This window comes from Hippichthys cyanospilos, chromosome 1 (genome assembly GCF_059441005.1).
Source record: "Hippichthys cyanospilos isolate Australia breed blue-spotted pipefish chromosome 1, RoL_Hcya_1.0, whole genome shotgun sequence".
NCBI classification, from domain to species: domain Eukaryota; kingdom Metazoa; phylum Chordata; class Actinopteri; order Syngnathiformes; family Syngnathidae; genus Hippichthys; species Hippichthys cyanospilos.
This window is the reverse complement of record NC_142369.1, coordinates 14,577,784-14,649,872: the sequence shown is the minus strand read 5'-3', so window position 1 is coordinate 14,649,872 and position 72,089 is coordinate 14,577,784. Positions and strand designations below refer to the sequence as shown.

The 72,089-nt window shown below is 39.4% G+C and overlaps 2 long non-coding RNA genes across 2 annotated transcripts; one reads left to right on the top strand and one right to left on the bottom strand.

The window, feature by feature from the left end:
- Positions 1-37,145: 37,145 nt before the first annotated feature.
- Positions 37,146-49,401, bottom strand: LOC148429368 (uncharacterized). Its single transcript, XR_015867537.1, has 3 exons — positions 49,155-49,401; positions 47,490-47,836; positions 37,146-37,456 (listed from the first exon to the last, which is right to left on the bottom strand). It is a non-coding gene; the product is annotated as an uncharacterized LOC148429368 (long non-coding RNA).
- Positions 41,688-46,378, top strand: LOC148429369 (uncharacterized). Its single transcript, XR_015867538.1, has 3 exons — positions 41,688-44,419; positions 45,381-45,477; positions 45,596-46,378. It is a non-coding gene; the product is annotated as an uncharacterized LOC148429369 (long non-coding RNA).
- Positions 49,402-72,089: the final 22,688 nt, after the last annotated feature.

The window sequence follows — 72,089 nt, the reverse complement described above, 5'->3', positions numbered from 1 at the left end:
GGGGAGCTGGTCCCAATCAGAAAGACACCCTTGATTTTAATTTAAAAGAACCATTAGACGGATCATTTTCAAAGGATTTTTTTTCATCTCACAGCAAGACAACATGGCCAACACAGACTTACTTGTGAACATATTGCCTGCCCTCTACCCTCACTGGGTATACACTGCATATATCTGTATTTATTTACTTAATTATTTATTTATCGCAGATATATCTTGACATTTCCCAAGTGATCATCTGTCAGTCAGGGCTGAGTGTGTGCTTGTATGGTAACAAGTTCATTTCTTTTTCGAGGAAGCAGAAGGCAGAGGGTCCTTGATCGCCTGAATTTTTTATTTCAGTTATATAATTGATCCTTCCTCATGAGAAACGGGTTATGTGGAAATAATCATTGAAATCTTGACCTTATAAAGAAAAAAACTCTTTTATATATGCCCTCAAGCGGTCTAGGTGCTTTATTATTTGATAAGCAGATTACTTTTTTTCTGAGACCATACAAATTCCAAATGGCAGCTTGATAATGTTGCTTGAAGCCACATTAAGAATTGCGGTTTACTGGTGTTAAGTAAAAGCAACATACACACTATGATGTCTCAAAGAATACTTTGGAAATATACACCAAACAAGTGAATACAAGTACAATGCGCAATTGCTTTCAGTGCACAATAGCGCAGAATCTACAAAACTTGGGCAAATTTGTCAACACCGATTAGTTACCCCCAGGCTTCCGTGGACATAAACAAGGAGGCCACAGCCAGAGGTGGCAAATCCATCAGCACCCACACATGACGGCTAACACAAGTACTGCACGGTACGGACTCCTTGGCTGAAATCCAACACTTCCACACTTTTCTAAACGCAAACAAATCTTACCAGTCAAGTAGAAAGCAGGACAGCAATCCAGGAGGATTAACAACAGGCAACAACACAGCGCATGCAACAGGCCATCCGTGATACAAGGAAGCCAGAGCATCTCTTTTTGGCCGTTCTTTCAACTGTAAATGTTTGTTGTTTTGCAATGTCTTTGCTGGCATTTTTTTTTGTGTGTATGGTGGGTGAGCTCAAATGTCTAGAAAAACTTGTCATCTTAATTCCCAAACCATTGTCCACAGTAGTGAAGCCCCTTCTCCTTCTTTTACTTGGCATACAGACCTCCTATTTCCTTTTTACTCCATTTTTATTTGCGATTGACATACAAACCAGAAACTTGCTCAGCTGCAGACAAGACACAAACTGACAACCAAAACGTGATTTGAAACGAATTGACGAAAGTTTTCCTCCTTTGCTTTCCCTAGCTAAAAGAAACGTATTTCAATTTTTAGTGGGTTTTTAACATGAATGAATGTCTAAAAATTACACATAGTCCCTTTAAATGAGTGTTATATATTCAACAAGGTTAACAGGCCCTGTGTCTTGATGTATGAACATGAGAGAAATACATTTGTTCCAGGTTATGCCCTCAAATATTTACACTTTCAGTTCTTTTGGGAATGAAAAAAAAATGAGGGAACCATCCGTCTACACTTTATTAAAATATGAATGATTGAACATTTCTATTTGTTTGATCCCTTCAGGCTTGTATGTGGTTGGAAAGCATATCATTGTGAAACTTTACAATGAGTCTGGAGTCTTGATTTTATTATCCGATTACATATGTCCACTTAAGGCACGTAATTGCATTTAATCTATACTTTAATTACTTTGATAATTGAGTGCAGTTGCTGCACCGGGACTCAAAACATTTGCGTTGATCCGACTTATGGCCGCTCTGCCTCTTTACAAGGCCCATGTGGTTGTTTTTAAGAGTGTATACAAAAAGGTTTGGTACACAATTCACCGGCATGATTAAATTTTAACAGTCTTGCACGAACAAACTCACGACCTCTCGAGCAAGCTTCTGTAACCAGCTGCTTACTTACGGCTGTGCTTGCACTGGCAGCATTAGATTGTTTTTCAACTGGATTCCACCTCAGGAGTTCAAAATTATTTGATACTGCGAGGCCATTTAGTATAGACTGGGTGAATCTAACAAAATGACATTATTAAGCACTGTCCTGCATTATAAAATGAAATGTATCATTTTGGATCTAGGTGAATTAGAGTAAAAATATATGGATTTTTTTTTTTTTTTTTTTTTTATGAATAGGCCTGAAAGAGAATTGGAAAATCATTTCATGTGGAGATTATGTTGAAGCCCATGATAAGAGTTTGCAACATTGGCCACAACTGTATTTATGGTGAAAAATAAAAACACAAAAACTGATTGAGAATTACACCTCAGTCAAATAAACTGTATCTAATCAGAAAACAATAATTCAATACAGTGGTACCTCGGTACTCGACCATAATCCGTTCTGAGGTGGTGGTCGAGCACCGATTTGTTCGAACACCGAAACCAATTTTCCCATAAGAAATAATGGAAAGTATGTGTGCACAAGTAAATGTGCACAAGCAGTACATGATAAAGATAAAGATAAATAAAGCATTATAAACCATTTTGTGTAATTTACTTACGTTTTGGAGAGTAGTTGATGGCATACAGGAATGGAAGTGGAGAGGACGGGAGGGAGTTACTCCTTCCATGATGACGCTAGCTAACTGCGACGCGAGGTCGGACACTCGTACACCACGTTCATATTTTGCTATAATTTCCTTCTTCAGTTCAATAGTGGTCCTCATTGTTTTCCTCTTTGCCTTCCCCTTATCACTGTCTTTCTTTGGACCCATTATTAAGGGCTAGAGCAACACGAAAAAGTTTAAATCCGGGAAGAAATACTCGAACAAACGTCTTACTCCGCTGGCGGTCTGAGTTGAACTGGCGCTTACCCGCTGGCCGAGAAGGGCCGAGGAGCGCGTTCGGGTCGGCTCGGCTCGGCTCGGCTAGTCGAGAACCGAAAATCTGTTTGAGGTCCGATGCATTATCTACTTAAATTTTTTGGTCGAGCATCGATTTGGTCGAGTATAGAGGCGGTCGAGTACCGAGGTACCACTGTACTACAATTCTTATGTGCTTTTCCTGTCACAAGGAAATCTTCAAGCTGTTCAACATGAGAATTTAAGCACGATCAAACATGTTTTTGAACATGTTTAATATTTCCATTGACAATAGGAATCACTAAAGCTAAATTTTGCAGCCTTGAATGAGCCCTGATGAACTCTGAGGTCTTTGCTCATTTTGCTACCCTTGCCATCAGTCAAAAATGTTTGTCCCTCAGTGGGTTCAATGCTTAAAACTTTACCAAAAGAATACTCCCATCAATGGGCTAAACCTTGTGCATGTTACTGCACACACAGGCAACTCTACAGTGTATACAATTAAGTAACTTTCTTTACTATCATAATTGTCCAAGGTCACAAGCTGTTGTTTTCTTAAAACACTTCAATATCTCTGTGATAGCACCCAGTGAACTTTGTCGCTCTTTTTTCTCAATTCCCAACACGGATATCATTTTATATGTGCCTCTCACTAGTCATGATGGCTGTTCTAGCACCAAGGCCTCCACGTTGACCTTGTGCGTGATGTTCGTGGGATTCATTTGCCGGCAAGTCACATAGCTTACTTTTTTGGGGGGAGGGGGCGGTCAGGGCTTCATTGTGTTAGCGTCAGCCCTGCCAGCGCTGTTGCAATATCTTTAGGCTGTATGCTGGTGATTCACACGAGTGGGCCATTAGGAAATTGATGTTTTCATGACTCAACGAGGCGGAGAGTGAGTGGGTTGAAAGTCGAGGCTATTGCTCCTGCGAGGTTGGTGGCCACTGAGTGTCGGCGCATATCACGCACCAAGACTGGGAAAGATCCTTCCTTTGGTTGAGGCGTGTTTGCAACTGCAAAATTGGTCTTCTGTGTGGCTTGTAAAAAATGAAACGGAAAGAAAAAAAAGACAGCCATTTATAATGAATGAGACAACGGGAGCTGTTTCAAGGCTTCTCTTTACATGGATAAACCTTTTGACAGGGATTCAATTCTACATGGCTTGTTTGGCCACAGCTGTTAGGCATTCAGCCCGTTAAAAGCTCAGAGAAAACACTTAGACCTTGTAAGGAAGGATGTGTTGTTTACAAAACGCCTTGGCTTTTAAGGATCCTTTTTTTTCCTGCCTTAAGTCAAAGGAGGTTGGAGCACCACTCTCTGATCTTTTGAGTTGAAGTGCTTTGAAAGGGCATTTTTAGCTTATGTATTTAATTCATTGAATCACCTCTTTATGTCTGACTTGAATACTAGTTCCGGAGACTAGCCTGGTGGCGATGACGAGACTTGGTGTTCAGACAACCCCCCGCCCCCAACCCCACCCTTCCAGCTTGGATGAGAACAGAGGTTTTCAATGAAGCTGTCTGGTCACACACACAGAGGCCCGCGAGATGGTACAAGTCAACATGGGAGAGATATGAGATTCTCCCTAGCTCGACTCGCCCCCCCCTTTTGCCATCTTTCATTGTGAAGGCACATCTGGACGCTCCCTCTGGGATTCATTGGCCTTCTACAAAGCCCATCGCTATGGAGATTGTATGGAATTTCAGAGGCTGTTAATAGAGAGAATCCAGGCATGACTATGAGCTGACACCTGAAGCAAAAGCTCATCTGCAGCAAAGTCTCCTTTTTGGGGTTTGCTTTGTGTGACGGCCATTAGCTGATTGAAGAATAGACATACTAGGGGGGTTGGGTGTAGCTGGGTGACATGTGGTGGCATTTGGATGGGAAGCACAACTTCAATGATGTGAAGAAATTCAAATTTGTTTTTCAATATTAAGGAAAATTGATTTACTGCATTATCTAGACTATAAGGCGCACCACATTATAAGCCGCACCGACAAAAATGTAACCAACAATCACATTTTCTCAAGTATCGGCCTCACTAGACCAATAGCCGCACTTCATAACATCAGATATTTTCGCCGAAAGATGGTACATGGACGTTTTTTAAATTTGTGTTTTTATTTAAACCCTTTTTTTTTCAAACTGCCTCGTTACAGCAACATTATGCCTTCAACACAAATTGAATATGCCTGCATGTTTAGAAATCAGAGCGGCACCAACATTTTGTTTCAACACCAACACACTCAGTTACAAGAATGCACCAACACAACAGTAACATGGCTCATACTGTTTACTAGTGGAGAGTGCCGCCGTTGCTGAGTACAACAGCAGTTCAAACTCAAAACGATTATTTTTATAGTGTCTGCTTCTGTCTCCCTTGCTTACCAAGGCCAATAATGGCAGGTAAAACATCTGCAGATAAGCTGCATTGGAGAATTGGTTCAGTGTGAGAAAAAAGTAGCGGCTTACAGTCTGACATTTACGGTATTATTTTGCTCTTGTTTTTGTTTTTGCATAGTTTGAGGTAATAAAACAAATAATTATAAGCATCAAAGTCTTATTTTGTTTATTTTGAAGCAAAACAGATTTTCTCCATGCTGATTGGAAACAGCTGTTTTGGTAAAACTGACATATGACCTTCAACTGATTAATTAAGAAGCGAAAAATTTCTCTGATGAAAGAAAAGAGTCTACTTTTTCTTTTGGTATCCTTTGTGTTTGGATACTTGCACAATTTTTAGTTGGCCCTTAAAGATCTGCAACAAGATTTTCAACATTTTGAAAATCACCCAAAACGGTACACCGGTTTCCCCCAGTGCCAATCAACACCTGGCAGCAAAAATATTTTGATCCAATCTTACCAAACCAACAATTTTTGTGAATTGTTAGTTTGCTTTGAAGGTTTTACATGAAATGTAACCATGAACAATTGTAACCCTAACATTATACCGATAGATTATGTACAGATTTCTTTTCATCAGTGTGGGTGACAAACCAAATGTCCCATTCCCCTTGAGTACAACTTTTTTTTCACCTCGGGCAACTGCCAAAAATGCACAACCAATTGTTCATGCCAGCATTACATCACTACAAGTACTGTCAATCCTAGCAGTGGATTTCACAAATTCATCTACACTTTAATGACAAAACAGTGGCATAAAATAATTCAACAAACTAACTAGGTTGGGTGCGTGGATTAGGTAGTCTGCAAAGGCAAAATGACAAGATCAAAAATCAAACAGGGTCAAACATTACTCTGAGTCAGTGGCGAGAACAAAGAAAACTGGAACATGATGACAGGATAGAATGAACTGACGATGAGACAGAATGAGACACGAGGTTAAATACGTGAGGTAATTGGGGATAACGAGCCAGAAGTGAGAACAAGCCAGAGAGGAGGGGCGGGGCACATTCAGCTATGACAGTGACTGCATGTAGTTTTGAGCACCAGTTAATGGCTGATTTTTACCATTGTCTTCTCTGTGTTGTTTCAGGTGATACGAAATACAAATTACTTGAAAGACAGATATTGGCACTTAATTGGAATTGGGTGCTAAGAGAACGGAGGAAAGAGCATAGGCAATGATGGGGAGCCAATAGCCCCCAGAGCAACCAGAACTGATATTTATTCAGCAGCCGGCTACAATCTCGATGCAGTAATTAAATTGGGGTGTCATATTTCTTTTCATTACTGGCCCAAGCTCCAATGCAAATAAGTCCAAAAGGGCTCCTTTCATTCCCTCTTTTCACCAAGAGCATACAGCTGAGAAAGGAACAGTACAACATTTCTTCAGTATTCATGAGCTTATTGTCAGGAACTTGGGCAGAATTACAGTGTAATTCAGCAGCACGTGTGCGAGTGTGCGGGACACAGATAGTGCGTCTCACAGGCGCCGCGGCCGTTTAACACTCCAACTGAATGCAGGGGAGGGAAGTGGAACAAATCAATCTAATTTGAATAATGATCTGAGATCTGTCGCCGCAACGCGACATTGTCCCGCCCACTCACCAGTTTGGGTTCCGGCGAATGAATAACACATTGTTGCTTCGGGGCACAGTATATTTGGGTTATTCAAACACTGCGTACAGAACGCCGTGTTACAGGTTGAACAATTGCTGGGTGGGGTTAATTACATTACACAGAGAATGGGGTGGCTATCTTTGGAAGACTGTAAATCCTACCGCCTTCAGTGTTTCTTGTAAATATTCACAATGGCAGTGCTCCGGCAAATGAAGGTTGGTAATGGAACCACAAAACACATCTGTTCTCCGCATAGCCAATTAAAAGTTTCCCTTCCATATATTCCCCCTTTCAGTGCAGCTTCTTCTTTATCCGTTTTTAATCTTCACTGCAATAAAAATAATGGATGTGCAGTTAGATGAGAGCGTCCAAAGCAAAGCGTCTTTTTCTTCCCTTGGCCAGCACATTAAATCCGTAGTGATGGTAAGATGACCCTGACCCTGGAGCGCAGCCACAGTCTCCAAATGACAAACAAGGGATGGAATGGCTCTGGAATGTCGCCACGCTGAGGGCATCGAGCTCTGCCAATGGCATGTGAAGAGCAGCCAGTAGGAATAACAACATTAACGACTATAACGGCGGAAAGAACAACAGCTGGCCTCTGTGTGTGGTGTTCCAGTGCCAGTGCCCAACAGAAAATAAAGAAACGGGTTTGTGAAAGTTTCAGTTTGCATTGTAGCTCCAGCTGACACGTATAGTAGCAGAAAGCCCTAAACGCAGAGTTGGTTTGGGCAAGAAGTAGACCGCACCTTGCTGATTGGTGTATTTCAGTTCAACGGGGAGTGTTTCCTTCTTAAACACCGTATGTCTCTGTCTGTCATTTCTCGTGCGTCCTAAAGCTTGGTGCACCAATACTGCTCATTTATTATTAGGCTTAACATGATCAGAATTATGGAGATCAGTGAGTGGAAAAAGACACATATCCGATCTGACCAGAAGGACAGTATTCAATACAAATCAAAAGTTTGTGCACCCTAGATACAAAAAAAAAACAAAAACTGCATAAACAGCCCAAGAAAAGATGGACAAAACTCCAAATGCTATCTCAATAAAGATGAGGCATTCTTAACTGATAGCCAACCAAGTTAGATTGTACTTTCATAGACTGTAATTTTTCATTGTAAATTCCAAAAAATAAGTCAATAATATGTGTCTCCTTTGGCAAGTATCACAGCTTGTTACCACTTTTTTTAGCCACTTTTTGCAGTTTTTTTTTGAGATATTTCAGCCAATCTTCCTGACAAAAGTCCTCCAGTTCTTGGAGATTTCCGGGGTGTCTTGTTACACACAGCTCCTTTAAAGTCTATCCATAGATTGCCAATTATGTGGAGGTCAGGAAATTGCAAAGACCATAGCAAAACTTTCAGCTTACATGTCTTGATGTAAGCCTCCATGGATTTTCAGGCGTGTTTACGATCTTTATCCTTTTGCACAAGCTACTCTCTTGTTGTTTTCAGATTTTTCACTGATGGTATCCAGTTAGTATCTCAAATATGTTACATTTTTATTGCATCTCTTTTCTTTCTCCTAATGAAATGGTCCCTTAGCCACTGGCTTCAACACAACCCCAAAGCATAACGATCCACCTCCAGCAAGTGGGCATTGGTTCTGTTCTCTTCCCCAAACAAACCTTTGCTTATTTCGGCCAAAAAAACGTGAGATTTGAACCTCGTTAGTTCACGGTACTAGCTTCCAAAATGCATTAGCATTGTCCATAAGTTCTGTTTCCAACTTCTAATGCTAATTTTTGTGGTGACGACTTCAAAGAGGATTTCTTCTCACGACTCTTCCATTAATATCATACAAATATGTACACGTATCTCTGTATGATGGACTAGTCTAATGCCATTTTCTGCCTATCCTTTAGAACTATATGGAGGGATTGTGGAGTTAAACGTAACTATTGACTTGCATTTCCCACAATTCGCAGTTTGTCTTGAATTTTTCCGCTTGTTCCAATTCTTGCTTTAATTTACACTGTTTCTGATTCATGCCAGTTTTTTACTTACATTCCAAAGGCAGGAATCTAAAAAGGCTTGTCTTTCCTCTAATAGCCTTCTCCTGCTTTGTGATTGTAAATCATTTTCAATTTCAGTGCTCTAAAACTGCTTAGACGAACCCATGGTGCTGATTATTGGGACAAGGTCAGATGATGTGGGGCACTTAAAACCTTTGAAATTGACTACACTTGATCTTTCCAGACAATGATAGTGAACAAACCATGATACTGTCAGGTTTCATCTTTTTAAAAAAGGGGGAGGTGCTTGTAAAAACCTTTGCGCATGCTTTCTTTTTAAGTAAATTATGGAAATAAATCCATCTATTCATCAATTATTCTATTGATTATCAGATGTTGGGTCACAAATGCACAGAGTTAGCTGGGAAATACAGACTTTCCTCTCCCCAACCACTTCATCCATCTCATCTGGGGGCATACCAAGGCCTTTCTAGGCCAGGGAGACAGTCTTTACAGTGTGTCCTGGATCATCCCCAGGGCACACTGCCCACCTCACCAGAGAGATTCCCAAGCCACCTCATTTGGCTCCTCTCAATGTGGAGAAGCAACGGCTGTATTCTGAGTCCCTAGCGGTTATTCTCAAACCTATCTAAAGGAGAGTCCGGACACCCTGGGAGGGGGGGGGGGGGGGGGGGGGGCTCCTTTTTGTCTCAACCCATAGCTTGTGACCACAGGTGAGGAATGGCTCAAATCCTTCCTTGCAGCAGACTGACAACAGAGTCTGCTTCGCAACAGATGTTGTACCGATCCTCTTGTTGGTCTCTCAATCCACCCTGTTGTCACTCATGAACAAGACCCCAAGATAGAGTATTTGATGTTCTCCACTTATTCCCAACAGTTCTGACTGAAGACCTTGGTCTGGGATTTAGAGTTACTGATTTTTGTCCCGACTGCTTTATACTCGGCTGTGAAACGCTCCAATGAACCTTTGGACATCACAGCTTGAAGTAGTCCACAGTACCACATCCTCTGCAAAATGCTGCAATACTGAGTCCACTGAAATGGACCTCCTTAACTGTACCCACAAATTCTGCCTATAGAAGTTAATTAGAAAGGGTTAGTCTTGCCCAGAAAACAAACAAACAAAATACTGTAGCTTCCCACAGTACAAAGTGTAAACATAACTTTTGCATAGGAACAAGCTATTCAACAATAAATTAAAATAATTTCAAAGACTATATTGAAAGAATTGACTTAAAGCCAAGCTATCAACGCAGTCAGTTTATTTATCTGCTCGAATAAATATTTGGGAAGTAAACATTCACCACCAGAAAACGTAACATAACATTAAAGTATAAGAGCACATTGGGTCTCGTAACATCAATGTTATGTTAAATGTTCTCTCTTCCAAAACAATTAAAGTGAGACAGTAAAAGCAGCACAGGGAGACGAGAGCAGCGCAGAGGCGTTTTTTTTGTCCTTGAAATTGCAAGGGGGAAAAAGCACATCTATTTAACATCACTAATGCAAAATGGGATAACGACTCAACATGTTGAATGTACCTTGCTTTGTCATTTTGCAGGCGGTCAACAGGATGGCTTCATAATGAGCCAGATCATTTGAATCGGTGTGTTGCAAAGAAAGACTTGAAAAACATGCAGGATATAGGGCATCGTCGACTGGGGTTGGACACTTAGGGATAAAGAAGGTTTTAAAATGTGATTAGCTATTTGGTATGACCCAATAGTGACCAGAAAGTTGTATCAGGGATATGATATCGAAAATGAATTTGGCCACATGAAAAATAAAAATATTGTTGACATTTTAATGTTTCAAGACGGTTTTATTTTGATTTTGTCTTAGAAGTCTCTCCAAATATGCTTGTTGCATTAATGTACAGCAAGACTGGATTTGCAATAAGACGTGATTTATTTCCAACTTAAGGTTTCGCATTTCATCCCTCATATTTGATCTACATTTCATCCCCCCCAGACACAACTGACAAGGAAGTGACAATGAAATGCAGTACATTTGGTTTATTTGCCGATGTTTGAATGACACGATGATCTGCAACAATGTGAAGAAAAGCATGTTAATACGGTTTGCAAGTTCTCCATCCGACATGGCATGGTGTTGGCACCGCTGTAAGTCCATCTCGGGTGGCTTCATGTTTTGTTTTTTTTTAACTTTTGTTGGAATTCATCCTTTTTTGTGAAACTCTTGAAATGACGTTCGAGAGAGGGAATCCGGCTTGTGTTTTGACAGCTTCACAGAGACGTGTTACCCACCTTTTTATATTAAAAAAGTCCATAACAATGCTATGCATCATCTACTAATCTCATCTTTTCATAGGCTTCCATTACAATTTTAATCTTTGGCTGAATTTGAATTTAATACCATAAGGAGGTTGATTTCGTATAACTCCAAAAACGAACTTTTCTGAGGAAAAAATTCTAAATTTGTCAATAACTCAAATCTAATATCCCTAATTTATGCCCAGCTACGCACACAATACACGTAAATATATATATATATATATATATATATATATATATATATATATATATATATATATATATATATATATATATATATATATGTGGTACAGTATATAATACATATACAATAATGTGTATATGTTTGAGCATACACACCTATAGTGTACAATATGTATACATACACAACATAAACAGCATACACATTGCATATAAAGACATATATACACGTGTATATTTACTCACACACATATTTATATGCGTAAACATGTTTGTATTCATATACAATATGAGTATGCATACATATACAGTATGTGCATATTAGCATGTTGTGCATTCTTCTGCAGACTATCCCTAGATGGCACTGGAGACCCAGTGGAGTCTTTCCCCTTTGTGTGTGTGCGTTATATATGTGTGCGTGCCTCACAGATTCAATTATTCATCATTTCCAGTCAAAATATGGTTACGCATTTCACTGTTGTCTTGCTTTCTCCCGGTTCTGTTTATTATTTATTGTGAAGCAACTCACAATGTTTGGGTGGACTAGAAGGCCAGGTTGCAATAATGTCACTGCGTAGGTGTCGTAATTATGTCCTGATGCAAAAACGTAGATGTATGGCTTGGCTGTGTGTGTGGCGGCTTTGCTTTTTTATGCACATTATATCTCAGCAGTGATAGTCACGCTGTGCAGATGGTATTATTTCACCTCCGACTGACATGACTCCTAAATATTGCATATGTTTCCTCCCCTTCTGTGGAATAAATATGCCCATGTCTTATACCATATGTCCCACTGACAGAATTATTCATTGATGCCTTTTATTCTTGGCTTAACCACTGTAAACATGTGTATTGATCAGCTGGTTGTAACGTGTGTCCAGGTTTAAGAATGTTTATTCACATTCCTATACGTATTTTCCTCATGTAACACGTTTCCTGATATCAGCAGAGCGCTCCTCGAGGCGAATACCGTCGGCCGTGCTGTCTTGTCTTCCCCTGCCATTCAATTGTGTTGACTGTTTCTTTCTTAGATGGTTCGTGCTCGTTAAGTCAACATTTCGTTGAGTTGTACTTCAGGTGGAATGATAATAAAAGCTAGCTAATCTAAGTAGTTGTTTCATACTGGTTTTAGGTTTAAAACCCTTGTGCGGTATTTTGACCATTTTTGGGTCATTTTGTTCCACATCATTCGCACAGCAATTTAGCCAAGGGATGGCACACTCCTCGTAGTCTGATACCTGGTCGTGCCATGTTCTCACCATCTCCATGAAATTTCAGCTCCCTAGTGTCTTCTTTCAATGCTTTCCCTTTGATGTGAAATGCTTTTGATGTCAAGATCACAGGATTGTCACCCCCATGGCATCTTGACAAGAAACTGGTTTGAAAGGATACGCCTGTTCAGACCATGTGTGAATACTGTCACAGGTAGTCTAACGTGATTTGATGCGACGAGTGAGCGACTGATTGGGATGCGGGAAAGCGATTTCATCAACTACACTGGAAAACAACAATAACAACCTATTGCCAACTGCCCCCAGAGAGTATAACCGTCAATTCCAAAATCAATGGACTTTACACTTAAAATTTGCAATTGAACTTTAGGATTAAAGATGAACCATGGTCAACTTGATTCAACTTTTCCGGGTACTAAGGTGACCCCACTTCCTACATTCCTAATGGTCAGGATTATGACACCATCTTACATTATTTAAGAGTGTTACCAAAATAGCACAATGCAGAAATTGGTGAACTTTGAGGAAAGGTTTAAACGGCGGATAAAAAAACAAACATCTTAACGGTATCCTAAAGTTCTTTAGCCATTTTCAACGGTAAAAAGTTCATATTTTGTCTGTAATTAATTAGATAACTAAATTGTATGTTATGTACAATTAAAATACGTATGTAAAAAAAAACTGAATTTTCACTGGCTGTCAACTGAAATAGGCGTCACATGCTCAAGACTCAGATAATGACCAATCATGGCTCAGCTGTTTTCTGAAGAAAAATCATTAGGTATCAAATTAAGTATAGATTATTTATTTTTTTAAATACTGAACGTGACTAAGCTTAATACCTTTTTAAATAACTAATGAATAAGGACCATTTTGAGGGCTTTTAGTAAAAGCTAAAGAAATCATCACACATGTGCTAGATGAATCCTTTGGCTACTTTACTCGTCAAAGATAATCACTTTTTTCTGTTTTCTTTCATTCGTCCATTTTTAAGTGTGAATTCTATTATGAAGATGTGTTGCTAGATGAACAGTGAATAAAAAAAATAAATAAACATAAAAAGAAAGGGTTGCTAATTAAAAAACAAAACAAAAAAAAATTAACTGCTGTTGATGCAAATTTAGAATGTCCTGTCTATGACCCTGCTATCATTATACTGTACTGGCTTGCATTTTACTTACATTATGGTCAAAGGGAGACACTAATAAAAGTCTAGGAGTGACCTAATTACTGTAATAGTAACGCTACGTAAGAGTCTAGAAGATAGTTGTAACTTTCTGTTTTTGCCAAGCTTTCAGATTTCACCTCTGCTTCCAGGAGACATTTAACAAATCATCATAGCGAGCACCGGGAGGAAGTAAGCATAGTCAGTAATCATCCTCCTCCCTAAGCTGAACATTTTTCCACCTCAGCCGCCATCGTTCAGCACTAAGCGGCTTTGTGCTCGCGTTTAGTCTTTTTTTTTGGGGGGGGGGGGTTGGTTATTCTCATTTTTCAAGTGAGACTCTTCAAGTATTGCACAAGACTAATTGACCGATTGAGAAGAAAATCTTAAATAATAACCGTGTCTGTTTGAATTTCGAGCCGCCGGGGTTTTGAGGAGAAATTCATACATATCATAATTCTTCAATCTGTCAGTCAAGGGGGAGTCAGAAAGACTTCTTGATCACAAAACTTCAGAACCCAATAGGGGCTCTTGTGCTAATGTTTAGTATTAAGGGCACATTTGCAAGATTTGAATTTCAAGGAGTAGTTTGACACAATCCTGCTGTGTTGGCCAGCTCTGAAACAGTTTGGTCCAGAAGTGGTTTGGGTTTTGGGGTTTCTACAATGAATGCTTATGATCTTCCTTTATTACACTGCAATGGTTCAACGTTTGGACTCTCAGCATTCTTATGAGGGACTTTAAAAGAATATGGCATGTAATATTTAAAGAGGATGTCAACCCTATTTATTTATTTATTTATTCATTTATTTTTACAATAATATGTTCTGTGTACCCTCCTTAGTTTGAACTCAGCATTCTGATTAAGATTAGCTTTGTGTAATATGAATTAAGCAGAAAAATCAGTCTTTTTGAATCCATATCAGAGGGTGGCAGTTTTGCCACTTGCTGTCCACCGAAAATGACATCACAGTGAATCAGAGCTCAGGCAATGACCAATCGTGACTCATCGTGTAGTCACCCGTTTCCGTTACTTTAGCCGTGAGCACTTGTGATGTCACATGACAGTGAGCTGCAAAATGTCCACCCTCTAAGCTGTATAAGAACAGGAGGAATTGGATGCTCAATTCTTTCACAAGCGCATTATCAATCAAAATATTTTGATTAAAAAATGGGGACCCACAGAACAATTGTAATTTTTTTTCTCCCATTGGAATGAACCATTGTATGCAGAAGTAACTCTATATTCTGATGCTCCAAAGCGGCATGATAAAAAAATAAAAAAAATAAAACTTTTTAAAACGTGTATAAGGATTAAAATCATTTACTGGCTAATTTCTTTTGATGGAAGAAAGTTGGATGAGCAAGCACCTATGTTTTGTCCATGAAGACAAAACCTCATCAAAAGAAGTTGGGAATAATCTGGAGAAGGTTGGCACATCAGTCAAAACCTACAATCAAGAGAAGCCTGTGCGAATATAAATACAGTACCAAACGTTAAGTGCAAACCACAGGGATCACCATTGGACAAGAGAGCTTGATTAACCTTTGTCAAAAATCACCTTCTTCAGAGAGAAGGTATAAGGTCATCTAGTACAAGAGGAACGTGAAGAAAAAGTTGCGGAGGAGGAAAGACACCGACATCATGATAAAAGGAAACCAAATCAGACGTCAAACATGATGGAGGCTGTACAATGGCATATGTATGGCTGCTGATGAAAAATGCTGACTGCAGTTCAAAACTTTTTTTAAAGTCAAGGAAATGTGAAATCCTTCTATGGATACATCACTTACTTGCCTGTCCTGAACTCCTGAACTCAGTACAGTCAGTCCCCATTAGTGAAGGAGTTGTTTAAGATACAGTAAGTGAGAAAACCCCTCACATTTTTGTTAAAAAGAAGTATATCTTCCTATGAAGAGTATGTGAGTATGGAAATTACAATACTAAATTTAATAGAAAAGCTTCCCTTGTGTCCATTTGTGAGATCCACTCTGAATATTTCACTTAAAGGGTAAGATTTAGACCGCTGCATTTACCATTGTCCGTCACTATAACACACATGACAGCCTCTAGAGAAGTGCCACCCCTCATGTCATATCATTTAATGATAACTAGACCTACGATTAGATTGAAAACATACTGCTGGTCATTAAGAACACATTTATTTGCCAGTTTTTGAAATGTATAATCACTTAATTTATTTCTTTTTAATGAAAAAAATTACACAGTGTCCCTTTAAGAGTGTAATACTACTCACCATTGTTGCCAGACATTCATGGCTATGAATATTACAAGACATACTAACTAAAAGTTAACGTCTATGATATTATGGTTAGACAAGTGTACAGAGCCTCTAACAGCTAAAGTGGTTTTCCAAATTAAACCAATCACATTCAAACTTTTTTTTTAACACAATCCAGCATGCATCTGCCACAAGTGAAAGTCCCTGTGATTTAACCTCAAAGTTCTAGTCAGCTTTTCCTTACATGTTTTATTATCTAGCAAAAGCCTTTGAGATTTAGTGCCATCACTACTAGTTTGGAAATATTCATAATTTTCTTTGTCATGTTAAGGATGAAAAAGACTTTGACATGATTTATGTCGGTCTGACTTTTTTTAAATGTCCACCTAAGAGCCAGGCTATACATTTGTGTCCACCGTTCAGGCCGTTTTGTCTCAGCTAGACGGCAGAATTACTTGCATCCCGCCTAAACACACGAGGCATTTTTGGAAAGGCTCAGATGTCTTCTACTGAACACAGGAGGCAAGCTTGAATGAGTCAACAGATATACTGTACAGTAGTTAAAAACATATACCCACTGTCATGGACACAAATGAATAGGCGCGTCTCAGAAAGATATAAAAAACATAAAAACTAGCACTCGTACAGGGGTGTGTACACTTTTAAAAACCAACCTTTAATTTTTTTGATTGACTAATTATCAATCCGGGGTGTTATCTGCTTTCCACAGAAAGTCAGCTGGGTTAGAGACTTACAACTCTTAACAGCATGTTCGAAAAACAGATATTCGGTGATTTAGGTCTATACAAATAACATTTGATTGATTGATATATGGTTTGTTTTCCTCTTCCACTGTTTACGTTGCTTTCTTTGTTCAAGGGAAATTCAGGTACGCTCCGGATTTGGAAGTACAGCGGGAGAACCATTATTCTGTACTGAACTTCCAACCCATCAGCATTTAGTTTATAAGTCACACACTGAATCACTGTTCTCTGTATTAAAAATATATTGGAACAAACACAAACTCGGAAAGATGTGACTCTCATTGCCACCTAATCACAACAAAAGCTAAGCTTAAGAATAGCAGATGGCCGGTCAGTAAAATCATGTTTCACACATCACAGTCTTTTTCTAAAGTGTCAAAGATTGTTTCACACGAACATCAACAGAAATGCGAACAAAGCTGGTGATGTTGTCTGCTGAATTAAAACGACCCAAAAAAGTTGGCTAATCATCCAAAATCCGTCTCCTTCCACACAGCTCTTCCACTCGCTGGCATGTAAATACCGAGCGCAACAAAGCTGCGAAGAAAACGAAAAGCTTGGCCACCGGCCAGAGGGACGCGGTTCCTCCTTGCCGTCGCTATGTGGAGGCTGAAGATAAGGACCAGGTAGACTGGCTACAAAAAAGGACAAACAGGGGGCTATACGCCAAGAAGAAAATACACAGAAGGGATATAAAATATGCAAGCCAGGAAAGATCGAGCCCGATACTCATTAAAATACAAGCATGTCTTCCAACTGTGCAACCACTTCCACAAAGTGCACATAAAAAAATGCTCACCATTTGACCAAATATGATAGCTGAAGTTTAACATATAGTAAACAATTGTTTGTCTACTTTTGTAAACTCAACTTGAATCTAGAATAATTACACATTGCGTATCTGACGTAACGGTGGATGTAGCTGAGGGCTTTATTTAAAACCAAAAGTCTCAAACTTGGGTTTTAAATTGGACTGTGATTTTAAATCGAAGCAACAAATTGGAGCTGTAGTTAAATCCAGCTTTTTTCATCTTCGGCAACAGGCGTAGGTAAAGCCTCTCCTTTCTCGACGGCACTTGGAAACAGTAAACAATGCCTTCATTACATCCCAGCAATGTAATGCACTACATTTTGGAGTCAGCCATTTGCTCCAAAAGACCTGTTGCTTGTTGACTAATTGGTGCACAAAGAAGTTCATTTGAAGTTTCGTTTGTCTTTATATTTTAAATGGTCTCACCCCAACCTACATGTCTGGCTTCTTCTACCCGCAACACCATTTTTTTTTTTTTTTTTGGTAAATAACATGGGTCACAAAGGGACTGACTTCATTTGGGTCAATTTGACCCAACAATGTTGGGTTTTTCATTTAAGCCAAAACGTCAGGTCAAAAAGGTCAACTCACTAAAAAAACATTTTTTGTTTTCCCCTCCCAAACTATTTCACCTCTTTCATGGGTTATTCATTTGCCATAGTTTCTTGAGTGAAATGAATCACCCCAAAATTCGGTTAAACTGAATATACCTCAAAACAACCCCATTTTTTTTTTTTAATTTTTGAATTAAAGAAAAAATGGTTTTGACCTGAGTCACTATTGGCTTTTTGACCTCTAATTGGGTTATGTATGACTGAAATGTTTTTATATTGTAGGTTATTTGAAAACCCAGTTGTTGTAAATGATTCCACTCTACAAACAGTTTGGTAAATTAAAATGGGCTGATCCACAAATTATATCCAATGGTAATGATGAACCCATTAAACAAAAACAAAAAACAGTTTGTTATTTTGTTTGTTTTTTGTGCAAACAAACAAACCAACAAAACTAGTAAGTAGGCTCAAATTGACACAAGTTATGGATCAGTCTTTATTTTTTACCCAAACTTGGCGATTATTTTTACAGTGTAACCTATTTTGGCCAACTTTTGACTAATCTTTTATAAGCAGGCTATTTTTGCTTGAAAAAATGTAGAGGCAGGGTACGCTCGACAGGCCATATACAGTATAAAGAAAGAAAAGATCCAAATAATTTATCTAATTATTGGTATTTTTCATGCAAGCATGTTTTTGGAATGTGGGCGGAAATCTTCCAGTTCTACACCGGACGTTCTCGTCCAATATTTAAGATGCTCATTAAAAAAATAAAACATAATAATAAATACATTAATAAAAAATGGCAACGGTGATGCCCAGCTGTAAATCCTGACATTTTTCCAAAAGATTCAAGCAGAGACAGCTCTAACTAATGCTTTGAGCTCCTGGAATGACAGCAGGCTCAAGAAAAACAGACAACTTAAAGCTGAGAGTTGAGCAAAAGGTTGCCCGGCTGAGTCATCCTCTCCGAAGAGGCACCGCAACCATGAAGATTAGACTCAAGATGTGACGGAATAAGCTGCCGGCGAGGTTCTCTGGGCAGGAGCGTTTACTTTGCGATTTAAGAATCACTCTGGAAAATCTCAAGTAGTGGCTGGGATGTTATCTCCTTGGAATTGGTGCTTGGAGTAAAAACCTGAAAGTGGAGAATCCTCCCAAATGGAAGTACAAAGTGAGAGTGTTCAGCGTCTAAATAGTTCTTTTTTTCGTCATACATTGCCAGGGTAGTGATTCACTTACTTCAGGGGTGTCGTTTAAAATTGCATGCCGCATAGAGGAAAATCTTTTCACCCAAGTGGGTGGGTCTAATGAAATAATGGTATACATTTATATAACTTTAAAACAACAACTTCAAATTTATTATTCTATTTTGAATACTGTCCGAAATAAAACAAGTACATCACTATTAATTCATTTGGCAATTCTTGTCTTTTAAGATAGTAATAACAATAATGAATCATAACATGTTTTTTTTATGGAAAGGAGCTGACACACTTAACTAATGCATATAATTTGAGCACTGTAGTGATAACTATGACCATTGGATGGCAGTGTTTCTGCACTTACAACGCAGCTACATACATGCAAGTGTAACTGAAGAATGGAAGTCAATCTTTCAATGGGAGCACCCATATTTACAGTACATATACATAGCACACGATATTCTGTTGGCCTTGAAAGGTGAGTGCAAAGATAGTGGCCCTCTCAAGGTTTCCTTTTCCAATAACACTTGGCACTGGAAGAGTTAAGATAAAATGTCAACAGTGCTGATAATCACAAAACATTTCAAGTTTTTCATTCATTAAAAAATTGAGCTAATGTTTATCCTTTACAAAATACATATTACATATGTTTGACAACACTGACATACTACTTCCACTAAAAGATTATTTCTTTAGTATAGTATGACTTTACTCTGGTGTTTATTCTTGTAACATTTCAACACTGCTCTCTTACACTTTTGAATGATGCAATCCTATTCATCTATTCCTTTTCTATAGCTTTTTTTCATATTTGAGGTCATGTTGAACAGGCGTTCTTCCCAGCTGACTTACTAATTCATTCAAGTGTTGGGACGGTAAAGAAGGGGTGGAAAATGTCCGTAACTGAATGAGTTAATATCAAGAGGCGGGGCACACCTTGGAAGAATCAAGCTTGTGAACTACCGCTGAGGACAATTTCCTACAAGTAAGAGATTAGATTTACAAGTTTTTTTCTGTTTCGACTTTTTTTCCATGCGATTTATACCATTGATGGGAAATATTTGGTCCTGTATGTCCTCTGTGAGAGGGCCCTGCATCACCAGCATTCTCTTGACTATCTATGAACCAGCAGTGCCGGGACCAACATATTGAGAAGTTCTAAGATTTTCTTCGCCATGTGTGAAGCACGGGCTGTGTTGAAACGTTAAAAAACATTTTTCATAAATGAGCACTTCCGGGCATTTTGAGTCAATATCTCCAATATGCAGCTGGATCAGTGTGCTCATCATCGGGTAATGCAGATTAGGCTCAGGGTCATTCTGTACAGCGTTGCACACTTACTAATAGCAGCTCAAGGTACTTGAAAAGAAGAAGAGCTGGCAAATGCAATGAAGTTCATTTCTTGTTATCCACAATCTCTCGGTAAAAATGAGTGAGGGGGTAATGTGTAATCAGCGCTAAAAAGCTTAACTTAAAATAACATTTCTTTGTTTTTGGATCATTTGCAATTCAGTTTGTGGTCGTGAGGTTTGAGGTTTACGCCTGAGACGTTCACTAGATGGCTAAATATTCATCTTTTCTGGTAGAAAACGGGATTCGTGTTTTTAATCAGGGCAATTCATCCAGGTCATGAAGTATCGAAGCAGTCCAAGATGATAAAACCTACGGCACGATAGTAAGATGCTCTTTTTTTGAAATGCTGTGTTACTTTTCTGTTTCTCTCAAACCTTTGAAGACCATACATATGTTTTTTTTTTTTTTCCTCAAAATGATTAGCAATACTGGTGATAAATTGTGTGCCAAACGGAAGAATGAAAGTATAATATATTAATGCAAATTTAATGAAGTTCATGTCACGCTTTAAGATTTAATATCATTTTATTTATATCTGAGCTGTGTGCTGTGTATTTTAATAGGACAACGAACATAATGTTGCCGTCAGCGTGTGACATTAAATCTCCGACTTGATTGGTTTTAATGGCTGTGCAATAGTGCGCGGACAAATTAATAATTTGATTGATCATTGGCTGCAATTAAATGCTCACAGTGATTGTTGTGATCCACCTTGCATGCAACGCTTTTAATGTGATGAAATTGCACAGCTTTAATGATCCTGTGTATATGTGATTTAGATGAACATCTGGGAAGACAGCTGCGGAACACATCCATCCATCTATTTTCTATAGCGCTTATCCTCATTAGAGTGGCGGGTGAGCGAGAGCCGTTCCGAGCTGACTTTGGGTGGGTGAGGTGGGGCTGGTAAACCCTGGATTGGTCACCAGTCAGTCACAGGGCATGAGTGACAACCATTCACATTCACACTAATATACACTTTTTCTTTTTTTTCTGCAAGTCAGACAGTACATACAATACAGGTGTAAAATACCGTATTTTGCGTAATTATTCATAATATTACGATTGTATATATTATTGTGTGCAGTGTGTGCAATGTTCACTAAATCAATCTATCGACAAATCTATAAACAATGGTAGACAGAATGCTATCAAAGTGTTGATGTCAAGGTTGAACTGCTATTTAACTCTTCAGTATTCTGTGGGTAATATCGATCAACCCATTTTCTATTAATATGATGTTGCGACTAAACATACAGGCATGTTCAGTTTGTTGGAGAGAGGATGTTGCAGTTGGTAGACAATTATAACAAATATTTTTTTAAAAATTAAAACTTTCATATATCAACTTTTTGCATAAATATCTGATGTTATGACCTGCGGCTAATAGTCCAGTGTGGCTTATCCGTGGTAAAAGATGTTTTTTTGCTTGATTTTATGCTGCTGCGGCTTATATAGCGGTGCGGCTTATAGTCCTGAAAATCCGGTATTTTGAATAGAACAACAGAAATGAGTGTTTTGTTCTTTTAAGATTAAACGCAATTTCCCTACAAATACAAACAATCATTGAGACACACAATGTCACTTATGTAGTGTTTTTGGATGATATGCAATTATTGTTATTTTGGTAGAAGTGGGAATAACGTGTAAAAGAAATGGACAACAGAGTAACCCAATATAAGAGCTGCATGGATAAACAACCTTTACGAATACATTCATGCTATGCTTTGAGTGACACTGATTTGAGATGTCGCTACGTAAGGTTGAAATGTGAAAATATGGATTTGTCCAAAAATGTTTTCTTTCATGTCCATCTTCCTTGCTCTTTTTGGATTGTTGCTGGTGCACACTTCTTCAGATACGCAGCGCGACGGTTGTGTTTCGGAGCATCTGTAACGTCAGCCAAGATATTCCAACATCTGGGCTGAGCAGCCATGCTTGTTAGGGACATCTGTGCTGTATTTGCTATCCAAAGTGGGAAGTCTGAAATGTGATGTACGCTGAAGTCAACTCACTCTTAAGATGACATTATGATATCTGTCCTCCTAAAAAACATATTAAGGCTGTGAAGCCTTAACTTTGGAGATAAATTTACCATATTTTTCAGACTATAAGCCTTATTTTTTTTAATATATCTTTTAAATTTGATTATTTTACGTTCATTCCAACGAGTTTACTGAAGTAAATACTAGTTACAAGCTTTGTAACTGTTGTTGTAAAATGTGATTATTCAGGATTATCTTTGGGAAATGTTATGATTAATTACGTTAAAAAAATAATAAAAAATATATGTACCGTATTTTCCACACAATAAGGCGCACCTAAAAGCCTTGATTTTTTTAAGCTGATGGTGCGCCTTATAATCAGGTGCGTTTTACATGTGAATCAATATTGAGATTGGGATTCGTAGATGGGGAATGAAGTGATAAAGTAAGCTTTACCTGTTTCTTTTGTGTGTTTACAGTTGAACAAGGTTGCTCATATTGACATTGAGTTATTATGCTATTGAGAGTTATTATCCTTGTTATTGATTTGAGTATTACTGTATTGTGATTGAAAACTTTTAAAAATGTCATTAATTGAAGGTGCGCCTTATAATCCGTTACGCCTTATATATGGAAAAAGTTTTAAAATATGTAATTAATTGAGGGTGCGCCTTATAATCTGGTGCGCCCTATAGTGCGGAAAATACGGTATATATTTATGTATATGTAATGTAATCGCAAAAAAAGCACCAGTTAACTTAAATGCATTAAAAATGACAAGTGCATCATACTCTCTAGAGACATACAATATCGAAACAAATTGTAATTTGTCATTGTGTAATTGCAACCTTTAACCACATCCAATTGTTTCATCCTAAATATCAAAAAATGCATCAAATGGTCTTTTGTGCACTGCACAGAGAGAGAGAGAGAGAGAGAGAGAGAGAGAGAGAGAGAATGTAAATGAGAAGGTGTGGAGGATGACCAGTCTGCGATGGATACAAAGCAGGCAACGTTTATCATGTGGGATCATGCTGTTCAATGTTAGTCGAAACAGCATGAGTCTGTTTAATGAAATGAAGCACCGCAGGCAGACACCTGAGGGAGGCCGTTCTCCGCAGGACCTGTCCGGTTGGTCGATGCAGAGTCCTTACAGCAAGAGTCTCGCTTCCATCACCGCGATCCAACCCCCTCACTGAGCAAGCGATGGAGGCTCGAGAGAAGGGAAGTGGCAGTAAAACAGGCTGAAATACAGATGTAAAGTTGGGCAGACTAATTAAATACTTAGTGTGGTTTAACCAAATGTGACAGTGTGTCAACCAGTCTTCATATTTATTCATTTTTTATTCTCATAAACAAATCTGTCTCTCTGAGTGAACCCGAGTGACACAAATAGTCAACGTGTCCTTGTGCATAATTGTCAACTGCATGAATTTAAGAAAACAGAGGTGTCCGGAGGTTGAAGGGGTGCTCATTCATCTAAATCAAGTCCGCATGCTCTGGTGGAGAGCAGCATGCTGGGAGTGCAGTAGAGCAGAGTGCTGTGGATCTGACATCGCTTTCTCTGGTTTGACACTCACACAGTTCACCTTCAAAATTCTTATTATTCGCCCATTTCCTTGCTGACCTCGATGCGAGCAACGTGTCACGTGTCTCATGTTAACAATGTGTTTTCATTAGAGCTACTGCCCAAAATAGTCACTTGACCCAAATCCAGCGAATGTTCTTTTTTTTTTTTTTGCATTATTGTACCCAACAATCAATTACACTTAAAATATGACACATACAAAGTAAATGAAACGTTATTCCACCCTGTAGACTGAAATGATGCAGGGGATTAAATACAAACAAATTGATGAGACAACGAGGAACTTTTGTACAAGACGCACATGGTTGGCGGGAGCTGACTGGTTGACAGAAAGGACAAGACTTTCACGTGGACAACGCAACAGACAAAAAAACACTCAAGAAAAACATCTACAATCTACTCTAAGCCGGAATCAACAAAAGACAAATCTTGAGACAAATTATTATTGAAAAGCCGACACTGACTGGAATGGCGGTACCTGACCTCATCAAAACAATTACGGTTGTACTCTATAAGATAAATAGAGTATAAAGATTCACATTGCCGCAAAAATAAATGGAGTATGAGAATACTGGTCTTGAGTTACCAGTATGTGGTCTACAAGTGTACACAGGGAGCCTTTTCTAATATTGCTCTGATGTAGCTTAAAAAGACAAACAAAATATTAGAGATTCACCTCTCAGTGCGATGCAATACTTTTCAAACACACCCTGCTGCTTTATCTGCAGTGTAAACAAACTAAAAGAAGATGTGATGGGGTTCATTACAGACCATTTGCTTGGAACAACACTGGGACCAGCACATTAGCGGAAAGTGCGCCATATTTCCGAGGGGCTTTTTTTCCCCTTCCAGCCGTAGTTGAAATTGCTCAGCGGAATGGCGAGTCCTTATATTGTGCAATGCAGTGTGATGAGCTTCTGCTTGCCCCCGAAGCCTCCAACCCCCAACCCACAGTTCCTGTTATATTTCCATTTGCAAGAAGTGGCTGTCATTATTCACGGAAATTTGTTTTCAGGGAGGCTTTGCGTTGCACAACAGAATCAAAGCGGCCGAGTGTGAAAATGAGCAGTTACTTGAGGTTTAGTAATTCCACACTATGACTTCACGATAACAATTTATTCATGTATGCTTATTTGTCTGATATAATAATTGAAATGCATGCAGAGGTTGCAAGGAAGACGTTCTCGAAATGGTCAAACACAAAAAAATATTGTTCATTAAGAAAATTTATTACACATGGGCCAAAACTTCTGAAGTCACATTTAGGTAAATATCATTTAAAAAAAAATGTTCCGTCCACACTAAATGTTGCAATTTTTACAAATAACTGACAAATCCAAAGTGCTGAAAATGTCTTGCTTTCACCATGCAGTGCTTCTGGAAGAGCAAACTTGCCATTTTGGGGATCCCCGGAAAATGATGACTTTGGAGAAATGAGAATGCCTCTTGATGACTCTGATATTTCCTATTATTATGAGCCAGTGTAACTTTATGCACTGTTTCAGGATTGACATATTTATTATAAAACACTTACACCATTTTAAAATAGTTTTCAAAAGAGTGAATACAAATGTGTTGAATTTGAAAGTTAAATATAACTGAACTGTACTGAAGCAGCTGTCCTTTTATAAAACAAAAACACAAATTAAAACAGTTAAATTCACACAAAGACACCAAAACACACGCATGTGCAAACACACACACACAACATTAAAATGAACAGGTTGGTACACCACCCAACACATTACTATGGTGAAACTAAATTCTGCTGTATTTAACTATAGGTCAGTGTTGATATTGTTCGTTGGGAGGTAGCTGAGATTTTTTTTTCTAGCTTAGAAAAATTACCGTTAGCATTTTCCTTTCAGCATTGCAGTGGAAGCAGCACACTTGTGGCATGCTAATGCGTCACCATTATTAAATCCAAGGGGCCACTGACAAGCAAACTGCCTTGATAGCCATTAAAATGTAAAATGTGAATTCCCCAGAACCTCCCCGCCGACCAAATACCCCCTCTATCGCATGTTCTCTGTCGCCAATCCCGTCAGCAGCCTTGAACTTCTGATCCTACGATTACCTCTGATCATCCCTGTTGTAAAGCAATGAAAATTGCATTTGTGAATAATACAGCAAATCATTTGGCGAATATCAATCAGTTATAATACATCTTGAAGTGACAAGTGTCCATTAAAAAGAGATAAAGGCTCCTCTTTAGACGCCTGACACACAGAGTGATAGGACCGAGACAAAACAACTTTTCAAAGCAGATAAAATGACACCGCTGTGTCCCTGCATCTTATCAGAGTGTGACATTTTGAAAAAGCATACAGCAGAGGAAGAGTGATGCTGTGAAAACATGTGCTTGTAAATAGACACGCCGCGCTTGTCCTTCAGAGCAGACTCCTCTCACCCTGCCTAATTCATCCACGGCGTCGCCTGATTTACGAAGTCTTGCCGGCGGGCAATCAGGGTGCCGCCTTTATCTCTACCTTGTCTGCCTAAATGAATTCCAAATGGCACGCTGCCCGGTTGTTTGTCATCACATTTATTATGGCAGACATCCGCGAAGCCCATTTTAAACAAATATAAATCCACAGAAAACAATCGCGTGAACGTGACGCAGAATAACCTTTTGAAATATCACGCAGGCCATCACAATGCCGAGCAGATGATTTCCTCCTTCCGCACTTGAAATGTTAAAATCAGATGGCGACGGACGTCGTATTGCGACGCACTCTTGTAATGTCACTAACGTGAAATACGACCGGATAAGTATGCTAGTGTCTTCACGTATGTTTGCCCAGCGGCCCAACAAAATGAACTATGACTAAAGTATCGCAGCGCAGATCGGAGATACTCTTGAGAAATGAACACGTTGAGGGTAAGGTCACAAGCATGGATTTTATTACATATCAGGAGATTTCTTCTCGAGGGTATGAAATGTAATAAGACACTATATAAGTGCAGGGACTTACAATCTAATATAAAAGAGGGGTAAGTATTGTTGCTTTTTAAATGTTTTTTTTTTAATCTCAAGTTTAAACTGATGCTTGCTAGGAATTAAATTAAAAGATAAAAATAGTTTACATGATGGATTTTGTTCGCACATACAGTACATGAGGACCTTCCAGAATACTGGTCCATTAACCGTCAAGGTGACAGGTGGGAACGTACATTGCATAGTCTCCTGTACGGTGGCTGACACGGGAAAACACACTGGAACACAGGAGTGAGGCAAATAAACAAACACAAATTAAAACTGAAAAAAAAAAGCGGCAAAAACAGATGCAATCACAACAATAAAATGGAATGAAACTCACTGAGCAAAAAAATCCCCCAGAGATAAGAACGGCTGCAATCATTTTTTTTTTTAAATGCAAACATATTAAAATGAAAAATGTTGTGACAAAAGAAAACAAAGTCATAAAAAATGACATGGACATACACATAAAACAGAAAAAAAAAACAGATGGAAATATCTGTAGTGACAAAATAGACATTGATTGGTCATTGACACGGCAGGGGTGAAATGGACAAGTAGCAATAACAGTTATAAAAAAGGGACAGCACAAGAATGAAAACGGTTTCAGTCTCCCTTTTCAACTTATTTCTTTCAGAATCTCTTCACTTCTCATATAATATTATAATTATAACCATGTGTAATGTGTTTTTTGCAGCTGTTTTGATCTGTGTGTTTTTTTTGCACTTGTTTTGTTTTCACTTTGCTTCAATTTTGATACTATCTAAGTCTTTTTATTGCTCCGTTTTTGCGATACTTGTTTTTTTTTTCTTCATTCCTGTGTTTGTAGCATTCTTCTGGTTACAGTGGTTTGCCTCCAAGTCACTGTACTCCTGAAACCCAGTCTATTCAACAATGTTAATTATATCCCATACAAATACATGAGATATTATAGCAAAGGCCAGGATGTCCTCTACTGAGCACACCAGCACTTCGTTGGGTTAGCTTGAATGAGTTAACATATGTATAGATGAGTGTTTATTACAGTGGACACAAGGCTGTGTCTCAAGGTTATTGAGGTAATTTGCTGACTGGTGCCAGTGAGTGTGAGGATAGATAATGTTGTGCAACATATCAGTGGTCTAAAAAGAACAAGCCAAGTTTATTTCTTTTTGGTAATTTTTCAATACACTGATAATTGTCTCTCTGCTGGCAGCTTAGCACAGTGTGACTCATGCGGCCCAACAATTTGAATCACTGGCTCCCCAAAGGCTTAATACCATAAGAGGTCAAAAGCTGCTAACTCCCCAGTTTCAATTTAGGACTCAAGAGGACATTCAGGGATTTGACAAAACAGTGTGTATTTTACAGACGTCAGCCATGTTTCATAGTTTCCTGCCGTGAGTCAAGACAGTCTTTGCAGGAGGACTCAAGTTTTTTTTAGCCACTACTGCTGGCACCAGGTGCTATTTTTTTACCCCAAATCTTATTCTATGACACTTTTGGTGACAACCGTGTGTCGTAGGCAGGCACACTAGAATTCTCTTTAGACCAGCCAACACTGTTGTAGTCTAAACTTTAATGAATAATGCCTAACATGAACATTTGCATTGCAGAATTAGCAAACCACTGTTAAAAACAAACAAAAAAAAACTACTGTTCCGTCAAAGGACAACTTGTATGATATGAAAGGGTTCAAGGTGAGTCTGCTGACTTCACATACTATAATTTCTCAAGGATATTTTTCTTTTGTTCACATTCTTAGTGCCCCTTCTGAGGCTGCTCTATCTTTTGAATCAAGATCCTCGTGAAGTTCCCAAAACCCAACAAAAAAGTCAAAACAAACTCTCAGTCAATGCTTTGAAGCATCCTGAACTGAGCTTCTGTGAAGTACATTAAGGTCTCATACAATGGTTTAAATGGTAATATATAGTGCAGTCTTAAAGGTGTGTGAAGGTTTTGTTTTTAAACCCCACATCTGCCAAATTCCAAACCTCGATCCAGGCAGCACGGAACCAACAGCATCCGGGATTCAACAGATATGAATGTCCACTCAAAATGCCCCTTAGTACAGTACTTTTCAAAGGCTTTCATTTTTAGAATTGTTAATTCACAACAGACCCTGCAACTGACACCTTGAACAGACATAGACTGGTCACATGTTTCCAACCTGCGCTGCTCTCCTCTAAAACAGACAAGAGCAGGCTGAAAAGTGGAAGGACATTAGCTGAGCATCGCTGTAAGCAGGAAGCTCTAATGGAACGGTTGAATCAACCTACTGTTTCCATTGGCTTTCTTTTTTTACTCAGGGTCTAGCCATGTACATATATCTCAGTCGTTATTTTTAGTATGTACACTCTTTTTTTGTTAACCTTTCAGGGGAAATGCTGTCATCGTGGCTCATGAACACATCTAGATTATCCTGCACCCAACCACCACAAGTTAATTGGTTAAAATAAACAGTGTGTCATTTTTTTTTAAATCGATTATTTAATTAGATTTTGGAATTGCTGGGCTTTTTTAGGCAACAAATAAGAACATAATAGTTGAACCACTATTCTACTGAGATGTGAGCATTTGTGAGTTTTGACAAAGGCAGTGAATGTGCATTCACATCATGCTTGATATTTTGAACATTTAAAATTTCCTTGCAACACAAAAAACAATGAAGTCTGTTTCCCAATGTCTTAAGAACGTTTTGAGGTGTGACACCCTGGGGTTAGTCTAATTTCGAAATAGTTATGAATGTCATTTATATGTGTTATTCAAACTGCTGCTATATTTATGTTGTTGTGATTTACGTTGTATTATTTTGGAGAAAAGAGAATACCGGAAGTAGTGGTGAATGGTTCCGGGTGGGCGGGGGGGGGGGGGGGGGGGGGGGGGGGGGGGGGGGGGAGCGCGATTTTGCTGCGGCTTCTCAGACGAAATCTGGGAAGGAAGCAGCTCACGTTTTCCTCCTTTATCCGTCACTCATGCCTAAACAGGTCAGTAAGTGGGAGATAACTAATGACCGCTTTTATTTTATTACATAGTGATATGTTATTTCTGTTGAGTTCTATAGCGGTGAACCAACTTTTTGAACGATATTGGCACTTAATTGAATAATTGAATATTCGTTTCCCGCCGGACTAGCGTCGTCGTATGCGGTGTCCATTTTGTTTCGTGAGGCCTCCTTCGATGCGCGCCGATAAACTAAATGTGAAATGTTCTTTTTCTGTTGGTGTTGCACCATAACAAAATTGTTCTTTTTCATTTCTGCCCACTGTATTAACACACAGAGAATAGATGGTGTAGAATACCAAATTAGAAGACAGTTGATGTCATTAATGTGTACTTTTGTAAAAAAAATATTTAGACAATATGTAAATGTAATGTTTTTACTGGATATTGTGAAAGGAGAAGTTTGTAAAAGGGAAATCGTCATTGATTGATACGAAGAAAGATTTACGGAAAGAAGGACTGACTGATGTGAAGGAAAAGACAAATGTTTATAAGTAAAGTTTTATATGTGTGTTGCGTTTAATAAACGCTCAGACGAAATCTGGGAAGGAAGCAGCTGACGCTGTCCTCCTTTATCCGTCACTCCTGCCTAAACAGGTAAAACATTAATTGTTGCTGTGGCCCACCCCGCTGGACCGGGAACACAGGCAAGAAAAAACAAGTACAAATCAATTAATGTGAACATTTGGGAGTTTTGAGGAAGGCAGCCAATGCACATTCATGTCAAGGATTTGTCAGGTTTCTAGCCGCAAATAAATTTAGAACTATTGAAAAGTGACATGAAAAACAACCAAGACTGTTTCATCTTAAAAACAGTTGCGACTGAAAGAACCCTAATGAGAACAAAAGCCATCACCTTCGCCAACGCTCACCGACAGTCGCCCTTCAGTGGGATACAGATTTTATCTATGGCATTGGGTCTACCCTACTTCCATCAACGGAGCACCCCTTGTCCCGATTATTCCGTTCATTTAGGTTCCACTGTACTTTGAAATTTCACCGCAGAGTTCATACTTGAATCAAGGACAGCATGGCATTCAAATTTTAAGATTGCCTGATATCGTGTTATGACAGGAAATCTTTTGAGTGCATAGAGGAACGGGGGCCAATCCTATGTCACGGGTATGTGGGATTTACCGTGTAGTTAAGATGATTTACAAGCACATGAGACGGTGCGCTCAGATGCAATATGTCACTAGCCCACCAGCCACCATCCAAGTTGAAGGAATTCTAGTAGGCTTTGTGCAAAACAGAATGTTGATGCCTGATAGGGGATGACCACACGCCGGAGCTTCTGGAAACGAACACGTGCGGCATTTCATGATTTGCATCGATGGGTCAGTGCACGCCAGGCCTTTTGCGCGGCTCAGCCCTTTTTGGAGTGGCCCCGGAGGCTGTGAGAGAGGCGGAACTAATCTCATGACAGCAAACAGGGTCTCGGTCCGGAGGGCGCCATCACTCACCGGTGCATGCAGATGACACAAAAGGCTCGTGGAGAGCGCAGAAGCTGTGAGAGAAGTCTGGAGGGTGAGGCTGCGTGACATTTTACCCGGGCGGCGCGTCACTCTCGGTGCGTGATTCGCTTTCACCGCGGTTGCATCACGCAGAATTCGTGATCACTTGCCGCCGAGCGATCAAACCCGCCGACGTCAACAGCGGTGAACTTCCCCCAAAGCGACGCCTTGATATGTTAAATGCGGTGGCTGTCGCTGTTCTCTCCCCGCTTTCCTTGTTATCAAAGAATGGAGATTCCATCTGTTTAGAGTCATTAAGTGACTTAAAATAGCTCGCCGTGACTTAAGGGACCACACTGGAACAGATACAATTGGGTATAATTAAATCTTGTCAAGCTTGCACTGTTTGCCAGACGATTCTATTCGCTGAGTGGCTTTGATGGCACTGTTTAAAACAGCAAGTCAAACAATGGGAAGATGTAATCCTTCCCTTCCGTATTTAGAAACTGTGAATCCCAACCGAGCCTTGAAAGTATTCCATTCAAAGGGATAGGAAGCTCCGCGAGGTGGTAAAAAATATAATTTTGCAACGTAGTGGTCGAGTGGAAAAATCATCAGCTTTACTGTTATACATTAAGAAACATGACTTTTTTCACGCAAGTGTGGCGCTGCCAGTGGGGAATAAAATGTTTTGACTAGCAAACCCGTTCAAACGTGCGAGCATGTACTTTCAAATATATTTGCAAGCACATCCGAACATACTAACAATTACATTCGATTGTATTTGCAAGCTTATTGGGAAAAAAAAAAAAACCATGATATTCCCATAATGCTATGGGGTCTTGACGAGCATAATCCATAGCATTGAGGGGAAAGAATGCTGTTGTTAGCATTTAGCTTACAAACACATTTAAATGCATTAATTCATGTGACCACATATGAAAAAATGCTCAAACATATTTTAAAACACACTCAATTGTTACTGCGAATTTTTGATAATTTATTTGAAAATACATTCAATCACAGTTGTTAACATAGTACAAATAAATTCTACAGGGTTGTTTCTTTGATTATTCCATCTATTTATTGGATAATCAGGTAAATTATATTTTGCATGAAAGTGTATTGCGAAACCTTTCTTTACCAATTATTACTGCTTATGGTGTATTATAGTGAATTGTTCATGATTATATATATATATATATATATATATATATATATATATATATATATTAAGCAGTATTACACAAAGGGGGTTGATGTACTCAGCAACCTTGTTGAAACTGACTCTGCGGTCATCGTTTTTCCAAAAGTACTCAAATGTCTTATTTCAATTAAAAAGACAACTTTCACAAAAGACTACATAAATATGAATACCTACTATTGAGAAACTGAATTGTAAGATTTCCCATCAGATTATGTTAAAGGCTCTAAATGATTTCTTGATTATTAAAATCATGAATTAATTTGGTAATTATTTGGTTGTGTGATAATCAATTCATCTTAACAGCTCTACTGCACTGGCAGAGCTATGCTTCCGCACATTTTCAATTTTTAGATTTCAATTAATTAAAAATGAAAAGAACAAATGCATCCTGGATTTAAGGTTGATACAAACAGCTTTTGTCCGTTCAAATCAGAGGTGTCAATGCATCAACACACACGATGAGAACGATTTATTTTAGACATCCCATTTAACAAAATGCGAGCCATTTTTCTTTTGTGCCGTTTTTGCAACCGCACCGGGGTGCCTCTTTAACCTGTTTTGCTGCAAGGGGTTGGCCATTCAATCCGGAGCGTGCGTGGGAGCCAAAAAGCTCAGAAAGAATGCAGAGAAGGACTCCATGCTGAGCACACGGCGTCGGCTCAGGTTCACAAAGGGCGAGTAAACAAGTGAACAGAAAGAGCCATTGAGACAAGAGCCTCTTCAAACAACAGACAACAAAGCCCCAGTTTAGCCCGGGTCCATATCAATAAATGATTACGGCTACAGCGCAGTGAGAGTTTCAGTATGATCCCAATTACGAATTCCAACGGCACACAGTAAAAAGATGCAAAAGGATGTTACAGTAGATATTTGTTGCTTTTGGGTGTAAATTATACACATTTACACACAGTTATAGTCACAAAGGTAGGCAGTCAGTAATATGTAATAGTAATTGCTTCCCTGTACCATCAGTGATAGTCGGATCCAAGTGCTACTACGGAATATATTTGCTGATTTCAAAATAGATCTGTGGAAAGGAGTAGCAGATCAGCCAATCAGGCATTCATCAGAATGCCCAGATTATTCACTCGGAAATGGGTTTGAGTGTGAATGGTTGTTTGTGATATAGCCCTAAAAGTGGCTGGTGACCAGCTCAGGGTAGACCCCGCCTCTCTCCCAAAATCTACTGGGTAAGGTCCAGGTCTCATCTGACCCAAGTGAGGACAAATCTTATAGAAAATGGTTGTAGGTTTCTGTGCATGAAGACAGTTGATCATTCTAGGGTTTACACACCTCTCGTGTCCAGGTGGACAGATGCACACATTAACAAAGTTTGACCAAAGAGACTCAGACACACACTCCAAGTGGTAACAGTTTGTCCTTGTTGGAGGTCTTTCCTCTGCTGATTGCATTCTAGCAATATATTTTTTATTGGCTTAGTGCTACAATTTAACGCAAGCAGAAATGTTCAAAATGTGAAAACGATAATATGACCAAATTAAAATTCACTAGAAGCCAGACGAGGACGTTGGACTTGAGATTGAATGCTTGCGGCGGTGGCAGCAGTAGTAGCCGTAATGTTCAGTGAGATGGGACTGAAAACCGATTGTTAAATAAACCTGTGCTCTGGGCATTCTATTTTTCCTATCAGTATTAAGAAGAAGAAAGAAAATCAACCAACAAACTCACGAAAGCTAGTTGCTGCTCAGAGGTCAAGTAAGGTTAAGCTTAAATTTAATGATGAATATTTGAAATGATGAAAGGATAGTAATAATTGTGAAACTTTTATAAAGCACCTGAACTATTAAATGTGTTTTGAATAAATGGCATACCTCTAATAGTTGCCTGGTTAAGTAAATTAATGCCATTGAGGATTATACTCTGGCATTTTTGTATTTTACATGCTGAATGTTTTTACTTTACAGTACAATCGGGACTATTTTTGTTATTTGCTTGACAGCCATCTTTTATTAATAAAGTAGCCGAAGCTATTAAACAGACAACAGAAATTCACTATTGCAAGAAGTCTGTTTTGTACCAAATATGTCACTAAAATAAACATAACTTTTAAACTTGTTTTGTTTGCTTGCACACTTGCTTTAAAGGCGGTTCAATCATTAAATGCTCGGCAAAAAAAAGGGTGAAAAAATGTTATTTCACTTTTGTTTTTTCATTTGAGTTGTCACTACTGCCACCGCACTTTCCGACTCTCCATATTTTCTCTAGCCTTTCACTCCTTTATATTTCTCCCGTGTCCTTTCTGTCTTACTTTTTCTGGAGGTACACTAAACATAGATCAAATCAATTTATATCTCGGTTGTGCTTTTTATACATTCAACATGAAACAAACAACAACAAAAAACAGACTCATATAACTTATTGTTGAAATATATCTGCATAGCTCTGACATATCGTCTTCAGACTTAAAGCGACTCAAATTAGTCTTTTTTTTTTGAAGGGTTGAAAAGCCACTTAAGTTAAGTTTAGTTTATCGTAAGTATGTTAGCATCTCTGGTAAAAGATGACGTACAGCATATCTTGATACATGTGGTGTAAATGATTGAAAGATGGCACATTAGTTGTTTTTTGTTTTTTTTTTCCAATTCAAATTTGACAGCTTCATATTAAGGGAACAATTTTGAATGAGTTTCTTGTTGAAAGGTAACTCATTTTAAAATATTATGTAGAATGTGAAACTTAACTCGCTCCGGAAGTCATTTTTGGAATTTTTCACAAGTAGAGGCGCTTTAAACATGTAAATAAATAACCTAATGTGTTCCAAGCCCCCCAAAAACCCTCTCCCAAAAAATTTTAATTAATAATATTTATCGTAGCAGTTGATTATATGAATGCAGTTCAGTTATTTGTCTTAGAATAGCGCATGTGTATTGGTACAGAGCCAAAAGAATGGGCACGTCGACGGTGAAGAAAAAGTAGCACCAAAAACAAAGAAAAAAAAACCCTATATACTGTAGAGTACACGAAATGCACCAACGTAGCAACAGAAAAACGCAGACATTACTCACTAAAAGAACAAAGTAGCAACTAAGAAAATGACATAAGGTAATCAGCCATAAAGTATCAAACAGGGTATTTATGCAGGAAGGACTCGGATCATTAGAAACATCGAAGAGTAGCAAACAGTAAGTCCACAGAACAGTCCAACATTGCCTTTTTGTTCCGGCTGCACTTAAAAAATGAGTTGATTGTTGATCGAATGCAGGTGTGCAGCTGGGGTTTTCCCAGCCCATAGTGCTATGTTTGTGTTTTTATGTGACTATATACAATGTTAACCGTAGCTAATGACAATTTTATGGTTTCTGGTTCGATGGCGTGAACTCTTGGTGGAAAGTGTGGATGAAGCGTGGAAAGACAAAAACTGCAAGATCACCGTAAACGTCAATGAATCGTGTCTCTTTTGTGGACAAGCCGTCATATAAAGAAATAATAAAAATGCAACAAAATCTGTAACAAATACAATTTAGAATTACCATCTTGCGCAGTGGAAGGGACACTTTGTGGGTTGTGATGACGTTTTACATTCAAGTCTTGCACGGTCGAGCTCCGGTGTCTTGTGTCTCATTATTCACCAACAATGTTTGACGTTTGTTTCCTGAATTTCCTTTAATAGCAAGAGGAAATATTTTTCATAACAAGAGACATTTGTAAGTTGAGGTACAGCTGTATGGGGTCTAATTAACCATCACTCTTCTCTCATTATGATGGCCCAACAGGTGAAGCTTCTGTATGATTCAAAGGAGGCTTGCGCATCACTCCTGTGGGACTGATTTTGTTGCTCACTCGTTTAACTCTTCTATTGTAATTCCTGACATTTTTCAGGCCAACCGATGAGGAAAAGTCTTGTACAATTGAGAGGAATCATGTTTGAATGCCATTAGAGTGAACACAGTTGTAAAAATAGACTAGTGCTTTGATATATAGAACAAGTGACACAAAATTGTCATTGTGACAATTCGTTACTTTGACTTGCACGTCTGCAGTTTGGCGGATAAAACATTTCTTCAAGGGTTAGGCTTCATACCATTCATTCAGTTTACTGGCACAATAACATAAAACTATGAAAGATAATGGAAAACCATCTTACTTTAGTGTATTGTTGTTATGTGATTAAAAAAAAACAGATATTAATCAGGTCTGTAATCAATTGATCTAATTATTTTCTTTTTAATCTCCCCTAAAAAAAAAATACGAGAAAATGTTCAATGTGTTATATGTTGCAGATCAAAACACTGAAATACAGTGACAAAATAGTTGCTTCAGTCATTTATTTTATTAAACAGACTTTAACTGATGCAGTTTTACCCATATATAGTATGTTGTATTTGGGACTAATTCCAAGTGCTGGCTGCTATGGCTCGCTACATTGGCATCTTTGTTGCTATTGTTAGCTGTGGCTGAAGGAGCTGCTGGGTGCTTTGCATTTATGTAGCAGGCTAAACTTGAGCGGATTCTGTGAAGTAAAATTCTTTTTAGAATGCACATTACTCTGCCTTTATCAAAGGTACCGTGAGGGCGTTTTTTAAACTTAAATTTACCATTCATTGGACCGACAACTCTCACAGGCTCTTTGATCATCGTGTATTTCTTCTGCTCCGGGACTTGCCCTCTGACTCACAGCAGGCACCTGTCAGGTTATTCCAAACACAATGGCAGCCAATCAGTGTCCATTTCATAGTGTTATTGACCTTTTTTTTTCAACTCCCAAAAACCCGAGCACAAGAGGCATAAAAACAGATCTAATCCACATGCAGAAAGCATTAAAAATAAAATGAAAATTAAATTAACATGATAAAAAAACAAAACACTATAACTATTACTATTAGTTGATCATAAGTAATTTGCAATCTTTTTTGATACGCTGAGTATAGTGCTCCCAAAAAATGTAAATTACCATTGGCAGACTAATAATAGCTTCAGTCTTGCGACCATTTTAACATGGAGAAACTACCTATTTACAATCAATAATGACGCAAAAATGCTTTAATTCTTTGCAGTCTATGTCATTATTCTAATATTTACTGTTGTGTTTATTTTTTACTGCTCCAACAAAATATTTACCATGCTGGACCCTAAGGGAAATGGATCAATTCTACAATGCAACATTTCCAACAGTCACTCAAACATGGGTCAATAAGTCAACTCAATCTTACAAGTGACAAGTGCGATTGAACATTGCTGGATTTCAGTGGATATTTTGTTGAATGTGTGCCTCTTATGTTTTTCTGATTCTTTGGCTTTATATATGCAGATATTCTCCAAAGACTTGCTTTGTGTGCAGGGTCAATGTCTGGTCTGTAATACGAGTCACGGTGATGTCAATTTGCATGCGTTTGAGTCCTCAGAGATGAAGAGTTTGTTCTTTCGCCTTGGGGCAACATTTTCATTAGCGTCAGAAGTAGTTCGCCTCAGAGTCAAAAAATGAGCTCTCTCTCCTTCACATCACTCAGCCGAGAGGGTGGCACGACATGCCGGGCTGCTGGAGTTGTGCATCCCTTTAAGCAAACTTTGTACTCAACTCGTCTCGTGCACGCTTCAAGAGGCACCTCGCAACCGGATTCATTAGGGCAGGTTAGATTCCCAGTCTGGGTACGTTAGACCAGCGGATCTTGGTGTTAACTACTCTTGCAGTCTCACTGCTGCCATTTATTACCTTATTCACCCTATTTTGTGACAGAAGGCGTTTTCTAACGAGGTTATACGTGGCATCCTTTTTGAATGTATTGCAAAGAAAGCTGTCTCGAGCGTCTACCTTTAGGCTATCCGGTGCTGTAATTTTGCCACCATGGTAACAGGAAATTATCAGGGGGGCCAGGGGGTCTTGTGAACCTGATGAAACACTGCAGGATACCTGCATTTTTCTTTGGTGGGCATGACTTAGTGGAATTGCCAAGGAGCAACCTCTGAAACGCCTGTCGACCATCTATCTGGGTCATGCTGATAAGCTCAATACGCTTTTTAGTCAGTGTAAGGGGGAATTTGTCATGAGGACGTTCCTCAAGGAATTCAACATGCACTGTCTTTAAAAAAACACACACACACACCTGAACTCAGAAACTCATTTATCTTGTTCATTTACAAAGCAGCCTCAGCTAGTTTCAAGGGCTTTTAATCAAGTTATTTAAAAATACATCACATATTGCCTAAAATACAATGCCTCTGAAATAGTCCATGCTTCACATGACTAGAAAAAACTCATTTGTGTTTTCGCTGTAAGTGCATGGTGTATTCAAGAAGACTGTCATTTACATTTTCACTTCTACAACATACCTTGGATATCACAATGTCCTATCACTGGTGAGCTATTTTCATAACAGGGCCACCGGCTATTGATTTGGTCCCACAGTTAGACCAAAAGCCCCGAAAAGCCAATCTGATGTGCGGCAAATGATGATCGACACATATCCCCTGTCAAGTAGGCCCAACCGTCAACACGTCATGCTGGAAAAAATAACAGTAGACACTGATGAATTATCATCTGCACATGTGTGAAATTGGCGGAAGTAGTTGCTCTTTCTCGCTCTTACAAAACACAAACTAGAAAGCTCTTTATGGACGATGGATGTTCAAACTGAGCCAAATTCTCAGGGCTTTCGTTAGTTTACTGTTTATCCAGGTTGGGTGCTTCCCATTTATGTCCTTTGCGATGATTCGCTAGCCACCGGCCAATTAGTGATCTAATGTCAAAATGATAAGATAATGACAATGTTTTCTTAATTTTTTATACGGTGCATACCAAAGCCCAGACCCTTCATGACTTCTGACCTTGGATTGGTGCATCTAGGCCCTAAAGTCCGGATTTGAAGCGATTGAAAATGTGTGCATCCACTATGTGAAAAATGTTCTATTTTTGCAATACTGTATTTACATTTGTTGCAAAAATTGTTAGGGGTATTTTAATCTATTCCTCCTTTCCGTCATTAATTTCTGAGTTCCTGTTTTTTTTTTTTAATTTAAAATTGTTTTATTTGATTGTATAACCAATCGAGGTAAATAAACAGAACTCAACACCAGCCTCTTCCCAAAAATCTCATTAACGTGTTTTGTTCAAATGAGTGACTGCACAAGTGTGCTTACCTGAAACAATGCTTGCTCAGTCTCAATGTGGGAGCGAAACACTAGGGAATCGTCAGAGACTTTACAGAAAGCTCCAGGCACTAATGTGCATGATTAACATGTGCTGTAACGGTTTCTGTGTGCAATAGCATTATAGTGTACACACTGATGAGTTGGGATTCATCTAGCTCATCAGTATACGATGAACACAGGCAGGATTAATGATAAAGAAAGAGCCTTTGAGGGAGAAAGTGGGGAAAGAGAACAAAGCAAAACACCAAGGCAGACACTGCAGCACAAGATTCTCTTCAGGGAGCCACAGAGATTGGAAGGAAAACCAATCAGAGGCCACCTAGGTGATTGTGCAGCCGCCCCACCCCCAAGCTACCTAATGTACCGCTTATTTACAGGATAACCACCCCCCCAACATATGCCGTAACATTATCCCTGCCTGTCTTGATGAAGGCCAGAAGCAGCGGGCCTTGCCGCATCCCTCGCCAAGCTGATTGAACAATGGTCTCCAGCTGCGATGGGTAAACTGGAATCCTGCCGAGTGAGAGCTGCAAAGTTGCTTGCAGCCGGGTTAGTTAGGCTACGCCCCTCGCCGCCCGGCCCGCTCTGAGATCAATGTTTGGTTTCGGCTGAGCTAAAAATAAACACAGGGGCACTTGTGGGAGTTAGCAGTTTGCTTTTAAGAATTAACAGCAGTTGGGAATTGACTGTGGCATGGGGTCAAGGCCTTCAATGCCTCCTCTGCTTCTGTGAACACATTCACTGAACTCCATTTATTACCTTATTCGCCCCATTTTTTCCGACTATGAGTCCCCCCATTCCAAACCTTAACACTGAGTGTCATATAGAGAGGCAATGAGTCCCATTTTTATGGTTATTGGTATGACCCAGCCAGAGATTTGTGGAATTATACAATCGCGAGCAAGCAATGGAGGATTTTAACGCAGCAAGAATAGATTTTGAGCACAGAAAAATATATTGAAGTGAGCAAGGATAGTGATGAGTAAAGAAACGAGCGAGCGATGATATATTTTGAGCGAGCAACGACGGATTTTGAGCACAGAAAAAACATGTTGTCCACTCAAAACCTCATTGTTCGCTTTACATCTAGTTCTCTTCGCGCTCGAGTTGTGCCCTCTCATACACGTTAAAAATGCGCCACAAAACCCGCCAATCAAGAGCTAGCAAAAGTACATTGATTGACTGCTTGGTCTCCAATTAAATTGGTTGTTGCCGTTCACCCATAAAAAGCAAACAAGACCGAAAGATCAAAAACTAACAATGTAATTCTATCAAATGAGACAATACAGTAAAGATAATGATAAATACAATGACGTGATCTTGTTTGCTTTTTCCCGTTGAACGGCAACAAGCAATCTAATTAGAAACCAAACAGTAAATCAATGAACTTTGTCTAGCTCTGATTTGCTGGCTTTGTGGCAAATTCCTAATGTGTGTGCCAAGCTGAGCGAGCAAAGAGGACACAACTTGAGAGCGTAGAGAACATGATGTTGAGCAAGCGAGAAAGGGGAGGGCTTTAGAGCTTTTGAGCATATGCTTCTGATGGGTATTTTTTCTAACATCACTGAAGGCGTGAGTGAGACACTATATATATATATATATATATATATATATATATATATATATATATATATATATATACACACACACACACACACACACACACACACACACACCTGTATTTGTAAAATCAGGATGTGATAGGGGTGGTATTATTGAAGGCCGGGTCTGAAATGAATTGCCTGCCACTATTGACATAATATCTACCAATTAATTTATGTCTGAGGCATTGGGGGAGTAATGGTGTTCTTCTCTCCTACTCTTGCAGTCTCACTGCTGCCATTTTCTATGTGTTTCATGGAATGGGTTTAGTACAGTTTAGTGTACTAACCTCATGCAATTTGTATTAAAATAGCGGATAATGTATTAGAGACCCCCAAAATAGATTTGTTTTCTCTCAATGGTTGCCATGTTACTTTAACCCTGACTAGAGAGATATAAGATCAGAGAGCTTTGATCTTGTAACGTATGGAACATAATGAAGTCACCTTAACCTATTTTCGTCATGTGTGAACCATTGCTTTCTGTAGTTCACAAAGTCAGAAGATTGCATCATTTAAAAGCAGGAGAGAAGTCTGATCATGTGTGGTGAGGGATGTTCCCTGGGAAAAAAATGCCCTCAGCTGCAAGTTAAAAGCATGGGAAGACGAGGGGTGGGGCGTGGGGTGTGAGGCGCTTCGAAGATGTTCTCGCTGGTGCAGCATGGGGAAGGATACGGGCCCGCAGGGAGATGTGTTGGTGCCGCCATGACATATTTAGGGCAGCTGTGAGACCTAACAGAATAGCAGATGTTAGCCATTCTTCTTTTAAAAAATGGGATGAATAAAAACAAAAAAAACCCCACCCAATTTGTTTTTAAATTAAAAAAGTCAAAGGGGTTGTAATTCAGGGCATTCAACTAAAAATGATAAGTGTAAAGATACTGCTCTGTAGGTTTCTGTTTCATATTACGGAATGCACTCTCATTTTAAAACCAATGGTCCACTTATGAAAGATGTTTCATGTTAGGCCGATGTCACCCCACCTCCCCACCCCTCACTATTTTGCATCTTTGTTTTCTGCATGGATAAATAAGTGAGGTGAATGTGCAAACCTTTTCTTTACACCCTGCTGGTGCAAGTTTGCAAACGAATTCCAAACCAGGCAGCGGGTTGTCTTGTTTATGCTCATTCACCCACAAAGGTCTACAATACCCAACCACCTCTGCCACTCGTGCTTCATTGAGGGATCGTCGCTATTTTGCCTCAAACGTGTACAGTATTATGATAATCAGCTTTACACATCATGTAAATTTATGACACGGAGAGACACACTTGTACCTGTTTTACCTATTAGTGCTTCACACTAAGTCGCATGAGTGATTGTCACAACATATGGATGTACAGAGGGCAAAATGGGTTATATATTTTACACAGGGTGACCAGACCTAGCGGTTTAATCGTTAAAGCCATGTGTTTGTTAATCACACAAGCATAAAGGCGATTTGTATAATAAACAACTTAAAAGGGAATTTAATTAAATCCTTCCTATTTCCTTTTATATTCATGTTTGCGTTCATGTCGTACCGGAAATAGAAAAAGTCCTGCATTAGAATTTTGGGAAATGTAGTAAGACTGTATGTTAACAATGTCAGTGTTACATTGTGATATCTGTAGAACACATTTTTATATGTGTGTATGTGTTTTTTCAGTTTTAAACAAGGTTTGGGGAAATTAAATATTCTTGCATTCAAGACTCAATAGGTGAATGGCTACAAAACAGGTACTGTACTCAATCACGTTCAGCAGTTGACAAAATGTGTTTAATGACCAATCATGGAGTAGGGCATCTCACATATTCATAGAAATATTTGTTCAATGCGCCAAACAGCATTAATGGGCTTCCATTGACGTGTTTTTTTTTGTTTTTTTTCTTAGGGAAATGTAGTGAAAACGCACAAAATGAATGGGACTTGCTCCTTTCCCTTTGTTATTATTTGGCAGAAGAGACATTATATAAAAACGAAACTCAGCTGTCAAAAAAAGTGATTGTAGAGAGAGTGCTAATCGAGCTTTTGTGGTATGGAACAACTCTGGTAACAAATGTCTCTAGTTTTGTCTGTTTTAGTGGTCTGTTGTTGCCTCTTCATTAAAAGTGGTATTTTTACAGTTTGTAACTGCCACATACTGACAAATGAATACACGAGACCCTTTGATCCCCTAATTGTTGTTTGTTAGCAATGTTTTTATATTGCCAACTATAATATTTCATAAAAGAAAACAGAGTGTCCCAAAAGGGCTCAGACTTTAGTGTGAAAACATTTCTGGGATTGGTTAGTTTCCTGGAGACTCTTCACTGAGTTGAATAGTTTACCTAAATTTACATTTTTTGAGGTGTTTACATTCCTTCTGGAAACTTGAGTCAACGTGGTCCTAGCGGACCGCTTGTCCGTAACCCCATGAGATAAGAATCCTGCTTTCGTTGACTGCAGCGAGCAGCGCTTTAAACTTCGATGCGGTTGCTGTGCAGTCAGGCAGTCGTGACGCAGAGAGACAGCGCACCGCTCCCTCGACTTGCAGGCCTCCTGTAGGTCGCCCGAAAAAAGACGATGGACAGTTTTAATAGAGCAACACGTGCCTGCTGGGAAGGTGCCCCCGCAGATATTACGGGTGGCGAAATGAAGCACATCCATTTCTTGCAGCCTGAAGGGTGACGTGACGACTGGGGCCTCTGAAGAGGTTTGTTGTCGCCTTGTCTTTCACACGGCTAACACTGAATTACACAATGCTTGAATCCCCAATCTCGGCATGAGGGTGTCGGGAGCATTGATTTCATCCTTTCAGTCTTTCTGACGTTGATTATTTTTGCTTACAGGGATCAGACAATTCTCGGAGTCGATGCAGGGGAAAGAAGGCTGCGTTTAAAGTGAAATAATGGTGGCTGTGGGGGAGATTATCCGGCTGTGAGTATGACATTACGCTCTGTTGCTGTGTTTACACACTGAAGTGCGAACTTGATCTGGACAGGCGACTGACTGATCAGGGGAAAGGCAAAGAGCGCACTTCACTATATCATTATGAGGTATTTTACTTCTCAGTCTCGAGGTTGAACCCGCAGCCTTTTAGAAAGAAAACACTCACAATTGACATGCACACTGTCAAAAAGATCACATCTTTAAATACTGTACAAAGGTTTTCTGCTAAAGGCGTTAGTTGAGACGAAACCATAAATTTCTCATTGCAACTTTGTGGCGACGTATGGCACCTCATGTCTGTCTTTTCACTATTTGATATTAAATTATTTTTACGACATATGGCACCTCATGTCTTTCTTTTCACTATTTTATATTAAATTGTTATTATAATATTTATGGAAATTTCCATTCAGCCCAATTTTGCTATTCCAACAGCTCTGTATGACTGGCTTACAGAGAACTTTAGAAGTCTATGCACACCTTTTCAAATGGACTAATTACATTATAACCAATGTTAACACAGAATTAGCACTCACTTGAAACTATTTAAAGTTCTTTTAAGAAATTCCAAAGTTGAAGATTTCTAGCTGTACAAACCACTGATGGTGTGGTGGTATTGAATTCCTTGACAAATGAATGTCAAATTCAGCCTAAAAATAGTGGCCAATCCACTCAAAATGCCCCTTTACATTTTCCAGTTCCAAAAGTAGCAAACAAAAACTGATCAATTGTTTCCGGCTTGTGCTGCTCTCTTCTAGATAAACAGACTAAAAAGCACACTGACGTGGCGTCCATTTTGGCAGGGGCAACTTTCCCATTAAAAGCAATGAATGAGTGTACTTTGAAATACCAGATCATCACAGTATGAGTGCTATCACAACTGAAGACTATAAGTTAAGTAATTCATCCATCCATCCATCCATCCTGTATAGCCACTTTTCCTCACCAGGGTCACTGTTCTGCTGGTGCCTATCTCAGCCGTCTTGGGGCAGTTGGGGAGAGACACCCTGGACTGGTTGCCAGCCAATCGCAGGGCATAACCTACTGTAAGTAATTAAATAAATAATAATAATAATAATAAAAAAAGAATGCAGCCAATTAACACTTGTCTGTCTTTGTAACACCAACACATGGTCACCTCCCCATTTGCTCTTTCTATTTCAGTGCTTCATCACCTCTCTTATTTGTGCTGACTGTCAGCTAAAGAGCTCTACTGTTCCTGTGATCCGTGGCCAAACTATTTTCTTTCACAATGCACCAACATTCAACACCTTCTGAAGTTGCAAATTTTTCACACTTTGCTTGCACTTTTAAATGCTGCTTCCAAACACACATACACGCAAACCATGATCAATATATTTTCTCACATTGGGTGGGTTTGAGGATAAACAATGATAATGTTGTTGCATACATGTGCACACCTTGTTACCAGGGATGTTGCTGTGTTCAGAATCAGAATTAATCAGCATTCAAACTCAGGCTAAACGTCAGCAAATAAAGCTGACATAGATGGCATTATTTGTTCCCAAAACGCAAGGGTTGCGAAGACTGGTCATCGGGAGCCACAAAGCAAACATCAAAGTTTTGATTTACTTCAACCAACACACCTGGTTCAAAAAATCAGGGTCATTGTCAGGATTTTGCGAAACATGCTGATGAGCTAATCATTTGAATCTGGTGTGTTGGTTGAATGGAACTATAGAAAACGGGCTGGATTGTGGTTCTGGAGGACCGGACTTGGTCACACCTGCTCTAACAGAGGCCTGGAACTTTTACAAGACATTGACTGCTATTTGGAACTGTCTGTAATGCCCTCCACTTTGTCTAGCATGCCACCGCATAGTGAATGGGAATTACCATTCTAGAGAATGTGAATTTGGGTTATGGGACTACAGTCACCCTTTTCTCTGTCTCGTTTTTCTAATTAAAGCCTTTCTTTGCAGTTGAGGTAATCCTAACTTCATTGTATTCAAATTGCTGCCCCCTCCACTCCATAAAGGAGCCCCAGGTGAAGCAACACATTCTGAAAATGACGCATGGCGTGTAGCCAGTTCGAGAAGCATTTGCGTCACGTTTTGTCTCACGTGCCCTGTTGTGGTTCTTCTCACCAAGAGTGAAGTGTTTAGGGTGTTATGCAACAGCACGGTAGGTTATCTTAATGAGGAAAATGTGTTGATGCGTTTTCTGTTCTTGTTTAATCTGCACACAACAGACTCAAAAACAAATCATGTCAGATTATATTACAATGTCTCAATGAAAGATGTAAGATTAATTCACTTGGCAAAAGCCATCACAACATGTTAACAAAATGTCAAGGTCATCGCAGACATCGGAAAATAATTAGGATTTAGTCACTGAGTCTGCCAAATTTGTAAAATGAAGCGAGATACAAGCACAGTTGGGTTGAAAAGCGACACAATTTTCCCACTATCCGATTAAGGTCAGCAAAGGCCTGGCTGTCAGGTATAACGTGAAACTCGAGTAGTTGCCAAACACAAATAGTTGAGTTATCAAAAACAATGTGTCCTTAACTTGATCACAATAAAAAAAGACAATTTTGCAACTAACAGCAATGTACAGTAACATATAAAACACACCCCTATTGAAATGGCAGGTTTTGTGATAGAAATGAGATCAAGCCATTTTAATGTGATTTAAAATCTGCTTAGCTCATAGCTTACCAAAATTTATTCATGTATTATTCATTACAGACCATTTTTGAGCTGTACTACTGTCAGGTCATATTGACAAGTTTGAACAAATATGACAAACTGTCATTCTCCTTTACTCAATTATTTTGCCCCATAATAATTAGACAATCGTCTAATGATTTAGCCACAACAGGCATTATTACTTTCCAAACATAATGACGGGTGTGCAGTAATAGCTTTTACGCATACATTTCTTTTACAGGGACTAGCTGATAGGTGTGCATTCATGCGGCCATTTCGCCTCCTGCCGCTTTTCAATTAGGAGCCAGCAATGAGTCATAACACCGGCACCCCACACCCCTTACCTCCCTTGAACATACAATTAACTGAAAATGACTAGTCGATACCTTCATCCTAAATTCGCACGACTATTCTGAGGACAGCGTCGGTCTCTTGTGTTTATTCCTCAGATCTTCAAATCCCTTGTTTAGCCAAAGCAACCCCCTAGGGATTGTCGCGCGAGGAGGTGGGAAGCCAATCTGGTGGAGCGTGCGGTTGTTGACTGCAGGAGCTAGATGAGAGGCAGTAGGGAGGGAGGGCTGGACCAGTAGGAGGACAGAAAAGCGCCACTCCCTCCGTGCTTCATCAGGTATTCACAAAGACGGCTCACTCACGCCCACCTCTTCAGGACGCTCTGTCGTGAGCGGGATGAAGGGGATCACTATCCTGTCAAATGTTCTCCCCCTGCAGCTGCCTGCAATTCAATAAGAGTGGAATGTGGTTTTGATGCTTGTTTCCCCGTCTTTTTGTTGGCTGAAAGTCAGCTTGATAAACTCCTGCCTATTTGTGATGCGGAGAACAATGAGTGCGCTTAGACCTGACAGCATCTTACTTTCTGTTTTATCCGTAAACACATATTCACATACCCTCCTACCTATCTTTTTGTTATTTCTTTGATGACTGTTGTGGCAGCATCTGCGCATCCTGTTCGCGCTATGCAGCTGCAGCGGATGTGAAGGAAAAGAAGCAATCAATAATCATCTAATGAAGCCTTGGAACAGGATGGTCAGGTGTAGGGAAATGATGTGTTAAGGATAAGATGGCGAGGGGGGAAGATTAGTGAGCATGTGGCAAGGAAAATGTCTAAGCATTCGCATGTGTGTATGCAAGCATGCGAGTCTCCAGTGATGCATGACTGAGGCTGTACTGAATGTAGTTTTCAGTGACCCATCTTCTCTAGAGAGCCTGGGAGTCACGACACATGTCACCTACAACACAGCTGTCACCGCTCCACCATGCCCTGAAGGCACTGCAACATCTTCAGTAGCTAGGTGCTGGAACGCTATGGGCGTTTTGGAACAGGACCTATTTCTATGCTGATATGCCTGAAAAGTAATAACAATACAGTGGGCCCCCGTGTTACGACATTACTCCGTTTCGCTGTTGGGGTCGTAAGGCGAATTCGTCGTATGACGGCCAATCCAAACCTATGTTAAATAGTTAATGCGTTTAGAACCCCAGGTAAAAACATCAAAATTGTACATACATATTAAAAAATTATATTTATAATTATACTTCTATTGCACTAGCGATTACACTTAGAACTATAACAACTACCTCAAATGCACACAACTGGGACAACCACAGTCAGAGTTGTCTTGCTTTGTCTCGTACTGTTGGATTGTCTTCTCATATGCTGCTACTTATGTCTTGTCTTCAGGTACTCTTGCCCTACCTGGTTTTTGTATTTAGTTTTTAGTTTTAGTTATTAGTTTAGCGACACTAGGCAAAGTAGCCCTGACATACTGCACATTACTATAGATAAGAATCTAGTTTTTATGATTCTCGTCTTGCGTACTTGCACTTTGTTATTGTACATGTCAAACGCAGCGGATAGTGAGAAACGCGATTTCGATTCCTTTGTATGTCAAGCACATGTGAAGAAATTGACAATAAACTTGACTTTGAAAATTAGTACCAAAATAGTATAGTAAGTGCTAAGTATGTATAATGTACATGTATACAATCAGAAAAACATCATAAATAAAAACTAATAGAAATGATTTATTTACCTTTGAGTGGCGCTTGTTATGCCCATATTCCCTAATAAGGGTTATCTCCAGATTTGTTTCCATGTAAATAATCTTCTTACTTCTCTTTAACATCACTAGCAATCTTAGGACCCATGGCTAACCCTTTCAACTTTGAATTAAGCAGTAAAATGCACTATAAATACGGTTTTGTAACCACTCACAATCGAACAAAGCTTTACCGTTCCGCCATTTTAAACAAGTGATGCCGACCAACAGCAGACCACCATCTCCGTGAGGAGACGCCGACCAATAGCAGACCAGCATTGTAGTTGCACTGTTTGATACTGTTGCAGTAAAATACCACACAATAATTTTCCATTCTGTCTATCGAATTAATCAGTTCAAATATTCAGTAAGGACTTGGAAAAAAACAATGAGTCAGTCTTCAAAATGGCAAATACCAGTGTCCTTATTAGTCTTTAATACTACTGTATTTGTTTTGTTGTTTTCTTTTTACTTTACAGGAATGTCACCAGGTAAACACATGTATTTTTCTTTTCATGATTACCGATTTCATTAATATTTAGAAAGAGGAGTGTCCATTTAACGTATTTTTACTGCGGGTTATGTTTGCACTAGTTCCCAATTGGACTGCGTCATACAACATTTTTTGGCAATGTTGATGCGGGTATAATTTTTTTATGTAGATGCCTTTTAAATTATTCCTCATTTTAATTAAGTACAGATGTGCCTCATGCTGTGACATGCACACTGATTTAGTGTGTGTCCTCAGATATTTACGATTTTATGTATTTTGGAGTATATTATATTTTAAGTGCACATGGGCTTTCTCTAATACAGAATTTTATGATATGATAGGCTTTAGTGTATGTGCATTCTCTCTGAGTATGAAGCATGTTTATATTCAGGCTGATACATCGTGAAGGACATTTCCTCACCACTTGAAGCCCCTTACATTCATTTCTACTCAACGTGATATGTATCTCCAAAGAAAATGCTGATGCTCAAGAAGCACAACACATAGACTGACAGTCACAAGGATTGCCATGATAGGCCCCGCTCCCGCTGAAGGGATTGATGTCCCTGATCCTCTCTGGATGATACACCAAAGGTAAAAGATATGTTTCCATTACCCACAGTAGCAATTCAGTCAAGTGGGTCAGATAAGACAAGCAAGTAAGTCAAAAGAGACATGACAGAATAACAGCACTCATTGGTCACGCTACATAATTTGAAATAATTTCAGTTTCACCATTGAACTCAATGGCAAAAGAGTATTGACTACTCATATTGACATTTCGTGTGAGAAAACAGCCCAGACCCTCACAAAAAACCCGGATAAAAATCGCAATCGTGTTTTGAAGGTATCGCAGCGATGCAGCAAAGCGTACAGAAAAACAGTTCAGTTGTGTGTTGTAAAATGGTTACTTGTTTAGTGCCTCATCAATCAGCTTAAAGCAAATTGGATTCTGGGCACTAATGAGGTTGTTGTGTCACTGGACTCTGGGACACAAAAGAGTTGATGACCTACACAGCAGTGAGCTGGTTACGATGTCTCATAAATCACAGAGGTTCACCAAATGTAAATGAGAAGAATACTACTTGGATTTGATTGTCAGTAATCCAGGCCCGAGGCTTTGGATTTGTGGTTTGCATGTTCTCCCTGTGTCTGGATTCCTCTGTTTTCCAAAAACATGCTTAGACGAACACGTGACTTGACCCTCAGCCCTTGTGACCATGTCAGTGCCTTTAAGCAAGACAGAGAACTCCCAGTTAGTCCTGATGATGTTTCATCAGTATAAAGCAAATTGAGCCATTAAATGGTTACTTCAGATGCACCTAAATTGTTTTCAAAACAAAATTAATTTTTGTCAGCATTTTTTGGGAATGTTATGAATGGTTTTGCAGGTTTGTTTTAAAGTGACAACTTATTTGGCCATAAAAAGTATGTAGTCAATAAACAAATGTACTTTTTTTTCCATATACAATTTACATCTTTAACATGACATTTTCCATTTGCTGTTGACTGAAAATTTTCACATCAATGCATAGGTAACGGCCGACTCAGCTTGCACAAATCGCTAGACCAAAGCCAGAAAACAGGAACCAGTATTGGCAGATATCTTAAGAAACGCTTTAACTCTGACAGCCCTAATAATGATAAGCAATCACATAATTTCAAGACATCACCAAGACTATGTTGAATATTATTTGCATCCATCCATTCATTTTCTATAGCCACACAGTACTTGACATCTACTGCAACCTGTTGAACCTAGAAGGGGGCTCCTCCCACCTACAGCGCCTTCTGAAGGTTTCTCATTTTCCCCAGATGGGGTTCTTGAGTTTTTCCTTCCTCTTCTGGGCCTTTGTTCAGGGGATGCTGTTGTGTATTTGTGATGTTCTGTATGATTTGTTTTTCACACGTGAGCCCTTTGAGATTGTGTGGTGATTCAGGTCTATACAAATAAACTTGACTTGACTTGGCACTTATCCACACCAGGGTCGCTTGCTTGTTGGTGCCCATCTCAGCCATCTTTGGGCAGTAGACAGGGGACACCCAGGGCTGATCGTCAGCCAATCGCAGGACACACAGAGACAAACAAAAATTCACACACACAATCATACCTAAGGGCAATATGGTATCTCCAATACACCTCACAATGCATGTATTTGGAATTTGGAAGGAGACGTTCCAAAGAAGACGGCATGGGGCGGCATGGCTCGGTGGTAGGGTGGTCATCCCCCAGCTGAGAGGCTGTGGGTTCGATCCCCTGACCATCAAGACCATGTCGAAATGTCCTTGAGAAAGACACTGAACTCCCAGTTGCTTCTTATGCTGCGTCATCAGTAGGTAAATGACTAGTAAGTGTAAAGTGCTTTGAGTACCCAAGGTAGAAAAGTGATATACAGGTGAGCGTGAGGAGAACATGCAAACTCTAACCAGGAAGGCCGGGGCAAGTTGAATTGACCCTGGGACCTCTGAACTTTGAAGCAGACGTGCTAACCAGTCTTTCACCGTCCCTCCCTGAATGTTCTTCAATGAAGCAAAAAAAAAAAAAAAAAACAGTAATCAAATTGAGACAGCACTATGAGCAGACATGAACTTTTTTTTCCTTATTTTTGTTTTTTATTTATTAGTGGGTGGGAAAAATGTCATTCACTCATTCAAGTGTATTTTACTTCTCAGTGCTAGTCTCTGGGAGTATGCTAATGAGGGCAAAAATATCTTTAGCATTTCTTTAAAGTGCAACTGTGCATCTCTAGAGACAAAGTAAAGCATCAATCACTTGCATTTTCTATTCCAGGCCACTCTGCCAACTGGAGACGGAGAAAGAAAAAATAACATTCCATACAACTAAACAGCTTTCGCAATTAAGTGTTTTTGCGAAATCCCGAGAGCTTTTACGGTCCTGTGTTTTCTTCTTTAATGTGTCCATTAACAGGCAAACATGAAACATTGCAGTTCACTTTGATAACAAAGATGCATGCTTTTTGCTACTTGTAGGAATGTTATTATAATGTAAAAGCTTCGTAGAGTCTCACTGTAAATGCGCAGTTGTTTATATGTGCAGTACATTTTATAATATTGTCCACAAGGCCTTAAACACACTAAATAAGACATTAGTAAACGTGAACCATGGGTAGATGGTCGTCCACCCGTGTCTGTTTCAGCTAATGTTTTTTCTTCCTCTTCCCCTCGGTAAATTACCCCCCCCCCCCCCCCCCCAATCCCTCCACCCACACACACACTTCTTCCATTGTTGCCTCTCTAAATACATTAAGAGTGTGCTCTTAAAGCCGCTATGAACAAAAGTGCCCTGAGGTAACTTGTGTAATGTTTTGCTCCTGAATTAAATAAAGCATAGTGAATTGCATGGGTGACATATCATGGCGTGTGGAACGTGTGGAACGCCTGCAGCATACTGGGCTGTCAGGCAGACACACCCACTCAGCTGCAGTCTGTATGATGACTATTCTGTCATGCGCGATGAGAAAGAAAGTGGTTATAATGATAACTAATACGACATATGTTGTAGGAGAAGGTCTGTATGTAATTAGTATTATGATAAAACATGAGCAACAATGTCAGACCCTTGATGCAATATCTAATTAATGTAATTAACTCCAACTAAACTAATTCTTGGCGATTTCATCGACTGGGAACCGATTAGCGTGCACCTGCAGCTGTGGATGGTACCAGTGTGGTGTCGGGATGGTGATCATGTTACCACATGAGCAGCGGACAGGAAACAACATCCATGTTGTCTTCCGTGGGTGCCTTTGTAGATGGGTATTGAAATCCGTGGAGACCTTGAAGTGACATAGAAGGAACAAAAACAATTTTGTATTTCCTCATAAAAACAAAAAAATCAAAACAAAACTGTTTTTACTCATAATTGTTAATTATTTTTTCAATGAGTCAAAGGTTCATTTATCATGGGTGGTCAAACTACAAGTTGTAATACTAAATACTAACAGAAATTCGATTCCATTGACTAACAAAAAGATCCATCAACAACAAATTTAATTTTTAATACAAACACTAAGGACTGGGATACACCAATCCAATGTCGGACAAATGTGACAATGCCTACTCCTTGTGGCTTCACCCCTGACTGTTAGCACATTTTGTTGGAAAAAGACCGAAATTACACAAATGGACAGACAGCAATATTAACTATTAAGGACTGTCCGTGCATGTGTGAGAAGTAACAGCCCTTTACCATCATTGGCTGTAGTCATTATTCCTCAGTGTTCGAAAAAAGCCAACCGAAAATCTGCTTACAGGGACGGGTCACAAAAACTTAAACAATCCATACGGCTAGCTTTTTGCTTCACAATGAACTCCCTCACATCCAAACAGACATTGTATGTCGACATGCGGAGGGTAACGATGTGCAAGATGAGCCAAATTCTCAAGGATTTCGCTCATTTATGGTCTATCTGCATTCGGCACTTCCTATTTTAGTCATAGGCATGCACTTGCTAACTAACAGCTAGCTAATCAGAGTTATAGACCGATTCTGATTCAACCTGTTGTATTCACCGGAAAATCTTGAGAACCACTGCTTTATCAGATACATATAAAACAGTATGTATTATTAGCATTTGAACACATTTACATGAGTAGAATTCATTTGAATGTTCAATTGAATCACAAAATGACTCCTTTTGTATGCCAGAGGCAGTGCACAATAATAATACTTCTATCCCCCCTTTCCTCAAAAAACAGATACTGTATGTTCACTAAAAGATAACAGCACATCAGAAAATTTGACAAAAATACCGATGAATAACTTTAGAATACAATACAGCAAGACATTGCGGGGACTCAAATCATGAGACAAAGCAATCAATCTCTAGTTAGATTGCAAAAGGTGGCAGGAGTCCTCCGCGTTCCAAATCAAGCTTTTGTTCATTTTGGTCAATGGACGCGCCGAGAATTTCACTGCAGGATGAATCCGTAGCAGCCAGACAAAACCGCTGAAAGCGAGGGCACATTAAAGTCAGCGAGCCAAAATGTGAAACATCGAGGCAATTTTATTTCCTGTTATTTTATAATCACACTTCATGCAGTGGTTGGAAACAAAGAGCCAATTGTCCATGTTACTCATAAAACTCAAAATGCTGCTACATTCCATTCACGGTCTGAAAGCCATCGTTGACAGGATATTATTAAAAAATGAATTGTTTACAAGAAACACAAAGCCATTGCTGATCTGCCGCTTGTAGCGACGCTTATCGACTTTTCATTCGCACCTCACCGCCTCTAGTTTCAATGAGATGAGTCGTATCGAATGGCGTCGTGCTTACTGTATAAATGAACGGAGGTGTTGTGAATTCAGAGTTTTACGGGCAGGAACTTATCACCACTTTCGTCTCGTTCCCTAGTCGGCAGTTTTCTTCAGAGGAAGCCTCACTGAGGGTCATTCAATCACGAGAGCCGAACAGGTTTGATGATTTAAGGCAATAGCAGTGTTTGGTTATAGACCAATCTGCTGATTGAAATCAAGAAGTTGTCACACTCTACGCATTAAATATGTTTTGCTACGTTATGATCATTTTTATTAAAAAAAAAAAAAAAGAAGCCGCCGAAAAGTGCCACTTGTTGAACGAGGTCACTCACTACTTGGTGTCAGAACTGAAGTGGAATTATAGAATTATATCGGCTATGATATGAGGCGGCTCGGTGAAAGACTGAGTAATATGTCTGGCTCACAGTTAAGGGATCCAAGTTCAAATCCACCTTGCTCCAGCCTTCCTGTGTGGAGTTTGCGTGTTCTCCCCGAGCCCGCGTGGGTTTATTCCGGGCACTCCGGCTTCCTCCCACACTCCAAAAATATGCATGGCAGGTGTATTGGACATACTAAATTGTCCTTAGGCGTGATTGGTTGCTTGAATGGTTGTTAGTCTCTGGCTGCCCTGCGATTGGCTGGCAAGCAGTACAGGGGGGGTGTGTGTGTGTGTGTGTGTCCCCGCCTACTGCCCGAAGCCAGCTGGGATAGCCAGCAAGCCTGCCACCCTAAGCTGCTCTAGGAAACGGGTCGATAGATGAATGGATATGAGATGAAAAGTTAAGGATCTTTCGGTGGAAAATGGAAACTTCGTACCTTCCATGCAAAAGTCAGTTCCCTGTGTGCAATTTAATAAGTAATGCATAAATGTTTTAATTTGCTTCTAATCATTTTGGAGTTGTAGCAATATCACATGCATTCCAATCCTTAGCAGTCCCTATGTGTATTACGGATTCGGTCGACCAGTATTACATTGCTAATTGTCCCAAACAAAACATTCATTAACTGAACTCATTTCAGGTATACTAACAAAACCGTTAACAACCAATTAGGAGTGTCCCAACACATTTTCACTCCCTGTACGATACCAATATTCCAGACTAGGGTTCAGGCCAATATCAAGCCAATGTGATATCAACAGGAATGACATGCTTTTACTTATGTTTTAGAATGAAACGTTGCAATCAAGTGATACTATCAAAAGGAGAATTGTCAACAACAGCATGCATGAGAAACTATGACTCATTCATCCGAAACATTTGGGCTACATAAATTCAACCCCTAATGTGAGAATATACTGCAATTGAATAATAGAAAATAGAAAAGGATCCTAAGAAATAACCTTAATAAAGTCGATAATGTTATGACCCTGTGTGTCATTTGTTTTTTTGGTGCATACGTCCTGTGTTTTCTCTCTCCTTGGTTTGTGTGTGTGTCTGTTTTTGTTGGAATGAGTCAACTGAGTGCAGGTGGTGTCCCCTCATTGGCTGGCTGGCCTGTTTGCCACCCTATTTAAATAGCTTGCCGACACCAGTCTCTCTCCAGCCATTCCACTGCCAGGAAACTGCAGTTTTCAGAGACCCCTCGTTTGTTAGTGTGAAATGGTCATCTGTGACTTGTACATATAATAAATAGATGTAACTAGTTAGAGCAGTAAGTAGGAGGGAGAAGCCATTTTCTATGAATCCCTTTCTCCTGTATTTGCATTAGGTAGGTAGATTAGTAAATTGACATTCGTAGGGTTTATTTAGAAGGTCTTTTGTTTGTTTTGTTGGCTTCTGTTCTCCCTCCGAAGACAGCAAAAACTGCCTTTTTTGTTCGAAATGTGACTTTCAGGTATTTTCTGGTGGTGAAAGACCAGGGGAGCACACACACCAATTGCTATGGCCCAGGTTCCTTTAGACTGGAAATAACAATAAAAACTAAAACTCTTTGAAGTGCAAAAGAACATTCGAAGTTGACTTCACTACATTCAGTATATTGTGGTTGTGGACTGATTTTATATATATAGTGTGAATATCAAAGATTTTGGATGCAGACTGATATAATCCAATACTGTTTTTTGTGGGTGATATTTGGACAGATATAAAAAATCCTCTTCAAACAATCAATTGATTATGTGGCCATCTATTCTTTTTAAGCAGAGAAAACCAGATGCCCCCATCACATTGACTCATTCCTCCAGCTATTTTTGAGGATATCTCAGGAAATTTCCAGGTTAGCATAGAGACACAGGTCATTCCTCACTTTGAAAAATATACATATGATCTGGTGAAATCGCCAAGTACACTTTTTCAACGAACATATGGATTCTTCGTAACAAAGTGCTCCATAAGAAGGCAATCAAGTAATGGGTGTTCATTTATTTTTTAAACCCCCTTCCTGAACTCTGTTGTATATGTGTGATGGCAGCACAAAATCCATTTTGGCATATTTTCCTCGGCAAACCTTCACAAGTATCCGATAAATTCTAAGTTTAATGTAGCTGAAAAGAAGATCATTGAGGTATTCTGTGCATTCTTGCACAATTCCTTTGCACAATCCTTGCACAAAAAAGAAGAATATAACTAGAGGAGCACTTGGTTCATGAGTGAAGATGTTTCATGAGATCACAAGGACGAGAACAGATAAGAGCCCAAATTGACTAATAACCAAAAGCTCTTCAACTTGTCCGGGTCCTCTAGGAGGCAAAATCTAAAGAGATATCAAAGCCATCTATTTTGACTTCTCCCGAATTGGAGGAACATTGGCTTCATTTTGAGCCCCTCCCTGGTGATGGAGTTTCTCACCATACTGTATCTCAAAGGTAGAAACTCATCTTGGCTGCTCGTATGGGCAGTGACTGGTGGCCCACAATTGAGGATGGCATTGATTTCATGTTAAATGTCATTTACCGTGTTTGGAATTTGTGAAGGCCTATTTGGACACAAGCCGATTTAATTTTTAATCTATTTTTTCTGCACTGCACAGTTTTTCAATTTCATTTTCTGTTTTTAGATTTTGTTTTTTCAACGTTTTAGGCACTTTGTTTATTTTACTTTGTGAATGTGTAACATCTGCTTGTTTCCCACTTTCTTTATTGCATAATCACTAAGCCGGTTCTTTCATTTGGATCTTCATCATGTTGTTTATTCATAAAGGGACGACACCCTTTAAATATTTCAAAGAAGCAGTTTGTGAATGGCACTCATGTTTTGCACTTGGTCACTGTAATCAACATGGGCACAATACATGTCACATAAAACCGCATTCAAAAATTATTTGCTCATGTGCATTACCATCACAGGACTTTTTATAAATGTAATTTTGAGAAGGCTGTGGTGGCAGAACATCATAATCTTGGGACGTATAACAGCTCCTGCTAATTGAAACAATTCATCAATGTGTGACTGATATATTTTTACTGCAGTGTAGCACAGCAGAAATGTGCGGTTAAAAACGACCCCATTATTATTGGACTTCTACCACACACACATACACTTACTCATATCTGCCCATGTCAGGTGGCCACACTCGGAGAGCACAGTAGGACAAATGTGACAGTCTGCCAGCATTTGTACTGGACTATGATGGACAAAAACATTAAAGCACACCAAGGACAAAGTCAATGGAATGCTTTCCATTACCCAATAAAAAAAAGAAAAAAAAATACAAATTATACCGCATGAGTGTCTATGATAACAAATGGGCAGAAACGATTGTAAGCTTTGATTTCTTGGCCTTGACTAAGTCATTTTTTAAGACTTTTTATACTGCCAAGTCAAACCTATGAGCGCACATTGCTTAACTGTGTGCGCAACAAGGTTTTCACAGGCCATTTTTCCATTAAAGTGGATTCATTGCGAATGCCAAAACTAGCACAAATATGTATTTGCTTTTTCTCCTGCCAATCACAAAGCCATCTCAATGGTAATCAGGAAAACTAATGCTGCAGTTTGACTCGATGAGACTTTTTACAACACAGAAAATCGAGTGTGTGAAGTGGGGTGTAGGAGCGCTGACTTCACAATGCAATGTAGAGTATGTTCTTGTGAATTATAGTTACAACAGTAAAAATAGTCATTTATCTACAATGAAAGAGTTCAGCAGATGCAGTTATCATATACGTACTTCTGCTTTATTTGAGATTAGTGCCAAGTACCGGCTGCAACCTTTAGTTTTGACCATGAGAAAAACATGTTTCCTTTCATCAGTCACCAAATAAGCAGAAAATACCATTAAAAATATGGATGCATTCATAGTTGGGTGCTTTGCATTTATGTGTTATGCCGAACTAGCTTGGCAAATAACGTGAATGTGCCTCACCTCCTGGGTAACAACAGCAGGAAGTTACATGGCCATGATACAGTATGGTATGGCATTTGAATTCTGCAAGTGACTACTGGGAAAAAAAAAACAAAAAAATACCTGATGGGATGGCTTGTTTTGTCTAATAGTACAGGGTCATTAGTCAGGGACCTCCTTTCTTTGACGTTTTGCCAAAATATCTCCTGATGCTGGGGTAATAATGAAGAAGGGCATCTGGTTTCTACCTCCAGTGGCAAACCTTTTTGCTCTCGAAGGCTTGTGAAGCCCCCTCAGGCCTGGCCAGAAGCTTGCCTTCACTGAATACAAAGCATCAGGGAATTCCGGGTGGGATAAACTGCATTGTCCACAACCAAGTTGTGCATCTAAAATAATAAGGCCAAGCCTGACATGTTGAAAGAGATTTCCTGTTGCTTTTCTGGGGAACATTTGTCAACAAACGGGTTTAAAATGTGAACAAACTAAGGCTCTTTATTTTCCATTGAAAGAATGTTCCAGAATGATCCATAATTCATAAAGTACTTTTACTCTATGTTAAATAAATTGAGTCATAGGGCGGCTCAATGTGGCAGTGGTTACCCTGTCCGCCTCACAGTTCAGACACCCAAGTTCAAATCCTCATTGCTCTGACCTTCCTGTGGAGTTTGCATACGTGGGTTCTCTCTGGGCACTTTGAATTCCTCCTACATTCCAAAACATGCATGTCAGGTGTATTGGACATATCAAATTGTTCCTAGGTGTGATTGGGTGTGTCAACGGTTTGTCTCTGTGCGCCTTGTAATTGGCTGGCAATCAGTCGGAGTTTCCACCGCCTACTGCCCACAGACAGCTGGGATAGGCCCCAGCAGGCCTGTGACCCTAATGAGGATAAGCAGCCCCAGAGAATGGATGCATGGATGGAAATTGGGTCAAATTTGAAAAGGCAACTTTCCCCAAGATACTTAAACTCAACCACTTGGGGCAGGATCTCATCTTGGACCCAACTGAGCCACCTAAAGACCCTGACCCTTCAACAATAATTACATACCCTGGTGTAGTGCTAGATTTGCCGTTTTGACCGGTTCTCTAAAAGCAATCTGACTGGCCCACAATTTTGATGACAGCAATAATGTTTGAATCACTAGCGTGCTCATCTCAAATCTCACGCCTGTTATGGATGAACAGAACACATAGGGTCCAACGGTTCTATTCATCAAAAAATATCATATTTTTCGGACTATGAGCCGCAACTTTTTCATTATGATTCGAGCCCTGTGGCTTTTAGTCCAGTGCGGTTTTCTGCTGGTTTTTCCCACCGGTCAAGCAAATGTGTGTTCAAGGAGTCAGTTTACAGAACAAGTATGAAATAGAACTGAAAAGATGTGAATCAATGGCTGTGCTCCAAAAGAGTTTTAAAATATATTATTAAAAATATATTAAAAAAAGTCTAATTTGAATGAGATCTTGTAGATCAGTGTACATTTGATATACGGTATACAGTATATAGGATTGTATCCATAAATTTACGATGTATGTATATATTATTTATTTGCAGTCTGTGTGCAATGTTCCCTAAAATAATCCATCAATTAAACAAGTATTGATTTCAAGTTTGAACTGCTATTCAAGTCTGCAGTATTCTGTTGGTAATAAATATCTAGCCATCCATTTTCTATAAATATAATGCTGGGAGTAAGCATGCAGGCATGTTCAGTCTGTTAAAGACAGGATGTTGCAGTTGGTTGACAATTAAAAAAAAATATATAAAGAAAATTTAAAAGTTTCATATTACCACCACATACCTGTGGCTTATAGTCCAATGCGGCTTATCTGTGGCAAAAGATGTTTTTTGCTCAATTTTTGCTGCTGTGGCTTATATACCAGTGCACCCTATAGTCCGGAAAATATGGTATGTGAAATAAAGTGCCTGCTTCTCAAGTACTGAGTGTCTGCAAGAAGTTGTGAATGAAGGGGGAAAAAAAAAATTGTGCCGCCAGCTGGACTCAAACCTTAATTGCTTCTTTGTTTTGTTTGCGTCTTTTTTCTGGATGTCCTTCTTTTTTATGGTGTGATTCTCTCTTGTAAGGTGGTTTTGTTTTTTGTTTGTAATTACCTTTTTGTATGCTTAGTTTTTTATTTGTGTAATTTGAACTTTAGGGCCACTGTACTTTGGGCATGCAACAACACACAAAAGCAACTGAATGTCAAATCACCTACAAAGCAACGGAATTTCAAATCACCTACATGCACCAAAACATCGCAAATAGACGTGGAATTAAAAAAAAGTGGCACTGACACTGATGTCGTCTATAATAAGTAAATGAAATAAATCTTTCATGTCTGGGAGCGTGTTGGATCATTCTTGAATTTGAATGTGGATCTTGTTGGCTTTAATTCATTCAGTACCAGCTTAGTTTATAACCTTCTATACCTTCAGAAATACTGCGTTGATAGCATGTTTCCCCTTCATAAGACTCCACAATATCCGTAATGATCGAAATTAACATTACGGTGTGTTTTTTGGAGGGAGCTCAGGTGCATGTGTTTTCAGGGTTGACAGTGCAAAAGTGCAGCAGCTGCACGATGTTGTGAGCTTTCACTTTTCATTGAGCCATTTCTCATACACTTCCACTGCTATCATCAGGGGAAAAATAACAGCTCTCACTTTCATTTTTGCGCCTAGCAGTCTCACGTGTATGAGTGGTGACATTTGCACACCACAGAGGTGCACATGTGGGCAAACGTGTCCTGTGTTGATCCCTCTCTTATAGTCCGGTGATGTTCTTGCCATTAGCTGCCAGTTTTTAGAGAGTTTTCCTGACTAAAAACCTGCAGGGGCATCTTTACTAAACGGTTATTGATTCTCTGGGATGCTTTAACAGCTATTTGTGAGAAATTAATGTCATCATTACATTAGACGGATCTTTCATTTGGCATTTTATAAGATTCCCGCTCTTAATTAGCTTCCGTTTTTTTGCAGCTGCTGAGTCATATCTTTTGGGGAAGCTGATTAGTCCTGTCATAGAGCCTATTAAAATAAAGAAATACCCCAAATGACCCTTTCGCTTCGCTAAAACCCCTGACCTTGCAAAACGAGAGCAGATGCAGTCCCACGGCGTGCCGAGATTGCTGCCCAGCGTCGCTACTTTTGCCCCGGTTGCTTAACTCTGACACCGCGGCTGTTTAAAAAAAGGGACACGGCATCTTACTCATGATAGCTGTTTAGAGTTGCTCCTCAAGGGTTTCAAAACTACAATGCAAAAGGAGCTGTCCGCCCACATCCACACAACTGTCACCGTGCTACGGGGAGAAACAAGAGAACCAGAGTCAGAGGTTAGCAAACAGCAAGGTCCAAATGAGTTTATTTCAAAATAAATGCAGCGCTGTGGCATTTCTTGCCCCCGGCGCAAAAAATGTGTCACCGCAAATGGGAGGGAAGCACATGAAGCGCCACAATCCTCACAGCGGTGAGCACCGACTCTGCACAATCAAATGTCAAGGTGGTTTTATTTTGTTTTTGTTTTGTGTGATGATGAATCACATAACTGCTTTGTCAGGTGTTAAGCGCTCTTGGATGTGTGAAATACTTTGCCAGTCCAAAGCGGCCAGAGTTTTATTTGAACTCCTTCCAGTTTTTAAATGTAAAAGGGAAATTATTGAAATAGTGTTCAACATCAATGGTGGCCCGTGGTCCCGGCCCACAGTGTGTGTTGGGGCAGCACATACGCTGAGCTTTCAGATACCGGCTTGACAGGGCCATCGGATATTTCACTAATACGAGGAAAACGTTCATGAGTTTTACGACAAATATTTGAATTTGAAACAAATATGGTCTTTTACTAAACCATGCATCCCTCCATTTTCCATAGCCGCTTATCCTCACTAGGATCGCTGGCATGTTGCATGCTGATAGTACCAGTCATCATTTTGGATATACCCTCTAATTCAGTTGCGTTTATTTAATTTTTAATTACGACACTCATTCAAAACTTGACAGTGAGGGTTGAAGATCGAGTTGTGGGATGTCTATATTCATATTTTTAAAAATGGAAAAATGGACTGATGCTATGATGCTGATACCTCGACACCATCCTGAGATACAGAAACAGTCAAAAGTTTGGAAACACCCTCACTAAATTGTTTTTATTATTTCCTGACTTGATCTATTTAGGTTACCATTGCCCAGGTACCAAATTGTCTGATATTTTTTCCCTTAGCTTTATTTTGTGGATAATGATTTATGATATGGACTCACTTTCAATTCACTGATGTGCATTTTCAAGAGAATTTCTTGAGCTTTGAATGTGTACGAGACTTGAGATGTAGACAGAATTTTTTCCGCGGGTTTGCCAAAGGGTAGCACATCTGTGAGAGGTGGCTGTGCACGCATGGGTGTGCAATATTTTTACTTTTTTCATACCATAGTTACCGTCTGGGTACATCACAAAATAAACAGATGCCTAGTGCAAAAAGTTGCAATAAAAACAATCCCATTTGCAAGCATTTGAAATGAACACATGGTGCTGTTTTGAACCTTTACCTTTTTTGACAATCTTTAATAATTATTAGCCTCCTAGGGTTTTTTAGCGCTTTTTCTTTGATGTTTCAAGATCAAAGACCCAAATCGGGTCAAATTGACACCCCCCTGGTAACATAAATAACTTATAGCAAGGTGTCTAAAAATTCTGCGTGCTGGTAAGGAGAAGAAAGAAGAAAATTACATATTATAATTTCTAGCTAGGTGAGGGTGTGGCCAAATGAGTGGCCAGTGTATGTGCGTGTGTGTGTGTGTGTGGGTTTGACTGTAAGAAGTACTTTGTTTATAAAAGGCATAAATAATAGAGCATTAAAACACTAATTATTAAATCATTGAAAATCATCACATTCTATCATGATAGTACCAGCTCTAACACCAGAACTTTGCTCATGCTTGCCTCAGAGGACAACGACTGAAAAAGGCTTATTGTCATTATTTATTTAAACCCCCTTTGAAAATTAAGATAACATTTTATCCCATTTTCACATTGCTGCATTATAACACATTCGTCAGATTGGCTTAGATCACATCCATGTAGATATGCATATCAGAGATTGACTACTTTGTCAACATGTTTGAAATGTGTAGGCTTATTTGTGGAAAAAAAAGGCCCCTTTTTTACTTTTCTGAGTAGAATCATATTTTTTTTTCCCTCTTCAAAAGCAATTTTTTGCACCTTTGAGAAGCCGATGCTTCTTCAGCTACGAAGGCACCTGCCATCACCAAAACGTAACACATGCATAAAATCGCAAGCCTCCGCTCACCTCATGACACGCCAGCTCACAATCCACCCGACATGCTGCTTTCCTCTGAGGTGAGCAGCCCGCTTTGTAAAATTGCCTTTTCTTTGTGGAGCTCTTCAATCACTCCCGGCTTCTGTCGGCAACAATACAGGTGGCCCACCTGGGGAGAAAATCCATGTGCGATTCTGCCTATTTGCCATGGAGACTGTGTCAGAAGAAAGGGAGAAAAGCTGTCGGAGAAACACCTGCATAAGAGGTGGTCCAGTAAGTTGATTGCCTTCACAAGGAAACTTTTTGGTGATTGGTACCGAGCGTTCCAGACGACATGTTCGGCTCATGCATTCAATTGAACCTTGTGAATTACATTGAATTGAGGACACGCACAGGGATACGGGACTAGCGCTTTGGATGCAATATGCACAAACAGCGCAGCATAGTGTCTTCAGATTTGTCATCAGTGAAACACACTTGTTTGCTTCTGAGTGCTCTTGCGTAGCAGCCCTGTCATTAGAAATGCATGCTTTCTGGTGATGCTGTCCTGAAGCCTCCCTAAGTTGACCAGTTGAAAAATAAGGTCAGAATGCATACACACTTTCAGTAACAGCAGACTGATGGAGGGTGATTCCTCATTTATTTAAACGCCAATGATCCAGTGCCCCAATCAACCTCTTTTAGCAAATTTGATTTGGGCACAGGCTGACACATTTTTAGTTCCGCTGACCTGTTAGATTAATTTTCATTCGGAAATATGACAATTGCTTGTAGTAGACCTCATGAATTACTGTATAAAATAGTCTTTACACAGCCAAGATTTTTGTGGATCAGCGCGTTTAAAAATAACCAACCGAGAGATTCGATCATAAGATGTGGCAATGTCTGTTCATAAAACTTCTTTATTTACAACATATACTTGTATACTGTTTCCACAGTAGCAACAAAGAATGTATTTAATATTTATAAAATAAAGCAGTTTTGCTATAGTTTAATAATCCTCGCCATGCCCAAAAGTGACATAGATGAGCAGGTAAAAACAACAGAAGGCCTTTATGAGCTGGTCAAACAAAGTAAAAGTCCAGTGAGTTCAACTTACTGTAAAACTTACTGGTTAAATTACTTTACAGCAACAAGTGAATTTCAATTCCCCCCAATGTCATTGTATGTGTATGCCTGCTTTACAAATACAATAAATGCATTCTATTCAAAATCTGATGCCACAGCAAACTTTCCTAAAACACTCCTAAAAGCACTTATTGGGGGGGGCACAAATGATCATGGTTTGGGATTAATTATCACCAGCTCAATTAATGAGCATCATTTGACATTTACTTATGTTCTTATCGTAAATAACCAATTTCAATTAAAATGATCATGGTTTGGGATTAATTATCACCAGCTCAATTAATGAGCATCATTTGACATTTACTTATGTTCTTATCATAAATTACTGATTTCAATTTTTAAAAAAAAATCTTGGTTTAAAGGCAATGATATGTTTCCTTTGTAGTTTTTATTCTTTGACTGACCATTGTTGTTGCATACCAGGAAAAACCACAGTCCAGTATTTTCAAGGAGAAATGTAAAAATGGCTGTCGGCAGTCATTGAAGACATAAAACAGCCTGTCAGTCATTCAACAAAGCAGGCAATAAAACAAAACAAAGAATGAACTAAAGAACTGAAGCTAAAGCAAAGGTTACTACCCGCTTATGTTTTGTGTTTCAAGACCAGGTGTGTTAAAGTCAAATGGACAGGGGGGCAATTGAAAAAATTAACAGTGTCGACTGAGTGACTTCATTAAAAAATGAAAAAGACTACACATACTATGGTCTACTGGACCTAATTGCACCTACTGAAAACCCATATATGATGCTTATATTTTTGCTTATGATGATATGAACACATATATGATCTATATGATTAAATCAGATGGATAAAGCAATATTTTCTTATTCCTCTGTCAGTATTTTTTAATATTCAACAGACAACTCTCTTTATATAAAAAACCCCATAACATGCACATTAAATGAATGAGTTCAGAGTGTCCGCAGCCGATAGCCCATAGTCAGCTGGGATAAAAACAGCAAGCCTGTGACCCTAGTGAGGATAAGTGGCCCTAGAAAATGGATGGACAAATAAAGGCGCCAATTTGATTGGCTTACAGGCATCAGTGAAATTACCAACACAAGATCTTGCATTCCTCGCAAATTTACCCCATGCTGGTTTTGCACCGGTCATGAAAATAGAGCCCCAAGTAATTCCGTTTTTACTATAGGCTTTTTCCAGAATGCTGTGTAGCTTTTTTTTGTAGTGAAAGTTTACTGTAAGTACCACTTATCATATTGTGAAGGGAATCATATATTAGGTTGTTATCATTATGTTCTTAGTTCATTGTTACCCATTTATGCAATCCTAGTTCATCTTGACCCTGTCCTTAGATAGAACTGTTGACGCACGAAAGTGTGAGCCGGGACCTTGGCCCAGCTGCCGGTGGCGCCCGGCTGGCTCTTTTGTTGTGTCTTGTAATCTGCTATGCTTCTATTCAATAAAAGCCGGGGGGAACGGCTGGGCAAGTGGAAAACTGGCGTTGGAAGACCCACGAGTTACATTTGCTCAAGCTTTTTTCCCTGCGCCGGCGTAGAAAAGTCAATCTTGGCTGGTCTGAGTTACTCTTTTTGCTGTTTAAGCAGCTAGGCTTGTCCTAGTCTTCTTTTCTGAGATTTCTCTGACACATATCAAGACTAAAACATGATTTTTCTGCCCCATGAATGTCTAAACATTCTTGATTGACTGCTAGGACAAGGGATCAAACTATTGTTTCCTTCATCAACCCTCCCTCCTTCCGAATAGAATATTGACTGGGAACGCTTCTGAGAGTTACACTAGTTTTACGAGACAGCCTAAGATTTAAGCTAAGTCCCCCAGTCCCAAACAAATACGTAAACTTTTTGTAACTCTTTTAAGCTTGTTGTTGCTCCACATGCCGTCCAATACACTTTAACTGGCGAGCGGAGATGGAAGGAAAGAGAGCGAGCGGACAGGCTAATCCGCCTCAGCGACTTTGGGACCAGCTTGCCTCTCCTTCAGGGGTGGTGAACATGGCTGAGCGCTGCCAGCCAGCCGGCGTGCACAAAGACGGAATGTTTCCACATGAGCAGGGGAGGAGGAGACACAGTGACAGCGACAATTCCCAAAGTTGCGTTCGGAAGGTCATTCTGAACCGTGTAGGTCTGACAAAAGACAGCTGCAAATGGATTTGACTACTCTAAATGCAAAATATGTTTTTACTTTTCCTGCTTATGGCATGTGAAGAGGAAGAAGGATTTCAAATGTGGATCGTAATGTATCTGTCTTTTATTTCCTAGCTGTATCATGAGAACTTGCAAAGTTTGTGAGCTAATCTCTAACAAGACTCATCCACATGAAGGATTTGGAACATAAGGACAGAACTTTATAGGATCTTCAATCCTAGCAACTGTTCTTTATTCATTTTGCTGGATCCCCCCGGAATTTTTTTTTTTCCAGAAAAACACACTTTTCCCTGGGTTCTCTTGCAAAGTATTACCGACAGGCATCACAGCGTGATCCGGTGTAAAGAACACAAGCTAGAGCATTTGTGAGTAAACAGAAAGAACACAGGACTTGGAGTCATTCAAACTTTGTTGCTACCCATCCTTTTAGGAAGATGATAGAAGGGTTAGGGTTCATTCTCATTTGCAGTCAAACCTTTGAAAACATTGAAACATATATTGATTAAGCCTAAAAAAATGTGATAGCTATATGCATGATTTCGATGTGACAGGAATGATATACTGTATTCCTTTTATTTCTGTTTCCCCGTGTATGTAGTTTTTGATTCTGTTTTAATTGTACCAACAGGCTCGAAGGGAAATTCACTCCACAAGTCCTTGTCACGGTTGTCTAAGCTCAAGAATAGATACGGCTAGCAATTCTCCAAAAAACATGATTTCCACATAACAAACCATTTTTAAAAAGATGTCAATTTGACCTTCGACGCATCAAATTAACAAATAAAAAAACATTGTGAAAAAAATCTGCAGTCACTATCATTAGCAGTAATACAAATAAAGCAACATCATGTGCCTGAGACTAATTTGGATTCTTCTACAGGGTCTCTATTTTGAAAAAAAAAACAAAAAAAAACAGAATGTCTTTTGTTTGCCTTTGTTGTACATATAAAATCGAGATGAATCCTCATGTCTCCAAAATCATCACTTTTCAGGAGAAGCTAAAAATTGGCAAGTTTGTTCAACCATTAGCATTACATCATGAAAGTTAGCTAGCGCTTCTAGTCAAAACCTTTGGCCAATAATTTGTAAATAAGTACATGGATGGATGGATGGATGGATGGATGGATGGATGGATGGATGGATGGATGGATGGATGGATGGATGGATAGATAGATAGATAGATAGATAGATAGATAGATAGATAGATAGATAGATAGATAGATAGATAGATAGATAGATAGATAGATAGATAGATAGATAGAAATAATCCACTCGTGGGCACTGATAAATGGTACAAAATTTTTGAAAAATAATATTCACCAAAGTGACTTTTGAGGCATTGGTCTGGGGCCAACAATACTATAAACACTATAATTAGATTGTTTTGGTAGAGCTTGGTCCTGGTTCTCATAAACTCAAATATGTTCCTTCTTAAATCTCATGATTTGTTAATAATGATATGTTTGAGCCTATGGTATAATAAAAATCCTCATTGTCAACGAATTGGTTTCTAAACACATTCCCAGGTTACACTATAAATGCAGAAAAAAACACAAACTGAAAACTATGTATGTGCTCAACAGTGAGATCATGTTCAGCAGAATTTGACCATTTTTGTTTTACGGATTTGTGTGTGTGTGTTTGTGTGTGTGCGTTGGTGCGTGCGCGTGTGTATTCATTCATGCGGGTGGACTCCTGCCATCTGTTTGGGCAAGATATGCCACCTTGTCCCCATCCTGTGCGAGTGTGCGTCAAGGACTATCAGCTCTGTGCCCGGCCGCAGCTAATCGCTGACTGATGTGGTCAAGCGGAGCTATCTTAATCAACTAAATCCTAATTGCTAGTCTTATCTCATTTCAAAAGTCACATAGAGGATGACTCATGTATTTTCCGTAATGAAATTATTTAAGAAATCAGCAGTGAATTAGATATTCCTTTGTCAACAGGCATAAACAAATCATGTGTGTGTTGCTGCTGCAGTTGCTGTTGGCAACGGAATTTGTATGTGTATTGTCTGAGGGATGTTGTTGATGTAAGAAGCTTGTACCCTTGCTTTTTCCTAACTGTCCACAATTGTTGGTTATCAGGCAAAGTGCTGCACTCTAAAACTTGGACAATGTGTGTCAAATTGGTAATTTCTCAGTAATCGAATACAAAATCTCAATTTTTTAGCTAAGGGTTTTGTGAAGAAGTCTGCTCTCGCTCATTCTTATTTGTCTTGAGACACTGTATTAGAGCAATAGGCAAACCAGGTTGATTTTGAACGACATTGTAATGTGTACTGAACCCAAAGCCAAAAGAAGAAAAAAAAAACCAGGGTTCTGTCTTTTAGCGGAATTGTCTTCTCTGCTCTCTTTCCTCTTGTCTCCCTGTGCTGCCAGTGTCAATGTTCCGGATCAGTGAACGGGGCCAGATGGCTGCAGAACCCGGTTCGCTCTCTGCCTTTGCTCTTTCCTCCTCCCACCACCTTTTTCAAAAGTTCTTTATCCCCCTCGTCTCAAGCCGTACTCTTGCTCTTCTGTCTCTCTCCTGGTGCTACTACAGCAGGCGAGACGATCCTCACGCCCGCCCAGGGCTCTGCTGTCAAGTCTTTGCCGAGTTTGACTTTCCCAGCCTGACGGCGATGTGTCTCCTGCGCCGTCTCCCTGAGAAATGAAAGCCCCGATTTATTTCTCCAAGGCCTCACTCCTATTCTACATCACTCCTCTACTTCCACAGTGACATCAGCTTTTAACATACGCATTACATTGTTTTAAACAATTCAAATGTATACTGCAACAGTGCTTGCGGCAAAGCTATTGATTGAAGCGCTCACACTGTACAGAATAACAACCAGCAACGGCTTGACTGCTCAGACATGTGTGTGCTGTCCCACAGGTCTGTAGATGGTGATAATGTGCATGACACTCCAGCCATCTATGGACTGTGACAGCTTCAGCTTTGCATATACTTTGTGCTTTGATCTGTGATGAAAACATAAGAAAGTGACACAGGCATGCTAATATACCATTCAAAACATGGCCTGAGCTTGCCAATGAGTGTGTAAGATGGAGTTTGTGAAATCCTATTGGAACGTTCTATTAACTAGGTCTGCATTGATACTAGTATCACTGTGCACAGTCTCTACTCATATTTGTAAAAATGTGCTGATGCTACTATGCTAATGCCACTCTACCAAACCGAAATGAAGTACCAGACCACCTTTAAAACTCGTCAAAGGATGCATTTCTTCCTAACATGTCACTGAAGGTGAACAAGAAGCTGGGGAAACCGATTGGATGAAACACAGGGGCGGAACATGCTTACAACAGGTGGAGCAAATCATAGTTAGCGTAAACCTAGCATACAGCTCTCTTGTGTGTTTGCACTTTCCTTTTAAGATTTGCAGAATTAAAGATTGAAATATACTATTCATGTTTTTACTAGTGTAATATCAAAGAAATATTGACATAACAATGTAAAAAAAACATGAATCAGAGCCATCGATCGCCGATCGAACGTAGGCGTGCTTTTTCTTATTCTTTTCCTATTAGGAACCTGGTGTTTTTGTTGTTTTCTTTTGCAAATAAGCCAATGCAAGCCAATGAAACACCAATGCCACTAAAGATGAGAATTTAATTCCCGAGCAGAGAGTCAGAATTAAGTTTGTGAAGTGAAGCTCCATTGTAATATCAAGTCAGAACAACAACAGCAACTGCTGCTTGAGAGCCTACAAACTCCTCCTCACTTCTTTATCTCAAAGTACTTGTGCAGCCCTGTCAAAATGTTTTATTAGACCTGCTCTATGTAAAGCAATAAAACGCAATTGCATTACACATTACAAGAAGGCTGATCAATAAATCATAGCAGATCATGTGGCACGCTCTACGGCACGATGATTTCCCACTCACTCTGCAATGAAACTGTGTGATGCACGCAATGTGTGTTTTTGCTTATGTTTGCCTGTAATTATCTCAATTATCACCCCGCTTGTTCACACTGACCTTTACACAGTGTGGATCGTGCTACAGTAAAATTCCCACCATGGGCCGCTGGGAATTTATTATCCCGGGCGCAGCGCAGGTAATGCTACATAAACCGTCAAATCAATACTCATCATTTAGTGGAACACATATGTGAAAGGTGAAAATGTCATTTGTGCCTCCATTTGGCCGCCGCAGAGTAACCTGGAGCGTAGCCGCAACACGTAGAGCGTGAGCAGTAAAGTCATATGTCCTCATAAAGAGTCGCAGCCCTTCGAGAATTGGGTAAATATGACACGTGGATTGCTTTCTTTTCATATTTCCACCATTTCCCCTTTACAGTTTTCGGTTCTGTGAAAGTGCATGCGCGGTGCATGCAGATG